Source organism: Mercenaria mercenaria, chromosome 7 (genome assembly GCF_021730395.1).
Source record: "Mercenaria mercenaria strain notata chromosome 7, MADL_Memer_1, whole genome shotgun sequence".
NCBI classification, from domain to species: Eukaryota; Metazoa; Mollusca; class Bivalvia; order Venerida; family Veneridae; genus Mercenaria; species Mercenaria mercenaria.
This window is the reverse complement of record NC_069367.1, coordinates 48,854,136-48,917,575: the sequence shown is the minus strand read 5'-3', so window position 1 is coordinate 48,917,575 and position 63,440 is coordinate 48,854,136. Positions and strand designations below refer to the sequence as shown.

At 34.6% G+C, this 63,440-nt stretch overlaps 1 protein-coding gene across 2 annotated transcripts; it reads right to left on the bottom strand.

The window, feature by feature from the left end:
• Positions 1-17,889: 17,889 nt before the first annotated feature.
• On the bottom strand, positions 17,890-61,533 carry LOC123554181 (uncharacterized). Of its 2 annotated transcripts, XM_053548351.1 has the most exons (11): positions 61,301-61,533; positions 60,293-60,382; positions 55,769-55,904; positions 44,769-44,974; positions 41,461-41,549; positions 39,164-39,227; positions 31,312-31,518; positions 29,457-29,671; positions 23,414-23,543; positions 18,335-18,416; positions 17,890-17,992 (listed from the first exon to the last, which is right to left on the bottom strand). In XM_053548351.1, exons 1-10 carry the CDS (start codon positions 61,520-61,522, stop codon positions 18,339-18,341), a joined length of 1,437 nt encoding a protein of 478 aa, XP_053404326.1. In that variant the 5' UTR covers positions 61,523-61,533; the 3' UTR covers positions 17,890-17,992; positions 18,335-18,338. The 2 variants fall into 2 exon arrangements, with proteins under 2 accessions (XP_053404326.1, XP_053404327.1); XM_053548352.1 differs by lacking the exon at positions 60,293-60,382.
• Positions 61,534-63,440: the final 1,907 nt, after the last annotated feature.

Sequence of the window (63,440 nt, the reverse complement as noted above, 5' to 3'; positions counted from 1 at the left end):
AAAATGATATATTTGGCGGGCCACAATCACACATTCTGCAAAAAATACGCTCGAAAACAAATGGTGTGATAGTTTTTTTTTTATTTATTTTAGGGTCGAGTAAATCAAAGAGCGAAATAGTTACAGTACATAGCATTTATAAATACTATCAGCATGTGACACTGTTTTTACAAAGTTAATTTTAAATTCAATTTTAGAATAATTTTTAAAGAATATTTTGGAATGATTAAAAGTCAGAAATCTGAGTCTTTGTGCTTTCGTTTTTCGGCAAAGACCGACTCTGAATTTATTAAATTTTATCAAATTCTATCAAATTTTACCAAACTTTATAAAATCTTAACATATTTTACAAAATTTATGAAATTTGATTAAATCCTAAAGAATTTTAACCAAATTAAAAAGTTAGGCCAGCACGCTTGTTATCAATTAGAATAGGGACTTATATGGTGGCACACATCGAAAGGCCCGGGACCGTAGCAAGCAGTAGGTATGTGAAAGAGGCATCCATAGGAAAAACCAGTAGAATAGTAAGTCAGTACGCAACGACAAGGTAACAAACATGCATATAAGCAACCAGGTAATACTTTAAAATCTAGAATATAACGGAAACGTCGCAAAACGTAAGCGTCACGTACACACAATAAGAAAACGCGCGTAGTAACTTATTTATTTAATATCATCGTTTCAAATTTTCCACATCGCTTGAGAAACAATAAAGCTTGAATATCCATAACGGGAATAATAAGATCTCTACAGAAATGTAGGCAAAATTCTATAAAAATGGTCGATTTTTTATAAAATTACTTGTAAAATTTCATACAGCGCGATTTTAAATTTTACTATCGTTCTAAAATAAAATAAATAAATACTATTATATTATTTCTTATTATTATACCAGATTTATATAGCGCCCTTTTCATGATAAACACGTTCAAAAGCGTTTTACATATAGCAGATGCAGTCACACAGGGAGCGAAATTCATCCTCCACTAGAACAGACACAGTGCGATCTAACCAGAGGGACAGAGTGAGATAAAGCCCCTAGAACATACAGAGAGAATGTTTGAGATACAGACGTGTCCGGCTAACTTAGCCAAGCTCTTTGCGAATAGACAGTCTGGTTCTTTAACGTGCCTGGTATAGCACCGATACACGCGAAGCCATCTTTTCCAAGAAGAACTAGTACAGGCCTCTAGTTAGGTGGAAGACACTCAAGAACATCTCAGAAATTTCCAGTGCCTGGACCGGGATTCGAACCACGGACCTCTGGATTGACAGTCAAGCTTGTTACCACTTGACCATCAGCCCATCTTATAACATACTATGGGCATCAAATTCAGACTTTGGACCAGAAAATACAAAAAAAAAAAAAATCAGGATAGAAAAATCTTCAAGAGGCACCACAAAATAACTGTATTCTTTGGTATTTCCATGATGGTAATTATACATGATTTGCATGAAAAATATTAGATATATAAGCATTTAGTTTCAAATTGATAGTCACATATACTAGGTCAAGACAATGTGTTTAATGTTTTAATATTCTATTGAATAAATGTAGCAATATGTACAGAAATCAGTGTATTTAGTTAAATTTCAATCACATTATGTTCTTACAGTGTAAGATAGTTATTTATCTATATTCTTAAAGCTATCCTGAAAATGACTGAATAAGTTTGCAGATGAAGTTGTGAAAACACATTTATTCAGGAAGGGCCTAAATTGTCCACGTGAAAACCTGTAGTATAGCTGTAAATCAACTTTTTATCAGCTATATTATACAAAAGAATTTTTATGAAGTTTTTGTGGGTGAAAAAAAGGAGGTCATTAGGTCGTTGTGGGTCTTTAAATAATGAAAATACGGCAGCAATTTAAAAACATGGAGTAAAACGTTTTTTTGGTAATCACACTTGACGCGCCACAAAATATCTGTATTTTTTTTGTATACCCATGATGGTAATTATACATGATTTGCATGAAAAAAAAAGAGAAATAGCAAGTACCTAGTTACAAACTGACAGTGACATATATAAGGCCGAGACAATGTGTTTAATGTCTACATATATTATTAAATTTATGTAGTAGTATGCACAGTACTTGATGTATTAAGGTTAATTTAGACCACACTTTGTTTCCTCAGTGTTAAATAGTTATTATTCTATGTTTATAAAACTATACTGAAAAGAATATAACCGAACAAGTTTGCAGATGAAGTGAAAACACATTAATCCAGGGAGGGCCTAAATTGTCCACCTGTCATCTTGTAGAGTAGCTGTATTATACCAGTGTTATCAGAATGATTTGCACGAAGTTCACGTGGGAGGAAAAAGTAGGTCACTAGATCGTGGTGGGTCTTTAAATTACATACAGCTGTATGATTTTCAGATATGACCTACTTAGCTCGGTGGCTAGTATATAGAAAATCGGATTGAAAATCTAATCAATGATATCGAAGATACACTTTTAAACATTGGTGTACGTGACATCGCGAACGTAAATAATGTAGTACTAAGCGGTTTTAAGTTAAGGGTGACTACCCGTAATAGGCCTCAATTTCACCTAAAGTGTAATTACAACTGGATCATGTAAGACTGAAAATGCCAAACGACAAAAATAAGGTGCAAATTGACAAGTTATATAGAGACAGAAGTTCTCAAAAATTTCCTTTAGATTACCTCCCTTGATAATTTTGGCTTTTCATGAGTTATCTCCCCTGAAAACTAGAAACAAATTAATTTCTCCTTTTCCCTACGGGGAACTTTAGATTTCTTTTTGATATTTGTATTAGAACCATATAATACAGCTTTCTACCGCAAAATTTTCTCGAAACTCAAGCTCAGATTCTCATAATCAAAGAAATTATATATTTCCCATAGGCATCAATGTTAACTTCAATACCGATTATCTCCCCCAAAAATGATAAACTTCGATAAATCTCTCGGTGAAATGTCTTTAATTTTGAATGTCTTTAAAGTGACCAAATTTCATTTAAATATTACTATCCAGTCACAAGATATGAAATATGGCTATTACACCATGTTATCCTTAATATAGTAGACGCAACTTGACCGCGATGGTTGATCTTAGGCTGATTATTCATATCGATTATTTCATTATAGTAATCAAGGGTGCATAGGGTAGCCATGTATATTTATATTGAATAAGTGTGTATACATTGCAGTATCAAAGTATATAAACCTACATTTGATCAGTTAAAACTTTTAAATACACTAAATTATATTTACATAAATTTATATTTCCTTCTTTTCGTGCAGATCGTGTTTTACGTACACTCCTTTTCAATAATATGTTGTGCCTCATTATGTATTATAATGCAAAGGTCAACCATCGGGGACAAGTTGCGTCCACTATAATATAGGAAGTTATGTTCTCTTGAGAAATAAAGCTATGTTATTTTTCAGTAGGTACGCAAGAGCTATTTCTGCTTCTGTTACTCTAATCCAGTCCATATAATATAACGTGCCTCGATTAATCAATTTCACGCACGAGCAGTTCACGGGTGTGGTCGTTTTGATCAATTTTATAATTCAAACCGGTTCAATCCTTCACAAATAACTAAGCAGGCAAGTCGACACTTCGTGTATAAAAATACCCACCCTCCTCACCCTAACATTTTATGAAAAAAAATTCTGCTGCCGTGTTACATATTTTTCAGCGCCAGTACACCAGGTCATGCCACATACTGCCACGCCGGTATATAGTGCCTTTTATGGATAAAGACAGTTATTCCTTCCAAGAAGTCAAAAGTTCGCCACCAAGTATATGAAGGCTTCATTATGGATTGTTTTAGATATTGCTCATGCATATGAAAGTGTTTCATCTACGAAATTCAGCGGGTTTTTTCAGTTTATTTAAGTATTTATCTGAATATTTAATTTGTCTAAATGTTACGACCTGTATCATATCCAATTTTCATTTAATACCAGAAAAACGAATGTTATAGATCAAGGAAGTCGGGGGTGGAGACACCTTTCTGTTTGCAGCATTTAGATATCACTACCTCCCCCCTCCCCCTCCAAATTAAAATAAATAACTAAAATATGACGGTAAAAAAGATATATAAGTAGGAGTTAGGGGTTAGGCAGCCGGCTCGCAGTTTCCCGACTTCCATTTGAAATAGTCCTGTTAACAAAATGAAATAGATTCAGCGAAAATTTTAAGGTTGTGTAACAAAAGAAATTGTTTGTTTTTATTCAGTAAAGAAAATATTTTATTTTGTAGAATATGATAATTATGTTGTATCTAGTAAACACGCGGGCAGCAGCGGACTTGTTTATTTTGCTGCAAAATATCATCTTCTTATTATAAGAGCAAAAAATATCATTTTAAAGACTTAAGTTTTAATTGTTAGTCGTGACTTTTGTTCCCATCGTGGCTGCTATATTGCTGCATAAGCATGGCAAAAATATAGTATCTATTTGGCAGTTTTATTCTAATTATATATTCTCTTGCACTTGCACTGGCTTCATATTTTTGTTTCCTTAAATCCATTATCATGATGCTGAGCATCTTGGCCTCGGATTTTCCGCAGCTGGATTTTCTAGCATAATTTGCAATTTTGCATTCTCCTTCCATTGTCTAGTACAGGTGTGCTTATCATAAATTTAGAGCTTTTCAGCATCATAGCGTTACCTATTTTGTTTCTATGCAATTTGGCTAGAAATCTATCATTTCATGCTTCATTTCATGATACTTCCATCTCATACAATATGCCATGATATTTCATTAATTTTCTATAATGATATTATAATGATAAAAGTCACGGCCTTATCCCATTCAGTCAGCATTTGTTATTTATTGTCAATAGTCAAAAGCGACATGCTGCTCTTACTGATATATGGTTAAAATCTAGGTCAGTTCTCCTCATGTCTCTCAGAGTGCGGGCGAGTCTGTCGCTTCTTATATTCATGTTCTACTGATAAAAATAAATGATTTCGGAACGGTTATTAATAAATTTTGAATGAAGCTTTGTTTTTAATTTTGTAATATTGTTATAGGTTTTAATAAAAAGTAGAGTGTACGCAGTTCATGGCCGTGGCAGTTGTCCCTTGGATGTTTTGTGTGTAAGTCAAGATGGGAACCGCGGGTCTCTTTATTGATGATTTTTGTAATTAATAACATTCAGTAAACATATTCAAAACACTTTGGAATATTTATTGAAACTGCTGGAACTTTTGAAAACTTGACCGGAAAGTAACATCTCAAAACAATAAAAAACAAAAAATACCTCCACCTTTACCCAGACATGTTCTAAAAATAACATCAAGGCTTTGAATTAAGGCCCCTTTCAATATACAGTACAATTAATTATGATTTGGAATACTTCCAGTCATCGACTTGTAATTGATTGATAACAGGTCTCAATATTCAAATTTCGCTACGCCTACGATTGATTAGTTTGGCTGGAGACGGCCACAACTACGCAGTGCTGCAACATAAACAAATAAAAATGAATAAAACAAAAAACAAAGTACTTCAAACGTAAACATGTGGACACAGGCAACAGTACATGTAAAACGGTAAGAAAAATGCAAATAAAGCTGCTAGATGTCTTTTTTATCTCATTTATTATACATCACTTGTGTTTACGAGTTATAAACTTTTAACAGTTTTGTCAGCAATATTCTGTGCATACTCTAAGAGAAAAGTCACTAGCTAGTTTGCATTTCTTGGGATGGGGCATCAAAATATAACAACGCAAGTAATTCCTCGTAATTAATAGTTTGAATGGACTTCTGACCATGATAAAAACAAACATTATTTGAACGAATACTTTCTCCATAACTGTCATATATAATGTATAAAATGTTTCCAACTTTGGACAGTAACTTCAAGTTAAGATAGGTGACATCGAAGTCACCCACCTTTCTGAAATTATTTTCAGTTAATTGTCAGTTTCAGAGTTATTTCGTTGTGTTGCATTTGATTCAAATCAAAGTACTTTTCCTTTTTCGCTCACAATACACGCGTGAAACTGAAATCTGCGTCCTTTACCTCTTAACAAATATTTTTAAAAAATTGAGCATTTCATCATGCCATACCCATGACAGTCAATTTACCTGCCAATCCCTTTTATCCTATCTTGTGTAAAACGTGACGTTCAGAGGTAATTTATTCGTACCCAGTAGTGATACATAGGTCTAATATCATTTTTATTATAAATAAGTGTTAAAATATACACTATCATAATAACTTGCTACAGTCCCTATACAATCCCTTTACTTACGAAATGGATAAACTGAAATATAAATCTTATTTCATTTAGAGAAGGATGGTATTTTATTATGTTTTAATCATATGCTATATATTTCGTTATAAACGTCCTTGCAAAAAGCACACTCCTTTAATTTAACAAACACTTATTTTTTTACAAAATTTACCCTATCTGCATATACCAGCAACTTCTAACTCTTTATAGTGAATTTCAAGAATGTTCGTGCTATAAGAAAGTAACAAATATTTATGGAAGTATATCGATGACAGCAGTGAGTCATTTCTTAAGTTGGACGGATGATAAGTAAATAGGATATGCTAGGAAAATATAATGATAGCTTTAACCGTTCAGTAATACTAACATTGTGATTTTTTTAACAGGAGTATTAAGGCATATGAAGTTATTAATGTTAATGGATGATTAATCATATTATTTATAATAGGTTAACTAAATGCAGTATGTTTTTGCCAGTGTTTTCCCAACTTCTTGTATTATGTTGATGTGATTGTCTTCTACAAATAGTTATGTAATTCCATAGCGTTGCTATGGTTACAAGATAACCTTTATTTTTGTATAGTGTGATGTCATTCTATTTTGGTAATTACAGTTATAAGCCGACATGCTACTGGTTATAAATGCAACAGTTATACTAAACTGCATATGAAGATGACAGTTGTAGAGCCGACCTACGTATTTATTTATTTGACAGACGAAAAAGGCATACCATATAGAGCTACGATTTCGGGGGAATAGAAATCAAACTGACTGATAATATGTCAAACAAGAGGACCATGATGGTCCTGAATCACTCACCTGTTCCCACATGACCCAGTTTTGAGTATGACGTCGTTTTTGTCTATTATTTGACATAGTGACCTAGTTTTTAAGCTCATGTGACCCAGTTTTGAATTTGATCTAGATATCATCAAGATAAAAATTCTGACCAATTTTCATGAAGATCCATTGAAAAATATGGTCTCTAGAGAGGTCACAAGGTTTTTCTATTATTTGACCTATTGACCTAGTTTTCAAAGGTACGTGACCCTGTTTTGAACTTGACCTAGATATCATCAAGGTGAACATTCTCACTAATTTTCATGAAGATCTCATGAAAAATATGGCCTCTAGAGAGGTCACAAGGTTTTTCTATTTTTATACCTACTGGCCTAGTTTTTGATTGCATATGACCCAGTTTCGAAACTGACCTAGATACCATCAAGATGAACAATCAGACCAATTTTCATGAAGATCTATTGAAAAATATGGCCTCTAGAGAGGTCAAAAGATTTTTCTAATTTTAGACCTACTGACCTAGTTTTTGCCGCAAGTGACCCAGTTTCAAACTTGACCTATATATCATCAAGATTAACAGTCAGACCAACTTTCATACACATCCCATGAAAAATATGGCCTCTAGAGAGGTCACAATGTTTTTTCATTATTTGACCTACTGACCTACTTTTTGATGGCACATAACCCAGTTTCGAACTTGACCTAGATATCATCATGATGAACATTCTGACCAATTTTTATGAAGATCCATTCAAAAGTATGGCCTCTAAAGAGGTCACAAGGTTTTTCTATTTTTAGACCTACTGACCTAGTTTTTGACCGCACGTGACCCAGTTTCAAACTTGACCTAGATATCATCAAGATGAACATTCAAACCAACTTTCATACAGATCCCATGAAAAATATGGCCTCCAGAGAGGTCACAAGGTTTTTCTATTATTTGACCTTCTGACCTAGTTTTTGACGGCACGTAACCCAGTTTCAAACATGACCTAGATATCATCAAGGTGAACATTCTGACTAATTTTCATAAAGACCCCATAAAAATGTGACCTCTGGAGTGGTCACAAGGTTTTTCTATTATTTGACCTACTGACCTAGTTTTTGATGGCACGTAACCCAGTTTCGAACTTGACCTAGATATCATCAAGGTGAACATTCTCACTAATTTCATGAAGATCTTATGAAATGTATGGCCTCTAGAGAGGTCACAAAGTTTTTCTATTTTAAGACCTACTGACCTAGTTTTTGACAGCACGTGACCCAGTTTCGAATTTGACCTAGACATCATCAAGGTAAACATTCTGACCAATTTTCATAAAGACCCCATGAAAAATGTGACCTCTAGAGTGGTCACAAGCAAAAGTTTACGCACGGACGCACGCACGGACGGACGACGGACGCTGCGCGATCACAAAAGCTCACCTTGTCACTTTGTGACAGGTGAGCTAACAAAAAATTCTATATGAAAGTACCATATTAGTAATTTTCAATGTTTGATTCGGTCCGAGTTTAATTACTACCCACTGATCTGGTATTTTTGTAAGCAAATTACAAAACGGGGCTCAATTGATTAAAAATGCCCAGAAAATACTCATAAATCATTAGTTACTGTCCTATTATACTGAAACTTGAGAATATGGTAGATCACTAGATCTTAACAAACTGAATGTGAAATCTTCAAACATAATAAGCATTACTTACTTTCATCGTTTCTAAGGCAACGTCACTACTACTAAAGCGACTCAACGTCATAATGTTACATCAATCAAAATTAATCGATTTAATTATGGATTACCAATGATTCAATGTTTCTCTCCATTAAATATATTTTTCTAAACCCTCTAACAAACAAATGAAAACCTATGGCACTGATGAAATAGGATCTGAACTGTGATGCACTGGAATTATTTGTACGACGTATTACCGCCAGAGTGTATAGATAGTGTTAAAAACGGTTTTGCTATTATAAATTATTTTGTTTCTAATAATCCCTTAATCTAAATCAGTAGATAAAATATAGTAGCGCTCTTTCTTTGTCGCAACAAAAACATTGACGTCACCGCACGTTAACGTGATTTCATTCTAGCGTAAGAGTGTTTTAACAGAGAACAGCATATTACAATGAATTTTTATTACCAGATTATTTGGTAGATGTATTCTATTCCTGATGCGAACAGTAGGTCAGTAAAAAGACTTTGCTCAGGGCATGCCTCAAATGCAAATGCGCCATGTTTGAGTAGATATGCACAGCCCCCTGTTTGTTTTATTTGTCAATTTGTTGTTTTGCATGCTTTATTCCTTTTGCCTTTTGTTCTCTCTATTTAGAGTAAAAAGTAGTGTGTCATTTTGTTATTTAATTAGTAATTGCTCTGTAAGTGCTAGTTTTGATGCTAACTCTTCTTTTGCTTTATTTTGGTTTTTGCATTTTATTTTCTCCTTATGTGATTCCGAATGCCAGGTAATCGAGTATAAACTTTAATGGTTAATGACTGACCCACGTTAAATAAAATTCATTTTGTCTTAATTAATCTGATCTTGGTGTTTGTACTTTAATTATTAGATTTGCTATATAGCTTTGCTATGTGCATTGATTTTGTATTTATGCTTAATATAGCTTTTTGTGTATGTGTATTTCTAAGTGTATATACACTTAACATTATCTTCATTTGTATTTCATCTAGCAAATGTACTATACCTACTACTTCTTTAATAATAGTACAAATTCATTTTTTAAAAGTACTGATACATTTGTTGTTCTGTTTATTAAATCATTTCCTTTATATATAAACTGCATAGTTTGTATGTCTTATTTAAAATGCTAATTTAGGTAGAGGACCCGTAATGACAATCGGCATCCTCTTCACTTGTGATGAATGATTGAATTTCTAACAAAAGGGTCATGCTAACATTATATCGCGCACCTGTTAAACTTGGCCTCTGAATCATCAAGATAAACATACTGATCTAGTTTCATGAAGATAGGATCATAAATATGGCCCATAGAGTGTTAACAAGCATTTCCTTTGATTTAAGCGGATGCCCTACTTTCTGACCCCACATGACCCAGTTTCAAAGCTGGCCTAGGAATCATCAAGATAAACATTCAGACAAAGTTTCATGAAAATAGGATCATAAATGTGGCCTAAAGAGTATTAACAAGCTTTTCCTTTGATTTGACCTGGTGATCTAGTGTTTGACCCAACACGACCCCGTTTCGAACTTAGTCCAAAGATCATCAAGATTAACATTCTATGCAAGTCTGTATCAAAAGCATAAAAGAAACCTCTATATCTCTGAAAGTGCCAAAATAGAAAATTTTGCCCCATTCAGGGGAAGTAACTCTAAGAACCGAGATCTTATTGTGACTTAAATTGTGTGCAAGTGTGGTTAAAATCGAATGTAAAATGCCACTTCTATCGTGTTCACAAGGTAAAAAATAACAAATGTTGGCCCTTTCAGGGGTCAATCAGGGGCCGTACTCCGGAACCTATTGTTGGATCTGAAGGATTCATCATGAATTCCAAGATATACTGTTGCTTAAGATAGTTTGCAAGATTGTATCAAATCAAAACATAAATGAAATATTGCTGCAAATGCCAAAATAGCCAAGGGCTATAACCCTGAAACCCATTATGGGATCCGGCCAGTTTTCGAAAGAAACCGAGACATTATGCCATTACAAGTTGTGTACAAGTTTGATTAAAATCAATTGCAAACTGTGGTCTCTATCGTGTTCACAAGCCAAGCGAATTTTGGCCCTTTATGGGACATAACTCTAGACCCATGATGGGATATGGTCAGTTTTCAGGGAACCGAGATATTATGCCAATACAAGTTGTGTGTGCAATTTTGATTAAATTGTTTGCAAAATGTGGTCTCTATTGTGTTCGGACGGCGGACGGACGACGGACAAAACGCGATCACAAAAGCTCACCCTGTCACTACGTGACAGCTGAGCTAATGAAAAAGTGAGGACAGTCGTCCGCAAGGAATAGCCACTGTAACGGGCACCGCCTTTCTAAGCCGAGGTTTAGGGGACAAGATCAGTTGGTAAGAGAAATACGAGTACAGGGTTCGAATCCGACTCGGGAATAAAGTTCAGACCTTGCAGTAAATCAACAATTCAAAAGTAGATATCACATTTAATATTCAACCTGTGTCTTATCCCAACTAATATACAATGTACATATTAACAATGTATAAATCCTACATGTTAGCAAGTGAGGGAACTCGACGCTTGTGCAGCGAGAGAAAGAACCCTCTCGAACAATCATCGTTTACACATTTTATGCACATTTTACCGCGTAAAAAGATCTAACAATTGTTTCATTGGTCGCAGCAATAGTATCTAAGCACCGCATTACAAAACAACACTTGGTAAGTTTCCGTAAGTGCAATTGACCAACCATGCACAAGATGACATACAAGTGATAATGATTGGTTATTAGCGGTGCGCGTTCCAATCAAATGCATCGTATCAGCAGACGACATTTACTAGAAGTCAAATAATAGAACATTAGCCAGTGTAATATAAAATATGTATGTCATCCGTGCAGGTCATTTACACGATTCAAACAGCTCCCCACGTAGAATTGCGGAAATGTGCGAATGTTAACACGTACATGCAAACTGAGCTGATGTACACACAAGAGAATGCAATAATAAAACACAAAATTAACAAACATACAGATATATACACAAAGAAGGAACAAAGCAGAGCAGCGCTGGAAAAAAATTAAAACGGTATATTGGTACCAAAACGTCATGCTTGAACTCCCAGTTCAAGTGTAATCCTGGTGTGTGTTTTTGTCAGATTTTTTATTTCAATCTTTTAATGTTAAAATATTTAGGCTTCATTATGTATCACTGTTCAAATCACATAGGAGTTGTACACTCTATTGTCGCTTATACGTCATAACATGTTAAATCAACAAAAGTAATTCAATGACTGAGCCTGGATGCCAAGAAAACTTATTTAAAGCTAAGTTATATATATATATATATATATATATATATATATATATATATATATATATATATGGTAAAATCGTTGTAACGTAACACTTGGTCTGTGTACCTGAAGCTCGTCTTGAACACAACACATTACAACAGTTCTAACATTTTTATTTACTACGAAGAGCAATGCACAGTAACTTATAAATGTTCAGTCTAATTTCATGAAAATAATCAATGTTCAATAAGTCTTTTAAAACAGTTCTGTTTACTGATCTATTTAACAACATTTCTTAATCATAAACATATTTCAGCCTAGCTCCTAACATTGCTTACTAAGTTTCAGCTCATGGGAGAGGGACGACATGTCCCTTACCCGTACCTGGGCACCTCCCCCTGATCACAGAGTGTATTGAGTTTATAAAGGATTATACAGGAAAACATAGCAGACACATTATCTAATTTCCCGATCACTTAAGGATACGTACAAGTTCAACAAGCCTTAAGCTACTGAAGAGAAAACACCTGAGCATTACACTACAAATTCCTTCCTTTCTTCACGAAAAAAAAAACAATTAAAAAAAAGGTTGAAATGTCTGAATGGTCAAAATAAACAGTAAAATTATAGAAGTCTAAAAGATCCAACTAATATGGACTATTAAGTTGTATATTGGGGAATTGAATAATGTGTCAATATAACAGGGCACGCCAATCAAGGAGACAGGAGATGTTCCTTTAATTGTTCGTTCCCTTGCATACATCAATGAAAGCAAAAAAAAAAAACAGGAATCCCTACGTGTTTAGGTTTCAGAAATTAAATCATATGATAGATTAACATAGCTTAAACATACAAAAAAGTTTTAACTTGAACACAGAATTCATCATAAAATTTACACAGAAAACATCATTCCATATGCGCACGCAGCATTCATTATTTGATATAGTCCTATTCGCAGTCACACATTTGTACGTAATGAAAGTCATTTCCATTTTTCATATTTAGAACGTGCCACTTTGCGTAGGGATTCCATTCAAAGTCTGTGTGTTCACGGATATTCTGAATCAATAGGTACAAATACATCAAATTCTGAAATTAGAAAGCACAATTAAAATTCTGTTTAACATTGCATGAAACTCAGATATATGAAAGTTCATTAGTTTGTATGTTAACACATTTTTCTGCACGATAACATATTTTGAGTTTCCTTACTATTAAAATAAACATTCTTGAATATTATATTAAGAATATGTGATTTCTTAATCATAAGCAATGTACTAGTCTAGGATGAAAAAAAAATCAATTGATAAAGTATAACAACTTGTTTAAAAAAAGTGATAAAGGAAATAAAGTTAAACAAATGCAATGAGAAGTTTTCCATTGGTGTTCCCAGTTGGCTGGTGGAATTGACATCTACTGCACATAACCATTGATCCAACCGTAGTATAACGTTACACGACCATGGTATCAGCAGTCGGTAGTTCTCGATCCGTCAGCTTCTTAAGAATGTCCATCGCCATCGTTCATCGTTTTGTTAAACGATATCCACTAAAGGAGATGTTATCATGATCGTTGAATCGCCAAAACTTCATCGTACCATATCCAACTCGATAGTGGTGGTTTCATTTGCTCTGTGTACTAAAATTCTAAAGATCTGCGATTTAATGTCATGTTAACTTTCTGTTGTTTCAGCTTGCCATTCGATAATATGCATTTGATTTAATAATTATGCTACTGTGCATGCTAAGTCCATTCATTGCGTATTAATTTGAATAAAATAACTTCGTAGTAAGAAATTCAGTGAAATGTCTCTCCTTTTCTATCAATTTTTAATGTGAATGTTTCGTTTTAAATATCACTGTTTAATCTGAATTGCCGAGTTCTTATTATTTAGTAGAAAGTCACTGTTAACGAATGTTGTTAGAACTGTCTTTATTTCTAAATCCTTAACCGGAATATTCAAATGAACTTGTGAGCATCGTAAGCTATCAAGCCTTTTTAATCTTCATAGTTCTTAATATTAAGTACAAGCTTGTATCAATTTCTTTAAAGTCTATAGTCTAAAATAGATAACGGAAAAAATCAGTAATTCACACAAGAGAAGAAACGCTAGCAAAATGTCAAATATTATACCGTATGACACCTTACATAGAAATAAACAAATTTGAAGGCAAACAAAACACATAGTAAAAATCAATATTAACACAAATAAATGACTAATCAGTTATGAGTCTATATGATAAAATGATGGAGTACAACATCTCTTTTACTTAAAGAACAGCTGAATATTTATACCCATGAATGACCACAAACTGTTATTTTCAATAAAACAGTCTACATACTGAACCTAGTATAGTGGCGATTTTTAACATTCACAACAAACCCCTGTGCCTATTTGTATCAATTTTACAAATTAAAATAATCTACAACATAATTATCCAACTCCGCACCTGAAGGGATTTTTATTTTATATCACAACACATCGTCTTCTCTAGACGCGGTTGACAAGCCTGCCTTGAGGCTACGAAACAAATATATCAATTCAGCTTAATTAATTTTAAACACTTAAATCATTACAACTGTACTCCGATGAATCTATATACAAGAAATAAATAGTCAATAAAATTGCTCCCAAAAATGTCTTGAATAAACGTGTACTTAAACGTTCAATCCGTGCGAAAGCACAGCATCTCTATAGTTTTAATTACTAGTATCCATATCGAAAATGGACACATTATAGAGGATACACCATTTAATACTATTAAAATGGTTTCAAGGAATTTAAGCTTCCATAGCTTTTCCTTTACAATTACAATATAAGAATGCACCATTGGGTATCAATAAAATGACTATTTACAGAATGAAATATGCATAAACAACAAAAAATGTGATCTTTATATCATACAAATATATACATTTGAGGTTCCCTTGCGTTTCTTTGATCATTTTGCTATTTTCAGCATTTTTCAGCTAAATAATCATATCCTAATAAAATTTCATCATGATTTCGTACGAATTTCAAAGGAATACAAAAATTAGCCAAGTACATTCTTATTCAATTTCGTCTCGAACTCCAAATGATGAATAAGTTAAATTTCTTGTTTTTAAATTTTTAAAACCGAAAAAGCTTGTATTTTGTAAGAACTATGTATGAAAATAAAGGTCTTACTGTTAGCAGCATCACATCATTTTCGGCGTGTCTTGTAGTGGTAGTACTTGCATATTGATCTCGCGACAACCCATTGTAGAAGTCCGACATCCTGTCTGCGGCACCATAAAAGCGCTTGTAACGTAGCACGTTGTACCTGAAGCTCGTCTTGAACACAACACATTACAACAGTTCTAACATTTTTATTTACTACGAAGAGCAATGCACAGTAACTTATAAATGTTCAGTCTAATTTCATGAAAATAATCAATGTTCAATAAGTCTTTTAAAACAGTTCTGTTTACTGATCTATTTAACAACATTTCTTAATCATAAACATATTTCAGCCTAGCTCCTAACATTGCTTACTAAGTTTCAGCTCATGGGAGAGGGACGACATGTCCCTTACCCGTACCTGGGCACCTCCCCCTGATCACAGAGTGTATTGAGTTTATAAAGGATTATACAGGAAAACATAGCAGACACATTATCTAATTTCCCGATCACTTAAGGATACGTACAAGTTCAACAAGCCTTAAGCTACTGAAGAGAAAACACCTGAGCATTACACTACATCGTAATAAAAATACTTGTATTCTATCACAAATTATCAAAATTACAATGAAAATATATCGTTTCAGTCATTTTACCACCACTATCAATCAGTAGAAAAAAACTATGGGACACCTAACATCATTTGATTTATCATATGTGCTTTACACCATTTTTTAAATATGTGAGAAATTAAAAAATATACGATAAGTATTAAATATGACAGACATTGACAAAGATATAGAGGGCCTTTATACGTTTTGTTTAGTGTATATATGCAATCGGTGCTTAAAGGTAGACAAATGTTAGATATTTGCCACAGTATTTGTATTCAGCTATTATCCAATCAAACTATTAAACTTAAACATGGATATATATACAAACACAAGTTTTAAACATTGGTCGATTACTTAAAAAGCAACACTTTAAAATATGCCAATATATTTTTGAATTTTGAGAAATTTTGCGTACACTGAAAAGTTTATATATGTTTGATTGTAAATGATGTAATTTCTGATAAATTCGAAATGTGATGTAACCTATATTATTTTTTCATAATTGAAATCGCTTTCTGAACTTATAATTTATTGGGCGGGTTAAAAAAATAAATAAAACATAGGCTTGCAAAGAAACGATTTGTCTGTAATCATGAAATCTCGTCTTAAACATTTATTTTTACATTATAATTTAATTCATTTCCTTTTTACAAGGAGATTAGCTAAATTACAGGGGTTCCCTTAGATTGATTTAGCGTATACATTATCAGTAGTGGTGAAAAGTTTCCTCGCATTCCCTTTTCCATCTCTCAGGTATAAAGTAGTTCTTTTATTTAAGAAATTATAAGTTCCCAGGCGTGGTTTATCGTAGAATAACCCGCGTTTTGAGTTCTTATGCGCAAAAATATATCACGAAGGCCTAATGCCTACGGTCTTCGTGATATATTGTTTCGCATAAGAACGAAAAACTCGGGTTATTCTACGATAAATCTCATTCTAACACGCCATACTTTTATCAATAGTGTTAGAAATAATGGTGCACTACTTTTTACGACATGAACTACACTTCAAACTACTGACGTCTCTACTTTGCACGCGCATGGGTTATCGCAAAATAACCGTTAATTGATTTTCTTCTAAGTGTATATACACTTAACAAAATTTCTAATTGGTCAGTTTATATTGTATTACTATTTTGTTAATAATGCATGTATTTACAAGAAATTTCACATACCGACATTTAAATAGGTACTGCAGCTAATTATTGATTTATTTTTGGCCGACTCACGGCCAGCGTAACCGCATTAGGCGTTTTGACCAATATTGCATATTTTGGACGGGCAGGGCATGCGCATCAATATGCACATGTCAGTGAATATTTTTGGCATTACTGACGAAAGTCCTACTAGAAAAACACATATCATTGTGAAATTGACACAAGAGCAACGCGCCCGGGCTGTCGGAAGTTTACAACAAAACTTGAAATCGGTCACTTCAATGAATTGTCCTTCGGTTAAATTTTGCCAAAAGACCGCGAATGGTAGATAACCAACAGTTACGGGCAACGACTGAAGGTTCTTGTAAACGAAAATAAGGTTAAAAATGGAAATAACCATCAAAGTAACAGTTACAAACAAATTATATCAAAATTCCTTTGAAATTGCAAAAATAATTACACACGTGTCGTAATTGTGTCCCGGCTAGCAACATTCCGACAGCTCCATCGCGTTGCTTTTGTGTCAATTTCACCATGACATGTGTTTTACTAGTAGGACTTTCGTCAGTAATGCCAAAAGTGTAAACAAACACATGCATGCTGGTGCACATGCCCTGCACGTGCAAAATATGTAATGTTAGTCAAAACGCCTAATGCGGTTACTTTGGCTCTGAGTCGCCAAAAATAAATCAATAATTAGCTGCAGTACCTATTCAAATGTCGGTATGTAAAATTTTGTATGAATACATGCATTATTAACAAAATGGTAATACAATATAAACTGACCAATTAGGAATTTTGTTGAGTGTATGTTATTTGCTGGTCGTGTTAGAATAAAGTATCACCCTTTTTAAACGGGCTGGCCATTTTGGTTTGCGAGATGCATTTGCCTTGGACATACGCCGGCATCAGGCTGGTATATTACCGTTGAATGTTTACGAATATTTCTATTGTTATTTATGGAAATTAAGAAGTTAATTTGGCATATATATAACGTTAAAAGCTAGGTTCCTATGATATTTATTAGCAGCTAAGTAGACAATATTGTAATACGCATATTTACAGAATTGTCCAGCCATTTTGTTGAAATGATTTAAATCTGAAAAGGAAAACAATACTAGTTTGCACTAAAACTTCTATCCGTCTGTCTATACGTTAATGATGTCAAATAATATACAGCTAAGACTACAACCCTTTAATTTTGTATTTTATGTTGATGAAAACAAGCGTCCGATGAGTTTGAACGCCTTAACTTTGCTAAAAAGTTTGGATTTGTAATTTCAAATTTTGATTACCTAATACTTACAATGCATATTAAACATTAAAAAGTATATTTCTATGCTAAAACCTAGCAAATAGTACCTTGACTAACAAATCATTAGACCTCTGTCAGGAAATGGTGTACGTTTTATCTATATTTCAAAAAAATCTTTAAACCTACCCTGTCAAAAGTCTAAAGTGTCTGCAGCTTTCTTCTTGCGACCAACAGCATTTACTGTAACTGAACAACTTGGACATCTAGCCTAGTTATAAGAAATCATTTGATTTCAGTACCATGCACATATATCACATAAATGACACAGTCAAATATAGAATTTCCCTTACTATTGAGCAACACCTGAATCAGGACTATGAGGTATGGAAGATGCTTCTCGCCAAAGTTATTTTCAATCGGGCTTGGTTATCACACAATTACATCTTGGCAATCTTACTAATATGCACGCGAAAAATGTATAGGTCGTTCTTAAAGTATCATGAATAAACTTGAAATGTATATCATTTGCTATTGAAATGCAAGCTATACACGCATGTAAATGCCGCAAATAGGTATGTAAGTGTAATAGACACTTTCTTCGTTAACGGATTTTGGGAGAATTGTGTTTTTTTGTTGCTTTTGATTTTTTTTTTTTTTTGTTTTTTTGACGCCATTGACAATTTATAATTCATAGCGTAGAACTGTGTAACAACATCATAATTGCATAAATTGAAGCATTTGGAACACCAAGGACACCAGCCATATAGTTAAGTAAACAAAATCAAGTAGCGCGGGTTTAGAATTTTACTTAAGAGTCGATTTAATATTTGGGGCTGTGTGGAAGTATTTGATTTTTTCACATTATTGCGGGTGCGTTACGTCGAATAGTTCACTAAACTAGTGGTCTGCTCTGCCTACTGAACATAATTTGAACGGAGCAGGCAAAACTGTGTTGATGACTTAAACGAAAACGTATATAAAACTATACAAATTGGTAGGTCCCTTTTGTATGGGGTTTTACACCATTTGTAGCCGTACTTCACGTACACCTCATATTTTACACGAATGTCACTATAAAGATTCGCATAGATTTCTCCCTACTACCCATTTCGAAATTTAAAACGCTTCAGGTACCTAAGCCAAAATTTTCCATAAAATTATACAATTCATATTTTCATTATTACGGTTAAAATGGATTTATACCCAGTGCACCACTTCCGAGACTACCTATGCTGAAGACATTTCGCATTAAAGGACATGGAAAAAATTGTGTTCATTTTGCATTTTGTATATTTGATTATATGAATGTTTCAGGAAAGAATGTACGTCTCCATTGAAATTATTATTAATGCATTCTTTACATAAAGGGTATAACTTGCGAAAGATGAAATTCGGAGATTCACAGCCTGACTTAAAGCCCTGCTCCGCGGCTATTCAAATTCTGATGTGTGTATGCAACCCATGATTACAATAGGTAACAGTTAACGACCACGCGCCACACTTCAGCATGCAAAACCAAAACCATTTGTCAATGTATTCTGGAGGGTATAAGATTCCAATCACTTGGCAACGTATTCGTTAAGGATGGTTGATAAGATTTTGGACAAGAAACAGATTGGTTTTCAATTAAGCATCTGATCATTCACACGTATTTGCGTTTAATAAAAGTTAGAATTCCGCTGGAGGTATTTTCAAAATTTGATTTCCTTATCCTGGTTGCCCAACTAAGGCAGAATTATTTTAGAATAAGTATAAATTTGATAAACATATTTTGCCTAAGGAATTATAAAGAATATATGACCTATAGTATTGTATATGTAAATTGTTTGTGTAAATACATATATGTATATATTTAGCTAAACTTTATTTGAAATGCAAGTTAGAATAAATATCATTACCTTACTTTGTCTATCTTGGTTGCGCAACCAGGATAGATTTGAAATATTATATTAAATGAATTCAAAGGCTAAACATAGTTTTAAAACCTGCATTTTGGTTCAAGTTATTGAAATATCCCGATATCTATCAATGCAAATGTAAAAGAAGAAATCAAGTTGAAACAAAAAGAAATAAAGAAAAACTCATCTTATTAAATACTTAATAGGTCAATGTAACATACGTTTCAAATACACGGCCTGTAAACACTGGCTCGTCCTCTTTGAGGAGATGAGTTGAAAAAAGAGCCAATGATACTTCCGAGGAGGCGCTAATGACCGGAACTTCATGCAGAATGTAAAGAAAGAAGAAGGGTGAGTTGATTGTTTCCTTTCTCCGATAAATGTAAGGCCCTATTTTAAAAAATAGCCAATGTAGTTCCACTCAGAAATGATTATACTTTTTATATATGCAGGCCATTTTGCAAGGTAAATGCATTCCTTGACGTGAGAACTTTTGAAAGTTGGAAAATACAGTAAGTCCAAACCAAAAGTGGACATTTTCCCATATATTTCACCCTAATTTACACAAATTTAAGATTTTATAGTCTCTGCATCAACCTTGCTGAAAAGCATATCTTACTACTGCATGACTTACGTGGTTTACTAGCGTGTTTATCCCGTACACGTGCATTTATCACCATGTGGAGGAGCCAACGCCGCAGAGGAGGCGCTAAGAACCGGAGTGGGAGCCAAAGCACTTTGAAATTTAGTTTTTTTTAATGTGTCATCAATTCTCACGTACCAGATCTTTATCATGATTTCCTTGGATTGTGACAAACATCTGATGGCTGATGTTTAAACAACATCCTATTCATTTCCTTAGAATGTATTACGAGATATTTGCACTTCTCTTTTCTTTTGCACTTATCTAATGATGGGCTATCATGGCGTTATAAATTGTATAATTATGATATTTTCTGTGAAAGGGACATTTCCTAATGCACAACGGTTTTCATGTCCAACGCATTTTGGATTTTTTAATAGTTAGCGTTAACTTTGTGGTAGTCTTGAAATGCAATTGCAATATGTGCTTCACTAGGTACTTACAAATGCTAAATAAATATAATTGTTTACTTGTAAATTGCTTAATTCTATTACATATACGTATATGAAAATGCTAACACTCAAAATACCTCTCCCAGATGTTCTAACGATAACAAAGAAACTGAAAACGTTATATATTTATTCCCCTGTCTAACCGCATGTATCATATAGCTTTTGTCTTATCCTTGTCCGTTTGTCAGTCGTCGTTCTGCAGTCAAAGTCATATTAATTAGTTATTATTTAGTACTGGGAGGGTGCCATCTGTTGAGGCAATATTTGATGTCAGATTTGTTTTTAATTAATGCTACGTAGTAAGAATGGGTATTGACCGTTACTGAGCTTACAGTTACAGAATTATAAATACAGTTTTCTAATTTTACTTAAATAACGTTTGTAAGGAAACATGTATGTTAATACTTAATTTCCAGCTAGCGCGATTCACTGATTTGCCGATCCTATTCTGCGGAATATCGAAAAAAAAAATCATTTCTTATATTTACATTATATAGTATCGCTGCCTTTCTCGATTTTATTTATGCTTTCAAATAACTCTTAAAAAAATTGTTTCTAAATGAATTAGAAAAGACATAAATATATTGAAAAGATAAAAAAAAAACAATTGAGCAAAAATATCGAGGGAGTTTTATAAATAAAGTGTACATTCTAACATGACCAGCAATGCTTACATCGTCAAAACTATATTGTGTTCACGTCGCAGTCGGAGTCGGCGTCGCCGTTGGAAATTGTTTTTTTATAAAGTCAAATATCTCTGTTACTATCAAAGCTATTGACTTGAAACTTAAAACAGTTATTTACTATCAAAGTCTACACCAGGAGAAACAATCTCTATAACTCTGATTGAATTTTGACAGAGTTATGCCCCTTTTTAACTTAGAGTTTTAAGTTTTATAAAGTTTTACTGGCAAAGCTCTAATTCAGAGTCAAGTACTGAGAAAAGTCGAGTGGGCTGTCTTATGGACAGCTCTTGTTATTTTAGGTAGATTATGTGCATTTGGGTAGTATAATACAATTTCAAGCATCAAATTATAAACATTAAAACGGAATAGATATTACATTGCGAGAACGAAAACGCTTTATACGAGTGTTCATCACCTAGGAAATGAACTGGTCAGTGGCTCCGACTCTGGACTTTTGCGCCTCCTCCAAGGCTTTGGCTCCTCCTCTTAGCCAAAATTGAGCATAGAGGGGTAAAACCCGCCGTTAAAACACATAAATAATACAGATTTAACATACCATTATGGGAAAAATTGGTACAATGTATATTTACTCTTATATGTGTAAATTGGGACGAAATATATGGGTAAATCTCCACTTTTAATTCGAACTTGCCCCATTTTCCAACTTTCAAAAGTTCTCACGTCAAGGAATGCATTTACCTTGCAAAATGGCCTGCATATATAAAAAGTATAATCATTTCTGAGTGGAACTACATTGGCTATTTTTTGAAATAGGGCCTTACATTAAATTTTATCTGAGAAAGGAAACAATTTACTCACTCTTCTTCTTTGTTTACATTCTGCATAAAGTTCCGGTCATTAGCGCCTCCTCGGAAGTATCATTGGCTCTTTTTTCAACTCATCTCCTTAAAGAGGACGAGCCAGTGTTTACAGGCCGTGAAATAGGAATCTAAGTATATATAATGACTCTTTTTGTTCCTGAAATAACACTCAACATAATATACAAAAACTGAAAAATGTCATAAAATGGTGCTCAAATGCAATTGACCACCTTTAAGGGCTGTGATTCCAAATAGTTGTCAATGTATTCTTCAAGAGATAGGGTTCCAAACTCTTAATTTTGGCAATGTATTTTCTTGAAATGATACGCTCCTAAATATTAGCAAATGTATTACTTAAAGGATACAATTTCAAATATTGTCAAAGTATTCGCAGTTTCGAGGTAGCTATCTCCCTCTATTACAAGTTCTGAATTATTTAAATATGTTTGAAATAAAGATAACTTTAATATAAGGATGTGCGGTCATAAAACAAAACAATTTCAAATAAGAAATTCAAAGAGTAGAATATTCTCTCAAAATTGTATGTTTCGAAAAGTTTTACATAAATACATTGCTTCTAACATATTAAAAAGTATGGGTGAAAGTTTTATAAAATTTCATGAAAATTGGTACATTAAACGGTTTGAAAAATCAAGAACATGCGTTCTAAATATTTTAGTAATAAATTCAAAACAAAGCAATATATTATAAAATATTCAAAAGTCGTATTACCATCTAGTGACTGACATGAACTAACAAACTTACAGTGATCGCCGGCGAACTTGTTGTGTCTGTACATTCTACCATACCGTGACGTTGGTCGCAGTTACAAAAATAGATGTCATTGTTGTATCTGGGATCTTGAGGCGGAACGATGTCATCTTCGGTGGGAATCCTGCATATGTTTTACAAACAGGAGGTTGTAGCTTGTGATTTGTTACATATTTTGGAGTGGGATATCGATGTATGAGATACGCCTAATATACTCTAACCTCTACTACAATATCTTAAAATATGTTTAATTTCTTCTAACTGCCTTCTAAAGGAAATCTTGTCGAACACGGAATGTTTTTCAAACATTAATAGAACTCCTTATGCACTTTAGGCCTTGCAATTTTTGAAAAGGCAATATAAACAAATTTTAAAAGATGTATTTTGCCGATATTTTGCCATTAAGTGATTTCGTTACGGTACAGTTTCATCTAAAAGTCAAAATAAAGTTCTGGTTTTTATGGCAATAAATAAAATGAACAAGAACACCAAAACATACCGGTGTACTTCTCTGATCACCATATGCACCCAGTGAATGTCAATTTTTATTCTTACTTTCAAGATAGTAAGTTGTTTGGATTTTCTTTTCGAGACAAATCTTTTTCTAAATACATATTTCAGATTCTTTAACAGAAAAAATGCACAGCTGATCTTCCTGTCGCTGGACAAGATACATTTTTATGCATATAAGTAAGTTACCAACATATATCTAGTTACTGAAAATTCTGCAATACAGATGGGTCAATGTCTTGTATGTAACAATTTAGCATATTCATGATGCGTTGATTACTGGACGAAACGCGACTAGGACTAGTGCTTGAAAGAGAAATCAAATCAGTTCCGTCATCACGCTGCTTTTTGTACTGACCTTAATTTCAGCCTTTGTGTAAAACAACAACTTGTCGTAGTCAGTTAGTTCGTGAAGTTGGCATTGTCAACTTCTCCACGTTTAACCGATATGAATTATTTGAACTTATAATGGGACTTGTAAGTCCCTTACCCTGATAGGATTAAAATCATCCGACACAATTCAAGTAATAAATACTTTACTTATTTGTGTATATAAATCTGATTGTATTACGGACTTTGTTAGTTTATTGTGATATAATGGTTTAAAGAATCCATTATACCAAACACTTCTTAGGCATTCTTTTCAGATAGCTTTTCGGTCAATAATAAGTCATGTACTTTAAGAATATATTTCGCATTCCTTTTCACACTTAGCTTTACGGTCTAGAAATGAGTCATGTGCATTAAATGACAGGTTACATTATATCGCCCAGTTAATGCATTGTCCAGCAATGCATGTTTCAAAATTACTAATTGTTTTGACAACTGACTAACTGGATAAATGACAGGGTAATTATAAACACCCGGTCTTTTGATCACGCCGCATGACTCAAGTCACGAATCATTTCTTTCATAAGCAGAAGTTTTGAGACAAAACTTCAGTATCATTCTGGTACTCAGTTAGGTTAGATGCGTATGTCCGATACGCGCAAAAATGAATAAGTTAGATACGGACCGAGGCAATTAACGTTGAAGTTATTATGTCGAAGAATAGAAGTTCATGTAATAACTGTGAATATGTTAGAAAAATATGTTAGAGAATTATGAAGAAAGACTTTGATGTTTATATATTATCGTAGCATATAGGAAATATTAAATAGTAGTTATTAAGAGAACAGAGTTGTTGTTGTTGTAGTTAGAATAGTGAACTTTAGACCCTGTTACACCACACGGGACTTATTTGGTGCCTTAAAAGAACCAGGATTCGAACGAACCTTCGAAACGTCGCGGACACAACACAAAGAAGTACTACCAACTACCACGAGGCCACCACGACGAATAAAATGGAATAACAACACTTGCGAATTGGCAGACGACTGGAAATGGAACTGACGACCGATAAACCTCTTAAGACAGCTGTTAGAACCCCCATGAACAAACGAAACGTACGGACAAGATGCAATTTAAGGCTCGGCAAGGAAAGAGAACATCCATGGTGTATGGTTATGGAAAAAGAAATCGATACTCCATCAGGTTAGTGACTGTTCATTTAACTCGTATACCAACGATGCTATTCGGGAATTCTTTAGATACATTTTTGATTTGAAGAGACGTTCAGCTCTCTTTAACATTTTTTTACAATTTTACAGGCGATCCAAAAGAAACTTTATTCTTAAATTTTACGAATTTTCGTACATTTAAGTCAACAATTAAGATTATTTTACAAGAATATCATATAGAATTTTTTCGAAAATGGTATATTTCATAAGGAAAATGCATTATTGTTGTAAAGATAAATTTCAAACAGATTACTCATTAGAATATAAAATTGACAAGCATGTGTACATACATGTAGTCCAGCTTCGTTTTTTTGTTATATTAAGTGAGGAATACCCTTAGGGAAGTAAAGTTGTATAATTGCTCTCAATTAGTAAAATGACAAGATAACATTGTATGAATCATAACCCAAATGCTCTGAACTCCATGAGATTTTGAGATGACGTTGGTAACGTCTTTGAGGCGTGTGTAACGCTAAATGTATTATTATAATGTTCGTTGTATGATGTGTCAAGAACCATCATAGAGCATGTGTAATGCTTATACATAGTAGAATGTCGCAAGAAATGCGACCGTTGATGAAACAAGAAGTTTCTTATTTTATGAGTCTTAGGGGAATTATGTCGCTAGAAAAGCGACCATATATTGATATGGAACATGAAGTTTATTTAGTTGAGTTGTAGAGAATAATGTCGCTAGGCATGCGACCCTTGCAATCAGACTTGGAGATTGCTTCTTATGTATGAGTCAGAGTAGTTGCGGTTATGTTTCAATATGAATTAGTAGTACTTGTTAATTAGCTGGAAATTCATTAGTAAAATATTTCATTGCATTACTGCTATTTAAGGCAGAATTCCGTAAAGAAAGAGAATAAAACATGTTTTTATGAGTCTAAGTGTAAGCTTTAAGGACAAATTTGTGCATGATAAATACATATCTTTTCAGCGTAGAGATAACTGTTATTAGAATTATTTTTGAACATTTATGAAGAAACTAACATTTTGCATTTTACAATAAATGTATCCCGAATAGTTATTAGAGGTTTACGGTGTTTTTAACAGTCCTGACTTAAGACGACAACGCTTTGTTTACTAAGATGAAATGAAAACTATAGAAAAATGAAAAACAGAAAACAGGAACCAGATTGGCATACAAAAGACAAATTTATAAACATTCTATTTAGAGATTCTAAGAAGGCATCCTTATGTAAAGTTCTTATATAGACAAACGAAACTTTTGACAATGTTAAATGATTGCTTGTATATTCATTAAACCGAGAGAATGCTGCTGGAGCAACACGTCAAACCTTCTATGAAAACGACCTTCTGAAGCCGGGCTAAGCTATTACTCAACAATGAAGGCTATAATAATGCGTGGCGACATACGAACATATTTCATGACTTTTTGGAGAAAACTGACAAGCTGATGGGTCACCTCCCTTACCAATCCAACTAAAATCAACTGCAGTGTAGAGATATCAACCATGGAACGGGAATGAATGATGTCACTTTATCGTCTACACGTAAAAACAAGTATCGTTCCGATTGTTAAATAAGATTTGAGAACATTGTTTCATTTTTAGCATATACTAAAGTAGTAGATTTTTTTTATTAACTCATTATAATATACAACAGGTTACGGGATATTTCATATTAATATTACTTTTGCGTATTTAATAGTATTTTCTAGAGATTTGTGACCTTATATATTTCTTTATATCAGTAATTAACATTTTACGCAGGTCTAACTAATACACGAAGTATTTCTTAATGATAATATTCCTTTTGACAGGTATATTCATGACGTTTATATTGTGTATAAACAATTATTATTTTTTATTTCAGTTACAATCTTGAAGGCAAAACCCCTGTGGGCAAGGGAGGAAAAAGTGCATAAGTGTATTCTAGCTTTGTTTTTTTTTAAGTATCGTGAATAATATTGTGAAATTGTGTTTCGCTAGTAATGCTGTGTTTTATATCAAATGTTTAGAGAAATTAAATGGGGTTTTGACTTCAAATCGCAAGAAAAACAATCTAGGACTGAAACAAAAACGAGAACTAATTAAATATTCTAGGACTGAATAAAAAATCTGTGAAATTGTGAAAAATTATATGTACGAATACCTTGTGTTTTATCTTATTCATTGATTGTGTATATTATATCATGCATTGATCTTACATATTCTTGATTTTGTGAATTCAATTGTGTTCTATTCTACTTAAAGGCATTAATCTTCAATATTACGGCTAAAACTTTAAAAATAAAATTAAATATTAATTATCAGCCGGTTTTATGTATTGCCTCATGTTTAATTTGTTGATTGCCTCATGTAAATTTTTGTTTTTATTTTTATTCCCTTATAGATAATTAAAAGAAAAACTCACAAGAAAGGGGCGAGTGTGATATAATGGTTTAAAGAATCCATTATACCAAACACTTCTTAGGCATTCTTTTCAGATAGCTTTTCGGTCAATAATAAGTCATGTACTTTAAGAATATATTTCGCATTCCTTTTCACACTTAGCTTTACGGTCTAGAAATGAGTCATGTGCATTAAATGACAGGTTACATTATATCGCCCAGTTAATGCATTGTCCAGCAATGCATGTTTCAAAATTACTAATTGTTTTGACAACTGACTAACTGGATAAATGACAGGGTAATTATAAACACCCGGTCTTTTGATCACGCCGCATGACTCAAGTCACGAATCATTTCTTTCATAAGCAGAAGTTTTGAGACAAAACTTCAGTATCATTCTGGTACTCAGTTAGGTTAGATGCGTATGTCCGATACGCGCAAAAATGAATAAGTTAGATACGGACCGAGGCAATTAACGTTGAAGTTATTATGTCGAAGAATAGAAGTTCTTGTAATAACTGTGAATATGTTAGAAAAATATGTTAGAGAATTATGAAGAAAGACTTTGATGTTTATATATTATCGTAGCATATAGGAAATATTAAATAGTAGTTATTAAAGAGAACAGAGTTGTTGTTGTTGTAGTTAGAATAGTGAACTTTAGACCCTGTTACACCACATTATAACATGTATATATATACATGAATTTTATTAATTCACTGATTTTTATTAGACTCCCGATAATAAATCATTAGAACGTGCTCGCAGATAACTAATATCTAGTAAATCTTTCTAATTGTTGAATATTAATTAGGACACTAGTCTAGTCTAAATTTTGATTTGAGACTGAATTGCTAAAACCCGACATTGATAAAAGCTGTGCAATTTTATTCAAATTTTTGTCAATTCTCGAAAGTGTATCATCTTATCAATGGTCGCCATATTAGAAGTACGAGCTTGTAATATTTTGCTAAAAATGACATGTTTATACGATAAAAATTGAAATATTAAACTAAACTGAAAATCGAGGTTTTTTGCACAGATGTACAGTGCACTAGACAGGAAACAGGAACTTAGATATTATTCGATAAATTTTCATACTTTGATCAATACCATAGTTGAATGTAGGACATTTTTGGTTGTGGGTATATCCCGCTACCAAAGTTAAAGTGTATTTCTGACAATCATAGCATCTTTATTTTATTCTAAATCACATCCAAATGATGTTCATGTGCTACACAAAATAGTCCCATTCATGAACAGTGCGGATGAATTATCAATGATCAAGCAGTTCTTATTCAACCTGTATCCACTCACTGACCATTTAGATTATATAAGATCTATCAATGATAAGGTATTCCAGCCACTGGTTACATCACAAGCTGGGTCAGACAGAGTTCATCTTAGATATGAGGCACATTATATTTGCATTTGTTTCTCATTCATATATACTAATAGACTGGCATTTAAACAGAAAATAAATCTACTCGCAACCATCAGAGATTTCAAGGCTTTGATTTATTTTGTTTCAGAAACTTGAAAACTACAAATAATAACATTTTGGAGCTTTTTTAGCACAAAGGAGGTCTATTACAGTCACTATAATCACCTCCAAGACTCGGCAAAGGTTTTTGGATGTGCACCATTCAATGGGAAAACATCAACTCGACCGTCAGGGTGTGTTAAGTCATTATCTCTGTTACCGTCATATATCCCACATAGACCTCTAGTTGCACCAAAATCATCCTTCGGAGCAGCGACAGTAACATCTAGCGATTCCCCAACTCTCGTAACTTTTACTTGCGCACCAGACGGAAAATCAATCTACAACAAAAATGTCTGAAAGCAGTCACTTAATCAAGACTCTGTGTGAAATGTCGCTTCTATTGAGCCAGGATCTCATAGACATTTATCATTAAAAGTTTACCATGATATATGCGTTAAACTGCAGAGCACAATAAAACACCTTTTTAATCCATCCTCTAAATTTGAAATTATTATGAAAGCATGAATATTTTTGCATTGTTTAATACTGAAACACTTTATTAGGTGTTAAAAGATTTCTATTAAAGAAACACCTGTGTCAGTGATGCATAGTTATTTCACAATCTGTCTAAATATATCCTACTTTTCTTATTTGTGTTAAACGATTTGACTTCTAATGTACTTTAAATGCTAGTAGACGGATGCATCTATGCCTAATCAATGCCTCACCTGGGCGGGAGTTGCTATTCTTTGTGATCGCAGATTTAATTCTTTTTTCTCAAAAGTAGATTTATAAGGACAAAATAAACGACTTTGTAAACCTTTTAACGGTATTGAAGGCGACATTTTTTCACTGGTAGAACGTATTTTACAAACAAAAAATAATACTTTTTATACTTACATATTCGCATTTTCGACTTGTTAAATGAAAACGAAAAGATTGTTTATTCTGCCAACCTAAATTTGAACGGTGTCAATTTTAAGGTTACTTTTAACGCTTGACGTACATTTCTTCTGAATTATATTCACTTTTTGCAAAGTTATAGATGACTTGCGAAACAAATGCCCTTGTGACCGTAGTCACTGACTTTGGATCTCTTGCCCCACTCGAGTATTGGTTCGAAACCTCGCTACGCCGGCATGTAAGTAAGCCAGCATGTTGATTTACGGAAGATCGGTGGTACTGCCCAAGTAACCGCCCTTGCATGAAATAATTCATAGATGAAAACTAAAGTTTTTTTCCCCATTCATCAAAAACTTGAAGATATCCATATGACCTACACTTTTGTCGTTGTGACAGATGAAAGACCAATATATTTTATTGATAAATAACCTTGTTCAATCATGCTGTCCAAACTAACTGAGACAGAGCAGAATGACATAAATCTGCTTCTAATCAAACGACATTTGAATGTAAAATAGAGAATTTTTAATTTTGGACTGATTTCCGCTCAGTGATGGAAACTTGTCAAATTTCTGGATCATACAAATCCATTATTATTATGTCGAAGATATGCCATCAGCTAAAATAAAAAAAACTTTTTGAAAATGCAAGAAAATGCACACATATGTCCTGGGCTTCATTATACTCGATTTTATCGAATTTCACAGGAATATGTAAATTTCATTTACTAAATGAAAAAAACAGATCCCAGGAAACGCCACAGGTAATAGGTTCGAACTTCCCAAGTAGGTCACGCTGACGTCACAATGAAATACTGTCCCTTGACATGAAGTGAACACTTATCACCCTTGGTTTCAGATTTCTTTTTGAAACAGGTTTTACAGGGTATGGAAACAAGCAGCCAGTTTCTTCTTTAATGCTGAGCGCCAAACAATGGGGCTATTGGTACCATTGCTCATGTGCTAGGTATGATGCGACCAAGCAGGAAAACCACAACTGCCGTACTTGTTGACATTTCTTTTTAATAACTGACCTTAAAGATAAATCGGAGTAGTAAAAAACTGACATATCTTACTAAATACTTTGTTCCAGTCTGATCTTGGCTTATAACAGTTCCCTGTGATATCGCTTTGTGTGGAATAATGAGTCTAGGTTCACTACTGTAGATACTTTGATTACTATATCCGCCGCACGTAGTAAGTGAAAAATGATCGTTCCCTTCTCTTGCAGCCACGCCACAAATACAAACGCTGTTTTGGCATACTCCTACCCTAATTAGAACCTGTAGGGAATACATACAGAGAATTACATTCTAAGGACGAGGCTTATGACAAAAGTAGGCCTAAATGGAATAATTACAACAATAAACATTATACATGCATTTGTTTTAAAGAATATGTACATTTATCTTTGTTTCTCTGATAGAAAAAGCAGTTTGCTTTACAGGACACCGAAATTTGGTTCCCATCTGTCACCTTACGAACCACTGGTCGTCCGATCTAGAATTAACATTCATATCTGACTGACTACGAGGGGTGTTCATGAAATACGTAGACTCTTTCTTCAACTTTCGTCACGTTTTATGCAATATTTAAAGCATTGTACCATGACTAGTAACCTTTTCCGTGCACATATAAAAAGTATTTGGCTTTACTGATAACTCATTCTTTACTAACCTAAATTTTGGCTATCAAAAAAAAAAAAAAAAAAAAAAAAAAAAAAAATTGGGCTATTATAATGTCAATAAATTGTTTATATTCTATGCTGTTCCAGGATTTTACATCACAATACTGATAAACAGGGTGTTACATTTATGTTCAATGTCTGGATTACAGTAAGATCATATTTAATAAAATATTACCAGTTTGGACATCTAACATTTGAAGGATTAACATGAATATTGTTAAGATTTATCTTCGAAGAAATAATTTATATTCTTTGGATATAATTAATTCAGTTTGGACAGTTGTCAAATTTTTTGGAAGCTATACTGATAGGATTTGACTTTGACTAGATTAAGATTTGGACTATTCCTACATACGGCTAATAAACATTAAAATTGAATTGTTAATTTTCATAATAAATTTTGTTATTTTTCATAGTTGCTGGGTTTGTTTGTTTTTGTTTTTTTTTGTTTTTTTGTTTTTTTTGTTGCCTCAAGTATTTTAAATAATAAACAATTATTACAATTAGTGATGTTTCTTAAATAATTGATATCAACCGATGATAACAGTCTGAATAAATAACGTTTTCTTGCTCAAATGTCAAATATCTTGCCTAAGACGAGGGTTGTCCCTAAAAGTCGCGAACTTTTGTTATCATTTCAAACATAAACTACGCATCAAATAATTATTTTAATTAATGTTATTTCAATGTATACTCTACAGGACTATAGAGTTTAAAATTGAATATCTGTCATATTATTTGATTATTTCTCAAATAATGGACGGCAGTCAGTGCTCTGTGAATCATTCGCCTTACCTTCCTTAAAACGTTTGTGCCGCGAAAAGACAAGCATACTATTAACATTTGCCAAACTTCTAGAATTTTCCATTTCTCGTTTTGTTTGTGAAGGAGTCATACCGCGATCTACAAAATATTTCATTTATACTTTCTGCGCCATGAAATTATCTAACGTCGCCATTTCTGAAAAGGTGTGCGATCATTACTTTCAAAATTACGTTACTATATTACCGTAAGTGACGTCAAAGACTTGAAACGCAACATAATCATTTGCCACTTATTGTCGTTAACGACGATATAAATTTTGATCCTGTGAGATGTATATCGGCTAAGTTACTTGAATCTAAAAGGAAGCCACTTTTTGTAGAGGGAAAATTAAGCGTGCGCCGACTAGCACTGATTGCACATTTGACTGAAACTTGGTATAAATTAAGCGTAACTAATAGAAAAAAATAAAAAAGGCGGTGGTGTTGCGATCACATGTAAAAACACAATCAATATGCGAAGGGTAACTCACGGCGCTGTTCGAAGCTTTGAATATGGTATTTTGAAGCTCGTTTTCAAAAAATTAACCATACACATAGTGGTTGTGTATATACCCCAGCTCTATCGACTTGTAACCTGTTCGTTGCTGAATTATTTGATTTCATCGAAAATATTTTACCACTTTATGACAATTTACTTATAATTGGAGATTTCAACTTGTATATAAACGATGACAATAGTTCTATTACAAACTTCAAGGACTCCCTAGTAGCAATGGGCCTGGAACAACACGTTGATTTCAGTACTCATACAGGAGGACAAAGCTTGGATCTAGTCATAACTGAGTCACTTAATGGTGTTCATGTAGAGAAATGTGAGCCTGGACCATTTTTATCTGATCATTGTGTTGTTAAGGTTCTCTTAGATGTTAAAATAGAGATTATAACTAGTAGGAGCGTGACATTTAGAAACTTTGAAATTTGAACGAATCAGAATTTTCCAACGACCTAAGTGCAATAAACGTTGATTCACAGAATATAGACAAGTTTGTGAAAGGTTTTGAATCGGAAATAGAGGATGTCCTGAATAAGCACGTTCCGCTGAAAGTAAAAAACTATAATTCAGAGAGCACACAAACCTTGGTTCAATAGAAAATTGCAACATCTAAAGCAACAAGCTAGAAAGTCTGATTGTACATGGAGGCGTTATGGTAAAACAGATCAGTTTGAGTCGTATAAACAAGTAAAAAATGAAAACAAGTTTGAAATCAAACGTCAAAGGAGAGACACACTCATTGAAAAGATAGAGAACGCTAAAGGTGATTCCAAGACTTTGTATGGATTGGTATCTGAGCTAACTTGTACCAAATCTGAAAACCCACTGCCTCAAGGAGAGTGTAAAAATTCATTGGCCGAAAAATTTGCTGACTTTTTCATGGCAAAAATCTCAAAAATACGTCAATCCCTGTGTGAATACCAAAACTTTGAACCTCAGGTAAAGGATATACAAAATTTAAACAATTTACTTAACTGACTCAACTTGATGAATCCCTGTGAAATACAAACAAGCAGTTGTAAGACCTCTTCTAAAAAAAGCCGGTCTTGAACTAGACCTCTCAAATTATCGTCCTGTGAGTAATTTATCATTTTTATCAAAACTTATTGAGAAAGCTGTTCTTTACAGATTAAACAAACATGTAAATCAAAACAGTCTTTTGCCTAAGAACCAGTCTGCATACAGGAAATACCATTCCAGTGAATCTGCGCTACTTCGGTTAGTCAATGATCTTCTAAGTGGTATGGAGAAAAAGGAAGCCACAGTCCTTATTGCAATTGACTTAAGAGCTGCATTTGACACTGTCGACCACGACATTCTTCTAGATGTCCCAAAAGCACAATATGGCGTCTGTGATACGGCTCTTCAATGGGTAGACTTGTAAGGTTATTATCAATAATGTATATTCATCAGACCGCCATCTTATATGCAGTGTACCCAATGACAGTTGCCTTGTTCCTTGGCTGTATCTCACCTATGCTGGAACTCTTTTTGATGTCATTCCAAAATCCATATCAGTTTACGGTTTTGCTTATGATCATAAAGCAAAATAAAGCTTTCGTCCTACATCTATTTCCATAGAATCACAAGCGATCGGAGACCTTGAAAGGTGCGCAGTTATAATCAATGACTGGATGATTAGAACCAAACTAAAAATTAACACTTCCAAAACTGAATTTATTATGTTTGGTAGCAGACCTAAATTGAGCAAATGTTTTACAAATTCCATTAACATTGCTGGTGATGATGTCAAACGTAAAAGCACAATTAGATATCTGGGTGCATTTCATGACGAAACCTTGACCTTTAAAGATCATGTAAATCGCAAATGTCGTACAGCCATGTTGAATAACCTACGAATTAAGAACATCAGAAAATACTTAACAAAAGCAGCCACTGAAATTTTAGTTTTCTCTCTATTTATTTTACATATGGATTATTGCATTGTCATACTGTATGGTGTAGCTAACTGTGAGGTGCGTAAGATGCAACGTATTCAAAACATGTGCACTAACTTGTCCTTAACAGGAGGAAATGTGGCAGTTCTAAACAAGCATTGTACCACTTACATTGGTTGTCGGTGAAAGCAAGAATTGAGTTCAAGATACTTTCTTTCATGTATAGCTGTCACACTGGCAGAGCACTTATGTACTTAACATAATTGCTTACAGAGTATATTCCTAGTAGACAAGATTTGAGATCGTCTGAAAATTCTGAATGTCGTTATGTTGTTCCATACAACAGGTGCAAAATATTCAATGATAGAAGTTTCTGTACTATTGGCCCAAAACTTTGGAATGAACTGCCGTTAGAACTACGCAAAAGTAAATCACTTGATACATTCACAAAAAAACCTTTAGACACTGTATTTTAGAGATTTCGCGGCATTGTTCTAAATTTTTGATAACTGTTTATCATGATAAAAAAGGGCGATAGTTCTTAAATTTTTGTAAAAGGTTTTACATTTCAACATTTATATCTTCATGGTTTGTTTAATAAACGCACTTATTGGTAGGTCTCTATGTGTAAGGTAGTGTGTAGTATTTCTTTCTTAATGATGACACCATTAACCGGGGGGTTTGAACCTCTATATGCAGCTCTTCTGGGATTACCAGTTGCGTTAAGCACTGGTATTGGCAATAGGGGTAAAATGACCTCAAGGGGAGGGGTGCGGTCATGACTGTTTTCAATTCGGCTGCTATTATTATTTTTGTCATTATTAATATTGTTAATTATTGATAATAGCTGTCATTATTATGTACAACGCCTTTGAATATATCATTGTATAAAATAGGCGTTTAATCAAATTATTCAGTTTCAGACTGCCGTCCATTATTTAAAAAATACTCAAGTAATATGACAGATATTTGATTTTAAACTCTATAGTCCTGTAGATTATACAATGAAATAACATCAGTTAAAATATTTCAATCCTCGTACTTTTACAAATCTAAGCAAAGACGAGGGTGGGATCAAAAGTAATGCAACCAACGATGCTAAATGACAACTAAAGGTTGGATTAAGAAAATCTTTATTTAAAACCTTCAAGGTAATCTCCTTTGACAGATACACAACGTCTCAATCTTTTAATCCAATCCACAAAAGCTTTTTGATAGTCTTTTTCAGGTATATCACTAAGGAGGTTAAATATGGCGGGATGTATATATTTTCCGCCTACAAGCTTTTTCTTGAGACGAGGGAAAAGGAAAAAGTCACAGGGGGCTAGATCCGGAGAATAGGGTCGGTGTTTTAGAACATATACTCCCTGTTCATTCAAAAACGACGTCACAATCCCAGCCTTGTGACTCGAGGCGTTGTCATGTAACAAATGGATGCCTCGGATACCCGTCTTTGGTCGACGTTTCTGGAAATACTTGAGAAGCTTTTTAAGAACTTTTTTCTTATAAAACTTGGCATTCATTGACTTGCCTTTAGGTACAGTGACCTGGATGGCGAGACCTTTAATAGTAAAAGAATATGGCATACATAACGTTTTTCACACTTGCAATCCTTTTGGCAATGCAAGGCCTTTTTAACATTTTTGGTGAGTCATACTCGGTTACTAATTTTTCGATGCGGTTCGAAGAAATGTATCCAAGACTCATCACCTGTTACTACATTCATAAATGTTTTTGATCGTATCTTTGAAACCTTTTCAAAAGTTTTAGCGCCATCTTAACGCGCGGGCGTTTTTGCTCATCAGTGAGCAAATGCGGGACCCACCTAACACTTTTCTTCTTCAATTTCAAAATATTTCGCAGAATGCGCAACACAGATGTTTTTGAAATGCCAACCATGTCCACAATCTGCTGAGAAGTATATCTTGCGTCAGAAAGTACTATTTGTTTGATTGTTTCAACAATCCTTGGACTACTTGCAGACTTAGGTCGACCAGTTTTAGGCGCATTTTTGACAGACTCCACGCCTGCACAAAATTTCCTAACCCATCTGCAAACTGTGGAAAAGGACATTTCATTACTACCATAAACAGCACATATGTCAGCATAAATGTCCTTTCAACCTCTTCCGAGTGAAGCGCAAATCTTAATGTAAGACCTAATTTTGTTCGCATTTTTTACACTTTTACCAACTATTTTGCCTAACCGCCTACGAGTAGGGTTTGTGCAAATGTAAATTGTGAGCGAGATATTGTGTCTTCATGTATAGTTTATACGTCGATTGAAAGCTATTACAATGGGAAACACGTGCAAGGCTTGAATTTTGTACTTGTCCTAAAAATAGCGGTTATCAATAGCCATTACTTTTAATCCCATCCTCTTACTATATAATGCAAAAATCTCGGCAGAACATCGAAAACGCTAATGAATTGTTTGCAAAAAGCAGACACGTGTAGTTATTGTAGACTGATGATGACAAAAACTTTTTGCAATTGTGAGTTATTCTGTTGGAAACTTGGTTAGGAATTATACGTCAATAAATATCTTATTGTATGATAAAAAAATAATGTTTGTAACATCCATCGGTGAAACACGTGTACATGAACATATTTTGATTTCGCAATACAAGCTCATAACCTGAGTATTTTTACAGTTTGAAAAGAAATTGATCAAGAAAAATGTCGTAAACACTTTGTCAACAGGCCGTTGCAAACCTGTGTCGGATTGCTTATCTCTTAACTTAATCACTACGACATAGATAAGATCATACGGCGAATTTGCAAGATTTTTGGAAAAGATGCCCTTCGATCATTGCTTCAGGCATTATTGAGCACCTAGGTAGAACCGCTGACATCCAGTAAGCCAGCTCGATGGTTTCTTCACTTGAGGATATTTGTCCGTTAGGATATATAAGCCATCGACCTTAACTGGTCGGTCACGATAGTCCCCTTTTAATTTAACAAATGACCGCTTCATATTTGGAACCTTTATAGCAGATGCATTAGTTTTTTGAAAGATATGAATTCAGTGTGTCTTATTCAACTTTTTAAAAGCTTTGGCAGAAGTCTGCGTATCATTTGAACAACTCTCATACACTGATACGAGGGCTGTCCCAGAAAATCGCGAACTTCTTTTATCATTTATAAAATCAAACACAAATCACAGAATTATCATAAATGATGACATTTCATTGTATTCCCTACAGTACTATAGAGTTTAAAATTAAATATCTGTCATATTATTTGACCATTTTTTAAATAATGGACGGCACTTATGTTAAAAAGTGACGTAAATTTAAAAGTAATGCGGCACAAAAAGTATTAAAGTTTTATGTTGCGCTCTCTTTGAATCACGCGCCTAACCTCTTAAACGTTTTTGGCACATATATAAAGTGTCCTGCTTACATTTGCCAAACTTCCCGAATTTTCCATTTCTCGTTTTACTAGTGAAGGGGTCATATCGCGATCTACGCAAAATTTAATTAATACTTTCTGCGCCACGAAATTATGTGACAGCGCAATTTCTAAAATGGTGAGCAATTATTACTTTCAAAATTACGTCATTGTCAATGTTAGTGACGTTAAAGACTTGAAACGCAAGATGATGTCGCGCCACACATTGCCGTTAACTACGATGTTTACAAATTTTTATTCTGTGAGATGTATATCGGGGAAGTTACACGAATTTAAAAGGAATCCACTTCTTTTTGTAGTGGCAAAATTGAGCTGCGCCGATTAGCACTGATTTCCGTCCATTATTTAAGAAATACTCAAATAATATGACAGATATTTAATTTTAAACTGTATAGTCCTGTATAATAAATACAATGAAATAACATCAGTTAAAATGATTAATTGGTGTGTCGCTTATTTTCGAAATAATAAAAAAGGTTCGCGATTTTCTGGGACAACCCTCGTATATAACAAACGTTACAAGAATTGAAATGGGTTGATTTGTAATTAAACATTCAAATTTACACAGAAGATAATTAAACCCTCCATAAAATTATGCAAAAACAAGTCTTACCTCTAAAGGTCGATTTACAGTTTGGTACATAACGAAATCACCGGCTTTCTGGTAGACGTAACTCCTGTCGGAAAGAAACGATATCTAGGTAACTCAATTCACATTACGATCCAAAAGTATGCACTTACTGAATGGCTTGCCGGTCAATATCAAAATTATTGGCCCTCGGTGCGTATCAAAACTATTGACCGGCAAGTCATTCAGTAAGTATTTGATTACTTGGCATCGGAAATAATTTTTACTGAGTTATTTTTCAAGTTTTTACTCCAGTCCAGCAAAGTTTAGTGCTTAACTATAGATCGGTCAGCGGAACAAACTATAGATCGGTCAGCGAAACAAACTCGTGTAGAGAGTCAAGCACGTATGTTGGTGAAATATTTAGAAACACTATATGATTTATTTTCATGACGCATTACTGACTGCACATATTTTCTGTATTTTAACTAATTTTTTTTTGAAACTATTTCCATATCTTTGGGCAATGACTTAGGTTTAATTTGAAATTAAAACATTCAAAGACCATTACTCTTACATTTAAAGACAACATATTGTTTCTACTGCGATCGCAACCGTCCTAAAGTCATTTTAGCCGTAATGTGAGCGGTCATAGAGCATTTTATTATTGCAAAATAAAGGACAATACTCCTAACTCTCCACTGACTCCCTAAATAGACGCCATTAATTAATGTAACAAAATGTACCTGCCAGAAGAATCCGGAACTTCGGAATGTACGCAACTCGAGTGATTAGTTGTTTGCAGAGACTAAGATTTATGTGTAATATTGTTTATCGTGGACTGTATAGTCGCTAGATTTTAATGTAAACAATGTCGCTTTCCTAATATTGAGTACTTAATAAACAACAAAAATCAAGTTTTATAATTAAATATATGTTTTTTTCTTATTTTCATTTCATCATACGAAAAATACTTCTTTTTTCACGTTGAAAAAAAAATCATATGGGAATAAGCTTAGGTAGCAAAACGAGAGCGCTTTTCAATACGAGCTTGTTGATAGTGATGCAGAAAATAAGCATGTTTATTTAATTGTCATTGGGCATCTTTCTTGACAGAAACATCGCAGTAATGCCGAATTATATCACTTAAATTTCACGACATGGGGATTTGTATAGCAATTCATATCTCTGATGATATGGAGACTTGTATGGCGATACCGTATCTCTGGTGACATTGGGACATACAAGTGAAGCAATACCGTATCTCTGGTGACAATGGGACTTGTATAGCAATACCGTATCTCTGGTGACTTTGGGACTTGTATGGCAATACCATATATCTGGTGGTATAGGGACTTGTATGGCAATACCGTATCTCTGGTGACATGGGGGCTTATATGGCAATACCGTATCTCTGGTGACATAAGGACTTGTATGGCAATACCGTATCTCTGGTGACATGGGGACTTGTATGGCAATACCGTATCTCTGGTGACATGGGAACTTATATGGCAATACTGTATCTCTAGTGACATGGGCACTTGTATAGCAATACCATATCTCTGGCGACATGGGAACTTGTATGGCAATAACGTATCTCTGGTGGCATGGGGACATGTATAGCTATACCGTATCTCTGGTGGCATGGGGACTTGTACGGCAATACCGTATCTGTGGTGACATTGGGACTTGCATAGCAATACCGTATCTCTTGTGACATGGGGACTTGTATGGCAATACCGTATCTCTTGTGACATGGGGACTTGTATGACAATACTGTATCTCTGGTGACATAGGGATTAGTATAGCAATACCGTATCTCTGGTGACATTGGGACTTGTATGGCAATACCGTATTTCTGGTGACATGGGGACATGTATGGCAATACCGTATCTCTGGTGACATGGGGACCTGCATAGCAATACCGTATCTCTGGTGACAATTCGAAACAATGTAACCGCTTCTTGCCACCAAAATAGTGATCTGGTTTTACTTTTAGAACAGTATAATCATTGTTATCGCAACTTTCTTGCTTTTGAATAGAATATATCATTCCGGCACTCCATACTGAACCGTCTCGCTTTTTCCACCAACAATAAAATGTTTGACCAAAAGACCTAGCGTTAGGCTTATCAAATTAAATTTTCAACCTACGAAATATTGTATAAGATATCAGATTATATATTATCTACAAAGACCCACAAACGTTCCGAACGTCCCTCAGTGAATGAAAAAAAAGTCTAATCTACGCTATACTTTCTCTCAGTTTCAAGTCTACAACAAATATCTTATAACTTTGATATACTTGAAAACAAAAATATATTTTTACTTAGTATACATACGTTCCTCGCTGAGTAACATTTGTGTCGAAAGTGGTGCAGTGCATATTGCTGGAACATGAACACATTGCTTTGTCTTGTTTTGCATGTATCTGTATCAAACCATAAGGCAGGTAAATTAAGGCATTAAAAACAACTTTGCAATTTTTACTCACTAAGAAGTTACAAATTTTCAGTAAGTACATGCTTTTCGAAGTTATTTCACACACGTATTTCTAAGCCATGTTAGCTTAAGACGACCTTAAGACACATGATAAAGTATATACAGTTAAAGATGGAACGCCACAAATCCTATCCGATATATGACCGATACAAATGATAACATGACAGCGTGGCACCTCCACTTAAAACTACCTTATATACAATTAAAGCTTTAGCAAACAGTTGGAAATATGGCACCTGATTGGGACCAGAGAAGCTTTTTTCCTCTCTATGAAAGTTAACTGGATCTCGACGAAACACTAAACAGAGATAATTTGCATTAAGGTATGTAATTAATTTCAGAACAGTTGACTTTCCCATACGTGCGATCCGCTAGGATACAAGTTGAAATAATAGGGTTATTATAATATTAGCTCGATCTAGGATGCTATATTCGGCTCAAGTGAATTTTGCCAGATCAGATCTCACGGGGCGCTTGGCGCCGAGTGAGATCCGACCCTGCAAAATCCACAAGAGCTGAATAAAAATCAAAGGCCTGAAGGGTCTGAGTCGGCTAATGATTGATGTACTGACAGTATAGTCTACCAGTTTCAACTTGTTTTTAGTTTTTTTCCCCAACTAAAGAGAGATTTTGTTACAATAAATGAAATGAACATTCGGTCGATGCCTAGTAAAACTTTGATTGACATTATACAAGTATTTAAACCCATTGGCAATATATTTCTCTAACACTGAAGAGTGGTTCGCAGAAATAAAAATGTTGCTTTAAATTGCAGTCAGATTTTGAAATGGGCATTGCGGCAGGTGGTAAAAGGGCAAATGTATCAAACTGTAAAGTGGCAATATGGGGGAAGGGTGTGGGAGGATACCCACTCCTGCAAGTAGGGTTTGGGGTATCACCACAAGAAATTTTTGAATATGTAGACCCTTGATACAACCTTTGGTGCGATTTTAACTGAAAATCTTATGTTTCAATTTCTAAATATTGCCTAGATTCTTTCTAGTATTACAATATCCAAAGTATGACTGTCACTTCATCTTTTTACTTTCAGATCATGCCTCAGGACTAGAATATGAGTCTGATATAGATTATATGCAGGTGTTATAAAAATAAATTCTAGAATCTTTTCTGTTACAATAATATCTATCATGATTGTCTGTTACTTGAATGTTAAAATTTTATAACACAGCTCGATATTTACCCAAAATATTATATGCGGATACGATTACACTTTTCTCCAGTTTCAACAATATGTTTTACCAATTGTGATGATACGAAGACATTTAGCAGCAATTGGCAGTATCTGACATTGAAGTTTACGGTTAAATTACCTCTTATTTAAATCTTTTCATAAAAAGGTTGTTTCGTTTCGTCAGCAAAACATAGACGATCTACTTTCGATTTCAAAAACTACAAGAAAATACAATTTAATGTTTCGCCGATTTGTTTGTTTCTCGACAAATAAGAAATAAAATCATTTTTAATATCAGTAGTAATTAAACAAACCAGTAAGAGCTTCTTCTTCTGATAATTTATCCGTTTACTAACTGCAAAATTCAACCCACGCAAAGTCGTAGAAGCGTTGTTATAAACAGGTCACGCGTGTTCGCCGACAAGTGTCCAGAATGTAGTTAGGATTCATCCGCGAAGACTCGCGGAAGAATTAACGTACTGCACATATCTTATTCGGGTCATTTAAAATGAAGCTGTCATAATGAGAATTTCATCGATGTAGTAAACTCTTTGATAAGAGACATTCCAATGCTTTCAGAGGTACCCACTCAATAAAATACTAGCAGTATGTTCTGGAACTATATTTTGTCTTTCGCTGGATGTTACGCAAGCTTGGTAAGCCTGCGCAATTCATAAAATGCACAGCGCAATAAATTTGTTATTTGCGCAATGATTTTAAAGATTATTTTTTGAAACGGACAGGGTAAAAATTGTAAGTAATAATGTTTGGTGATGGATGTCAGTCGGTCTGTAGACAAATCAGTTTCCGGATGATAACTGGAGAACGCTTGCCCCTAGGATCATGAGATCGGGAGATTTGTCATAACCAGCAAATGACCCCTATTGATTTTGAGTTCAGTAGGTCAAAGGTCAATATCATAATAGAACTTTTTTGCCAGAGAATCACTAAACTTAAGCTAGCTGTTCATGCCCATTACCAGAAGCTGTCAACCGCTGCCCACATCAGTTCTCTCAGTGCTTTGATTAATGCTAGGCGCTTTTACCATTATTCGTATGGTCAGTTGTGATATAATTAATTTCAGATAGTACATGGTAAATTGTGATTATTTTACATTCTGCTTCTATGCTTCTTGTGCTAAGTACTGTTGTCCGTGGACAATACGCGTCCTGTGTAAATTGTAAACTTTAAGTTACTTATTTTTTAATTTAATAGCATCTACCGATGTAGATGTAGACTGCAACTACCATCAGTTTGTTTAATAGGATATTTTTCGAGTCATTAAGTTAACGAACTGTGTGTTGTTTTGCAATTATTGTGTCATTTTAGAAGCACTGGTGCGTAACTAGTTGACTGGGTCATTTTGTGGGTAAGTCAAATTAAGAATGAATTTAGATAAAACAGAATACGATCTACTGATGTAGACTGCCACTACCATTAGTTTGTTTAATAAGATGTCTTCGAGCCTAAGTTAACGAATTGTGTATTGCTTTGCAATTAATGTGCCACTTTAGAAGCACTGGTGTTTAACTAGCTGACTGGTAAGTTAACTTAAAAATGATTTTGAATCAGAAAAAATGCTAAATAAAACACAAGATTACTGCTTTTATAATTTTTAAGCTCTTCTCAACCTGTATATGTTTTTCTTCTCGTCTAATAAATTGACCTTTTTTACAAGACAGTGACCTTGATAAAAAATCTCTGTATCGCGCTCTGGCATCAGAACGCCACCATCTTGGAATAGACATCACATCATTTAACAGCGAAATTTATCGGGAAGGTAAAAAAAATATTTAAAACTTCTTGAATATTCTTTCAAAGCAAAACTGGAAAACATGTCAAGATATGTTGACGGTGTTACTTTTTACATAATTATCAATGATCCACAATTAGGTGAGACTGACTTTTGAAGTTTGTTGTGATGTATGAAAAATATATTAAAAGACAGAAACATACCGCAAGGAAGGGAATGTGGTAACCATTAAATATAGGAGGAGCGTCGAAAGTGAAGATCGTTTTGAAATTGATGACTATTGTAGAACGCCTCCTTCTGAAATCCCTTGTCGCATTAACTCTGAATTTTGTTATTGCTTCGTTTGTTCGTGGATTCCAGTCTGAAGGACTTAAAACTTGTGTACAAGCTGTCGTTGTAAGTGTATTATCTGAGGAACAGGTATATAAATAAAATATCTGTAAACAAAATATTTTTTTTTATTTTAAAGGTGCACCTCTCAAATATGTTAAGTCTTTCGATATGTAGAAAAGACTTACATAAGTTAGAAATTACAACAGAAAACTAAATGAGAGTGAAATAATTTGAACGACATATTACCGCCCGAGTGTATAATTAGTGATTTTAGTTAAGTTGGTCTGCAGTTCGCAGTTCGCAGTTCGCGTTTCGAATTGCGAACTGCAAACTGGTCTGCAGTTCGCAGTTCGCGATTCGAATTGCGAACTGCAAACTGGTCTGCAGTTCGCGATTCGAATTGCGAACTGTAAACTGGTCTGCACTTTACGATTCAAAGGTCAACGTGCAGTCTGATCAACAATGTCCTGCACATTGCAGACAAGAATGCATTTCACAGTTGGTCTGCAGTTCTGGTTTCGAACTGTGAACTGCAAACTGGTCTGCAGTTTGCGATTCGTGTTGCGAACTGCAAACTAGTCTGCAGTTTACGATTCAAATTTCAAAGTGTGCAGTCTGATCAGCACTGCCCGGCAAATTGTAGACAAGAATGCATTTCACATTTGGTCTGAAGTTAGCAGTTCGCGTTTCGAATTGCGAACTGCAAACTGGTCTGCAGTTCGCGATTCGAATTGCAAACTGTAAACTGGTCTGCGCTGTACGATTCAAATGTCAACGTGCAGTCTGATCAACACTGTCCTGCGCATTGCAGACAAGAATGCATTTCACAGTTGGTCTGCAGTTCGCGTTTCGAATTGCGAACTGCAAACTGGTCTGCAGTTCGCGATTCAAATTCGAACTGCAAACTGGTATGCAGTTCGCGATTCGAATTGCAAACTGTAAACTGGTCTGCGCTTTACGATTCAAATGTCAGCGTGCAGTCTGATCAACACTGTCCTGCGCATTGCAGACAAGAATGGATTTCACAGTTGGTCTGCAGTTCGCGTTTCGAATTGCGAACTGCAAACTGGTCTGCAATTTGCGATTCGAATTCGAACTGCAAACTGGTCTGCAGTTTGAGATTCATATTGCGAACTGTAAACTGGGCTGCAGTTTACAATTCAAATTTCAAAGTGCAGTCTGATCAGCACTGTCCAGCGCATTGCGGACAAGAATGCATTTCATAATTAGTCTGCAGTTTGCATTTCGCGTTTCCAACTGCGAACTGCAAACTGATCCGCAGTTCGCGTTCCGAATTGCAAACTGCAATCTTGTCTGCTGATTACAATAAAAATTTCAAAGTGCAGTCTGATCAGCACTTTCTTGCGCATTGCAGACAAGAATGCATTTCACAGTTGGTCTATAGTTCGCAGGTTGTGTTTCCAATTGCGAACTGCAAACTGGTCTGCAGCTCGCGATTTGAATTCGAACTGCAAACTGGTCTGCAGTTCGGGATTCGTATTGCAAACTGTAAACTGGGCTACAATTTACGATTCAAATTTCAACGTGCAGTCTGATCAGCACTGTCCAGCGCATTGCGGACAAGAATGATTTTCATAATTAGTCTGCAGTTCGCATTTCGCGTTTCCAACTGCGAACTGCAAACTGGTCCAGTTCGCGTTCAAAATTGCAAACTGCAATCTTGTCTGCTGATTACAATAAAAATTTCAAAGTGCAGTCTGATCAGCACTTTCTTGCGCATTGCAAACAAGAATGCATTTCACAGTTGGTCTATAGTTCTCAGTTTGTGTTTCAAATTGCGAACTGCAAACTGGTCTGCAGTCCGCGTTTCGAATTGCGAACTGCAAACTGGTCTGCAGTTCGCAGTTCGTGATTCGAATTGCGAACTGCAAACTGGTCTGCGGTTCAAGATTCAAAATAAAAATATATTTGATGGTTACTCTTATACTTTTAAGTAATATGTCAGTATTTGCTAAATATAAAATTTTGAGCCGTGCCATGAGAAAATCAACATAGTGGGTTTGCGACCAGCATGGATCCAGACCAGCTTGCGCATCCGCTCAGTCTGGTCAGGATCCATGCTGTTCGCTAATGGTTTCTCTAACTACAGTAGGCTTTAAAAGTGAACAGCATGGATCCTGACCAGACTGCGCGGATGCGCAAGCTGGTCTGGATCCATGCTGGTCGCAAACCCACTATGTTGATTTTCTCATGGCACGGCTCATTAATGTTAATGGTCTGCACTTCCTCCCTCTTCAGTAGAACTGCAAAGTACCGGCAAGTCTGCGGCTCCTAGTTTTCGATTCTAACTACGAACTGCAAACTAGTCTGCAGTTCTCAGTTCGCAGTTCGCAATTCGTAGTTCATAATTCGAATTGCGAACTGCAAACTGGTCTGCAGTTCGCAGTTCACGATTCGAATTGCGAACTGCAAACTGGTCTGCAGTTCAAGATTCAAAATGAAAATGAATTTGAAGGTTACTCTTATACTTTAAAGTAATAGGCAAGTGTTTGCTAAACATAAATGAGGAAAGTCTGCACTTCCTCCCTCTCCATTAGAACTGCAGACAAGAATGCATTTCACAGTTGGTCTACAGTTCGCAGTTTGCGTTTCGAATTGTGAACTGCAAACTGGTCCGCAGTTCGCAGTTCGCCTTTCGAATTGCAAACTGCAAACTGGCCTGCAGTTCGCAGTTCGCGATTCGAATTGCGAACTGCAAACTGGTCCGCTGTTCGCAGTTCGCCTTTCGAATTGCGAACTGCAAACTGGCCTGCAGTTCGCAGTTCGCAGTTCGCGATTCGAATTGCGAACTGCAAAATGGTCTGCAGTTCGCGATTCAAATTCGAACTGAAAACTAGTCTGCAGTTCGAGATTCGTATTGAGAACTGTACACTGTGCTGCAGTATACGATTCAAATTTCAAAGTGCAGTCTGATCAGCACTATCCAGCAAAATGTAGACAAGAATGCATTTCACAGTTGGTCTGCAGTTTGCAGTTCTCAGTTCACGTTTTCAAATGCGATCTGCAAACTGGAAAAGTAAGGAAGAAATGAAAAATCTTGAAATGGAGCTTCTCTATCTTGCAGGATTTTTTCCAATGAATTTAGTAACATTTTTATGGAGGAGCCGCCCATATCAATTACCGGTGACGAATACTGATAAGCTTAAATATAAACAATGAAAACATGTAGAAGTTATAGCATGTTTGTCACGGGATGTAACATTTCATGTTCTTTAAACTTAATAGTGACGTGCGCCGCGCATAGCGGGGAAACTAATACTTCTCCCTGGCGGTATCGTCTGCTGTTTAATTGAATTGGATATCCTCGGCAATGAACGTGTTATTACGAATATTAACGGAGATGTCCGAGGCACTTCATCCTTGCCCGTACAGTCTTTGTGAATTCTTGTCATGTAGGTTACATTCTACCAATTCAATTCCTTATTTATTTCATATTAATAACAAAACATTCAGACCTCATTTTCAGCACTTTAGAGCATTTCAATGATATGAAAACCATGTATGGTCATTTAGTATAACATGTCTTCTTATCAAAAATAGAAAAATATTGACATGTTTTATGTTGTATATAAGAAAAATAATCTGTTCTGAGAAACATCACCCTCTAAAAATGCCCCCATGAAAACAGCCGTTTAGCAATTACGCGTAGGTAGACATTTTTCGCAAAGAATAAAACTTATTCCAGGAAATTTACAATGAAAATGATCTAGATTTATTCACATTACAATAAGCAATAAACATAAGCCAAAACTTTAACTGTCACCTCCTCAAGTCACTCATTATACCAGACTTCATCCATAGCATGGAACTACATTTTGGACTACTTCACATGTAACACTGAGTAGTCACTTCCGGTTTGGTGTAATCCATCCTGTATGACCAATCTTCTTGGTTTGTTTTATGAGTATAAAGGAAAGCTAGAATGAGAGAAAGAAATTCACTGGTGTTCTCTTAGTACCTTTTACTGCCAAATTCCTTCTACGCTCAGAGTAGTTAATGTACTCTTACGAGCAATACAGTAAAATTCATAGAAAACTGATTTAAAATCATTTAGAATTCTTATGATTACTTCAATTAATTCACCAGTCGGTGTGGCAAGGAATTTTTTGAAATATCTTTAATATTGCAGTTTGTATTTCTTTACAGAGCGCGTGAGTTTTTCTTTTTTTTTGTGAAAACTTTGTATTATTTTATCTTTATTTTATCAGTTGATGTATATTGTGACATGTTTCAATGTAAAGACATTTACACCCTTTATAAGGATCGTCTACAGCCAAGTATGGCCTAATGTAACTCTTGAATGGCTTAAAGCCCAACTCGTTTACTGTCATGATGTTATAACATTTTTTCTTATGGAATGTTTTTAACTCAAATACATTTCTATTGTATTTAGGGCGTATTAAAAGGTCATAAAACACATGAACTGACATATAAAAAATAAAATAAAAAAATCTTGTGCAGCTTTTGCAGTAGTGCGTTGTTCCTGTAAAATAATTCAACTTTACATTGTGTGATTTCTATTACAGTACATGTGTGTATATCATTTCAATTTTAAACAAAAATTATATTGCCCTTTGTAAATAAAATCAACGAAAGATTAATTGTAAGATTAATCAAAGAACTGTTTCATTTGACGGAATTTGCCCGGATATTGAAGTAACTAGCCGGAATGTTCAAGTCACTGTCAGCCCACTCAAAAATGCTCACCTCACGTCTGACTATAGCTCACCTGACTTTGGATTATTTCTGACATATAAAATATTCAGATTGTAACCTACAGGTCAATGCAAGCTTGATATATCTGCGTCGAAGCCTGTATTGATTGTCCAGTCAGAGAGAGAGGCTAATTTTGCGATGAACTGCACCTGAGACGGGCTAATTTTGCCATGAACTTTACCTATTTCTAACTTTCTGAAACAGAACAATTTGATAAATAGTAACGAATATTAACGAAAGTAGTCCACACACAAGCAAAGTACGCATTCGTATTTTGACAGTGTTTAAAGCGAAATATACTGGACTTATTGTACAAAATATTCATAGATAGTGTCATATAAAGAAGAAAGTCCGTATAATCTCGTCCCTAGCAAAACCAGCATATTACATACATCTGCTAATAAAATACCAACATTTAACACCATTCTTGCCGCCGCCTTCGGATATGTCCAAAGGTAGCACAGGAATGGCTCATCGACAGACCCGTTTTATTGTCTTGGTATTATAATGAAATATGACATAAGAAATCTGCAAACGGTCAGTACTAGAGCCTGGGCTTTGATCTTGGCTTAGAAACATTACTTTATAAATCTTGTTTGGTTTAATGTAAGTGGGGCTTTGATATGTGCAGGTGTCTAATACTTTTAGAGATTTTATCTATTTGTGCCATTGATAAGTTATTTGAATTAAATTGTCCATAACTAATTGGAACGACGACATTTTTTGTCGCAGTCGCAATTATGCACTCGGCACTAAGACCTGCATGATTGGTCAACATACCTTAAATGGGCGTAAGAAGAGAGTTGTGTTGTTTGTCTGTGCAAAATGTAACCAATCAAAGTGTTTAAATGATCCAATGGGGCTAAAGTGATTGAATATATGTCTCGCAATTTTCTTAAAAAATATATGGACATTAAACAATAAATGTCAAATAGTTTAGTTGTCTCCTTTATTTGTTTTAATGTCATTTTTTACCAGTTCCAAATGATCGCTAATCAAAGTTCAATGCATTATTCACAATTTTAATTGTAAACCGCATATACTAGTACATTATGACAGAGAATGTTTAAAGTCCAGTGATTAATCCTTTTTTGTATTGTATTAAAAACCGCTAACTTCAGGCCGTCTTTACGTATCTTTAGAGAACATCAATTTTTCCTACAACTACTTTTCAGAAAAGCTCTGTTACAAATGATAATAACAAGAAAATGGGGGTTGGATATTCCTATTAAAATGCCTGCCAGTTGTGGTCTGCTACCCTTAAAATAGCGCATATTTGCTCTAGTCCGCACAATAAACATTTACTTCCAGTTTCGATCTGCAAAACTTGCCATGTTGGGTGTATGAAAATGTAAACTGTCTCATTCCATGTAGAATGTATTCCAGTAGTGCAAAAGTGTGATTTATTAAAGCACTCGTTCTACACGAATGTGCCCAAATAAAATGGGTAAATTAGGTACCATTTATTATGGACTGATTTCGAATATACCACGAACATTTTTTTACCAATTTACTGACCCTATTCCAAAAGGACAAAACATATAATGTATATGACTCTGATAAGAGTAATTTGAAATTATTATTATTATACCATGTTTATATATAGTCCTTTTCATGATAAGCCCGTTTAAAGGCGTTTTACATAGCACAAACGCAGCCACTCTGGTCGCGAAAGTAATCTGACACCGAACGATCTCACCAGATGAAGAGCGAGATCCCTCAGAGCAGATGGAGAGAAATCGTGTATTTAGATACAGACTCTTTGTGGAAAGACAGACTGGTGCTTTGATATACCTTGTGCATAGCAATGACACTTTAGAAGCCTTCTTTTAGGAGAAGAACCGGTACAGGTCGCTTAGTCAGACCAGCTTACAGTTTACAATTTCGATTCGGATAAAGTGACTGCAGCTGAGGGACCATAACCTCTTTTAAGCAAAAACTTACTAAGTACGAAATTCTAGGCCTAAGAGTAATGTTCCAATATACTTTCATTTTAAATATTGAACTGCAGACCAGTTTGCAGTTCGCAATTCGAATCGTGAACTGCGAACTGCAGACCAGTTTGCAGTTCGCAATTCGAATTATGAACTACGAATTGCGAACTGCGAACTGAGAACTGCAGACTAGTTTGCAATTCGCAATTCGAATTATGAACTACGAATTGCGAACTGCGAACTGAGAACTGCAGACCAGTTTGCAGTTCGTAGTTTGAATCGAAAACTAGGAGCCGCAGACTTGCCGGCACTTTGCAGTTCTAATGAAGAGGGAGGAAGTGCAGACCATTAACATTAATGAGCCGTGCCATGAGAAAACCAACATAGTGGGTGTGCGACCAGCATGGATCCAGACCAGGATCCATGCTGTTCGCTTTTAAAGCCTACTGCAATTAGAGAAACCATTAGCGACCAGCATGGATCCTCACCTGATTGCGCGGATGGTCTGGATCCATGCTGATCGCAAACCCATTATGTTGATTTTTTCATGGCACGGCTCAAAATTTTGTATTTAGCAAACACTGACCTATTACTTTAAAATATAACAGTAACCTACAAATTCACTTTCAATTCGAATCGCGAACTGCGAACTGTAGACCAGTTTGCAGTTCGCAATTCGAAACGCAAACTGCGAACTGCAGACCAGTTTGCAGTTCGCAATTCGAAACACAAACTGCGAACTATAGACCAACTGTGAAATACGCAAGAAAGTGCTGATCAGACTGCACTTTGAATTTTTTATTGTAATCAGCAGACAAAATTTAAGTTTGCAATTTGAAACTGCAAACTGTGGACCAGTTTGCAGTTCGCAGTTGGAAACGCGAAATGCGAACTACAGACTAATTATGAAATGCATTCTTGTCCGCAATGCGCTGGACAGTGCTGATCAGATTGCACTTTGAAATTTGAATCGTAAATTGTGTCCCAGTTTACAGTTCGAAATACGAATCCCGAACTGCAGACCAGTTTGCAGTTCGCAATTCGAATCGCGAACTGCAGACCAGTTTGCAGTTCGCAATTCAGATCGCGAACTGCAAACTGCGAACTGCAGACCAGTTTGCAGTTCGCAATTCGAAACGCGAACTGCGAACTACAGACCAGTTTGCAGTTCACAATTGGAAACACAAACTGAGAACTATAGACCAACTGTGAAATGCATTCTTGTCTGCAATGCGCAAGAAAGTGCACTTTGAAATTTTTATTGTAATCAGCAGAAAAGATTGCAGTTTGCAATTTGGAACGCGAACCGCGGACCAGTTCGCAGTTGGAAACGCGAAATGAGAACTGCAGACTAATTATTAAATGCATTCTGGTCCGCAATGCGCTGGACAGTGCTGATCAGACTGCACTTTGAAATTTGAATCGTAAACTGCAGATTAGTTTGCAGTTCGCAACACGAATCGCGAACTGCAGACCAGTTTGCAGTTCGCAGTTCGAAACGCGAACTGCAGACCAACTGTGAAATGCATTCTTGTCTGCAATGCGCAGGACAGTGTTGATCAGACTGCACGTTGAAATTTGAATCGTAAACTGCAGACTAGTTTGCAGTTCGCAACACGAATCGCGAACTGCAGACCAGTTTGCAGTTCGCAATTCGAAACGCGAACTGCAGACCAACCGTTAAATGCATTCTTGTCTGCAATGTGCAGGACAGTGTAGATCAGACTGCACGTTGACATTTGAATCGTAAAGTGCAGACCAGTTTACAGTTTGCAATTCGAATCGCGAACTGCAGACCAGTTTGCAGTTCGCAATTCGAATCGCGAACTGCGAACTGCAGACCAGTTTGCAGTTCGCAATTCGAAACGCGAACTGCGAACTGCGAACTGCAGACCAACTTAACTGATATTAATTAGTGTTAAACTCTCTTTTGCTATAAATTATTTCGATTCTAATATGCCGTTAATCTAAAACAGAAGGTTAAATATAGTAGCGTTCTTTCTTGGTCGCAACAAAAATCCTGACGTCACCGCACGTTAACGTGGCGTATATATAGCATAAGCGTGCTTTAACAGGGACAAGCATATTTAGAAAGATATTTGAATATATAATATAAGGAATGCCATGTACATTGAATAGGAACTTAAACAAAACTAGTTTTTCATGCTCGAAATATTTTATCAATTGCACTTTGTCTTGGGTTTTTATGAAGGTTTGATGTGTTCATCTAGAAGCACTCTTTCTTGTTGAACATCAATTTTAAAGTTTCGAAACAGAAAGGAACGTGTGTATTGAAGATCTAGTCAATCCGTATCATCCACCAGCTTATCAGTGTTTACGTAATAGCTGTTAAAGATCTAGATCTTGGCAGTGAGTCAAAGAGTTTTTGTCTGCATTAGCGCATTTCAAAGACACTTGGGGTTCGGGTACCAAAGTTAATACTCTTACGACTATGTTAAACCAGATCATCACTTCTTTATGTAAAAACCTCGTGTAACACTTGCTGAAGCGATAGTCCGGTATAATGTAGACGTAACGGTATTAATTTTGGTACCCGGCAACGATATGCGCAGTTCAAAGCAGGGATCAATTCGCAAGGAAGTGTTCCATAAAATTTAGATTCATTGATTTATAATATTTATTTGATTTCTCGTCGAAATACAAATGACAGTTGTCGGAACAGGTGTCATTTGACAGAATGGTAACAGACCCGTCGATTGATACCAGTGATTCATTGGTAGGGGTTCATTTAAAAGTTTAATTGGCTATTGTTTCCCTAGTGTTCGTGCGATGTTTCAAATCTTGTGATATTGAGAGCATTGATGATAAAAATACATTTTTTAAAACATGCTGAAATGTTACAAAATGCGTTTCATGATCGTCACCTATGCTCAATACATGGTAAAATGCTAAAAAAAATATTGGCTAAACTTAACCAGGAGCGGAGGAGAATAGGGTGGGTGGGGGTCCGAACCCCAAGTGTCTGTGGCGCAATTGGGGGCTTTCAAATTATGGTTCGTAAACACTTAATATAGTTTTATCCATTGCAAACGTTATTGCCACTCTCTGTTGAATAAGACGAACACATATACATATAAAACATCTTGAAATATAACAAAATTGATGAAAACAACGAAATAGATTCTTAAAAGACATTTGCAACTACTTTTATATTGAATGGCACTCATATAGCAACTGAACTGTCCGTCCGTCCGTCCGAACGAACCAAATTGTACCGTTTCGCCTACAGCCTACGTTAATGACCCGATTTTGTTCAACAATCATTTTGGCAATACTTAAAAGCTGAGCTTATAAAGATGACATTGACCTTCATATTTTATTAGGCATATAGCGACTGAACTGTCCGTTTGTCCGTCCGTATGAACCAGACATTACCGATTCGTCTACAGCCAACATTAATTACCCGATTTAGTTCATACTCACACTCAACAATTATTATGGCAAGATATACAAACTGACCTATAAATAGATGACCTTGAACCCCATATGATCTTCACCTTCAAACTTTAATAACACTTTATGGTCTGAGACCCAAATTGAGTTTATACTCACACTCGTGAAACCCAGTGTTAAGGCCTTCGAACTGACTTGATATAAATGACACTGACCTTCATATTTTAACGTTTCGCCTACATCCCGCATTAATGACCCGATTTAGTTCTTACTCACACTTAACAATCTTTGTGGCAAGACATGCAAACTGACATACATATAAATGACATTGACACTCATATGACCTTCATCTTCAAACTTAATATCTGAAAGGGTAAGGAATGCCTGACAGTAAGTTAATTTGATATGAAAGCCATATATGTTTGGTTCTACAGCCTACATAATGACCCAATCTAATTCATACTAAAACTCAAGAAGACCTACAAACTGTCCTGATAATTAACCTTGGTAAATGACAACTGGCGGTCGAATAACTTCAGACTTATTGAAATATTTGAAGATTGATCAATACTATAGACTTGTTTACATGTTAGTGTTAGTGGGTTCTTTTTATAAAAGAAATGTATGTATTTCATAAGTTTGTCCCATTATCAAAAGACCAGTACAGCCCTTTCTCCTAACAGATATTGTTTGTTGCACAATCTATTTTAAGGACATTAATTAAAACCATATTTTGTGAACATATGAGTTAAGTAATTGCTCAAATGCTTTAGAAAACACCTTACGGTTGTTGTTATCTTGATACAGCTCTAGCTTGCAGAAAGACTGATTTGGCTGACTGCATACAATCGGTATAGTTAATATCATTTGCACTTCCTGTGGTACACTCTTTGAGTCAACAACCAGAGTTTGTGGGTCAAACTGAAAACAAGTTATCATACATACAAGAGACAAACATACAAAACCGGTACTGAATGCATCGTAGCATAAAACTGGTTGTGAAGTAGAAAGTGAATAGATATGGTACTGAATGTAGAATGTTTGCATAAAATATGGTACAAAACAAATCATCTTTATAATAACGAAACTGAATGGACTCACATAAAACTGTAACTATAGGTGTCATATGCATAAAACGGGTTGTTGTGTGTAGAATATGAATAAAAAGATACTGAATTATCATTATCTGCAAATGAGGAAATGTTTAAACAGCTTAGAAACGTAAAATCTTTATGTTGTTGCTTTTTATACAGTTTTCTATATTTCAAATGAACATATACTTCCTCTAAAACTTTATTTTACTTTAAGACAGCTCAAAAAGGAATAGAAAACAATTCAAAAGAATCAAATTATTTTATTGTGAAATCATATTTCAATATCTTATAAAATTTACATTTCAAAAATATATTCATTATTATTATTTATTTATTTTGAATATAAAGAAAGTGATATTCCGACGAATACAGTTAGGCAAATTAAATTTATGACAATGACTGTGCAATGTTACTAGAAAATGTTACAGTGTGTCATCGATAGAAAAAGTGTAATTACTCTATACACAGGATGGACTGGTCAATACAATTTTCAAGAAAGCCTGAAAATATAATATTTATGTGAAATCATACCATCAAAAGATGCCTTACAAAGTTAGTTTCCAAGACTAAAAATAAATAATCATTCAAACGACTGTCGATAGTTTGTAAACTTCCGGGCAAAAGCTATCTTAATACGGATGTGCCGAAAAAAACTTTTACCAGTGAGACTGCTTGTTTCCTCGCATAAAACATTTTTTTTTTACTACGTAGATTGTTACTATTACTTCAAGAAAAGACATTCAACTAATTCTCTGACGGTCGTTATGATGAAACCCCAATCGTTTGCCTAATCAGCATCGAACCACAAATTAACGAAACTATCTATAAAAACAACAATTCTATGCCAACTACGTGTGTATATATTTTTTATTATTTTTTTTAAGTAAAGGTGAAGAGTATCTTGACTTTCGATTCTGTCACTAATGTGATGGTAGAGACATTGGTTTTTATGTCAGATCAAGTGAAAAATATATAGAAAAGACCAGTCGGTCCTGAGCATTTGAATTGACTAAGTCATAGCGTAACAGATCTCTGGTACGTTTCCTTATAAGGTTTCAATACGGGGTGCGTTTCAGCACAGAGATCCAGCATATAAACATCTCGGACGCTGAACTGTTTTAGAGCACCCTAATACCCGCCCGAAAGACCCAGAACTGAATTAATGCTTAATAAATTAGTATTTGAAAACAAAATACAGGCCCTGAAAGAAAGATCCACCAATATATGACGGCAAATGCCGTAAAAAGTTGAAGATTCACATTGTTTTAGGAAAGGGAGTTAAAGTAAAAGCAGTGGAAAGCTCTAGAAAAACATATCGTGTTTTAGAGATGACTAAAAAGGAGGCACAAAATAATGATATGACGACATTAATTCGACGCCGCCCTGAAGGCGGTGTCGAGTATATGGGAAACACTTTTATTTCGGACCCTGTAAAGATGGTAATGAATAGTTTCGGATTGATGAACTGAACACAGTGAATAGTTTGTAAAAGGATCAACGATATTGCACAATACATTTTAGTGAATAAACAAAAAATGGCAAAAAGAAAACATAAAAAATGTATGTAATGCAACTTATTATGTGATTTAAAACAATGCTATCTGTCTTTCCTTTCCTTATTTGTAGAGCAGAACATATCTTTTTATTTACAATTTCGTCAAAAATGTTGATCCGATTTATTGATAAGGGAGGTTACTCTGTAAGTTAAGTTTTCTATTTCTATTCTTAGCATGACCTACTTACTTATCTCATTTTCTATAAATAGAACACACCGCAGATATACCATACTGTAAAGCGTGAATCGCCTCGACAAGGGAGCGTTCGTGTATTTTACAACTTCGAAGAGAATATTTAAAAAAAATTATGGAAAATTACAATTGCCTGCATAAAAATTCCTTGGAAAAAACGTATTTACAAAGTAAATACAGGAATCAATAAGCATAGATATGTTGAAATGAACGAAGGAAGTGCCGCTGTTAACTTATTTTTAACCTTTTTGTCTTATTTTCTTTGTTGATAGGTACAGTGACGTAATTTCAGAATGCGCACACTTTTGCAAGTTCCTGTTTCCATTTGTTGTTGTTTTTTTTTTCTTTTTTCTTTCTTTTTTTTTTTTTTTTTTTTTTTGCTTATGTGTCATATAGATCTACTCATTGTTTACAGATATACACTGTCAACTAAGGTGTGCAAAAGGCTAAAGAGCACTTGGCTGAATTTGTCAGTGGCGAGTTAATACTTCTTTAAATGTGGTTAGATCGAAATATCAAAAGCCATGGGACCATAACTTATCAAAGCATCAGTGACTTTAAAATAGAATTCCTTGTTGAATTTATATGCTCATTGATCTTATATGACTAGTCAGTTGCTCTTGTTTTATTATATCTTGTTATTTGCTTCTTTTTTTTTTCTTTTTTTTTCTTTTTAATTTAATAGATAGTTTTTGTATTTGTCCATTCCTGACAAAAAAAAAATAAAATAGAAAAAAAAAAAACATTTTCACTGAAATATTTTCTACACTTTGGCAGTGGGTTATTCTGCTTTCTAAATTTCTTGTAATATTAGATTTGAACTAGACACTGACATACTCCTAGTAACCTTACAGTTCAACGAGGACTTCAAGTTTATCGTTCGTCCGAAAAAAAAATGAATTCTATGATATTCAAAAGTATATAAGAAAGATGCATGCTTTGTGAATAGGGGCAATATAGAGATTATTTATGTTATATCATTCTTTTCTTGGACAAAATTTTTTATTGTTTTTGTCAAGGGAAACAGTAAATTGCTGTGTATAATCTGCATTCTGAAATCTATAATGTAGGTGACTAAGGTCCATAAAACATCATCAGTAAATAGAAAACACTCATTACATTACATGATAATAAAAATAATGGTTTCTGTGAACCACAACTTTGAAATAATTTCAACATTTCCTCATTTCCCAACAAACTGCATTTCTTTGAAACTTCATACACACGCTCCTGCATATAAGAATTTTTCACAGGAGATGACCTTAGTTAGTGAAATAATTACTTTAATTTTGTATGTAAAGGGACCACCTACTCGCAATGTTAATGTCATTGCAGGTAGAGGATTTGTATTGCATGGTAAAACTTTTCTATCATGTTTATTCTTCATGTTTTAAACAGTTTATAACATATATTGTTTTATGTGCTAATGTTGATAACTTGTAGCCAGTCAGACTAATAAAGTAATGATTAGGTGATTTCTCATATTGCAATAAATGTACTTCAGACACAACACTTGGCGACGTCTTTGATGCTTGCATCAATGAATATCCTTGTAGACATATGGTATGCTCTACATAAATGGAAGACCTGTGAAGATCTGGGGATCAATCAAGAGAGGAAGAGCTAAAGATACTGTCGCGGAATGTGAATGGAGTACAAAGAACATAGCCTGAATATTAGGATTTTGTCACAGACTGTAAATTTTATGATGAAGTCTGAACTAAAATACAGCAATGTCGAGTTAGTAAATAAGCGTAGCTGCAATCGCTGCGATAATGTTCAACATCGCAATGCAAAGAGATGTAGTGCCCATTTGCTCTTTTTCTGTTATAAATCGTGCTAAATTTGTAAGAAATAATTTTGACATAACTGCGGTTTATTTCTATGGTACACCTAAAAGTAAAGTTCATGAATGGTTTGATGCAGGTTCTCAGAATGCAAGGGCGTGTGCTTTAGAATCTATACCTGTATTATTCATAACTGTACAATTAATGCATATAGAAAATGTTTTAGCTTACATAACAGATAATATTTGTTAACTGCGCTTAGAAAAAAATGGTTTTCGGAGCAAAGAAATTACAAGAGAAAGAATAGTTTAAACAATATCAGACTAAAAAGCTTTGGGAATATTTCAATAGAAACAGAAATTGAGCATAGAAAGTAAATGTTCAAAAGACAATATACACCTTTAGAATAAAATTTTATTTAAAGCTTTTGCGCAATATTTGCTCCACAAAGAAAAATATTGACTGATTGAATTTTTTTCTGAATACAAGTACTTGTAACCTGATAATTATGTAATCACCATTGTCTTGATAAAAATGTAACACAAGTCTGTGAATCTGTTATGTATTAAAAATGAACTATACTTCCGCTTTGCTAATTTTTAATAACTTTATTAATAAACTGCCGATACGTAAATTTATTTGAATTTGAAACTCCCAATATTTGCATAATGCAATATTACCTTTATTCCGCACCAGTACCCATTACTCTCATAATGTGGTCCTTTAATAGAGGGTGTAGCCTTGAAGTAAGATTGCACGCGGCAGGTCAACTAAAAATAACTACAGATAAATAGACGACAACTCGACAGGCAAAACATGATCTTTAAGTGTTATAAAACTGCTTCATATACGTATGGTCAAAGGTCTGAAACTGAAGATGTTAAAATTAAAATGTAATGCAGTATCATTGAATAACACGTACATTTGTATCTCTTGTTTTTACATGTGATAGTGACGAAAACAAAACTTCTCAGAAAAAATTCTTAAAATCTAAATTTGTTTTGCTTGTTAATCAAATTTGGCTGTTTTAATCTATAGTATTCATAAAATTAGTTGTTTTTTTTTCAACCATAAATATTGCCAATTGACAATCTGCACTGCACTTGACGACGTACATGTAAAACAGTTCTTATCCGAAAATAATTGAAATAACAGCTACATTTGCTCGTTTCACTTAATACACTTTTAATTCCTGTACACTTCTATCTGCTATATTTTATGTCTGTACTTCTGTCACATGCCTGTACTTCTGTCACAACACGTCTGAAACGTGTACTATTATTAACGCTACACTAAACGTGTGCTAAAATGACTTGTTATCTACGTTTTATGTTTACTTTATTAATCTTTTTAAGTGCATTGGGGCGAGTTATCTTCCCTTCAAAAAAAGTCTGACCTTGACAGGATTAAATTGCAGGAATGGTTAAAGTATAACCACAAATTACCACATAAATCTGAGCGACTTACATCAATACATGTAATTTATGTATGATTTCATGTTTTGTGATATTTTTTTTCAAAATGGTTTATGGTATCGCAACAAACAAAATGATGTGATCACATACTTCAGGTTTTTTTTCCTGTAATTTACAAAGTGTTAATACGATTTCAGAAGTGTTGATTCAAAAGATGTTGGCAAAAACACTGCGTTAGAAGATATGTTAAGTGTATATAGTTTGAAAACATACCATCGTTCCGAGGTGTCCAGCCAAATACTTTTGATCAAGTAACGCATGTCGTTGAGAACCACTCAAGTGTGTCATTGGAATTTTTGTAAACTCTTTACCGTCAAATAACCATTTTACATCAAATCCTACGTCAGTTCTTGACGGATCAAAATTGATATCACATGCAAATTCAAACGTATCAGCTTTCACAACTGGGTTAGACAGGTGCGGATTTTGTAACATTAAGGGGAAAGTATCTGTAAATAAAGTTTAAGAGAAGTCAAGCTAATGCTAACATAACACAAATATAAATTATTCGGTTTGCTTTTTAAAGAAAATGCATTTTCTCAAATAGATATACAGCGTGACCAAGTGGGAAACGCATCCACTACGGGTCCGATGTGGCGGTTGGTGAGCCGAGTAGTTTAAAGAATGATTAACGGTAGCAATCATATGTTACACCCTATATTAAAAGGTAGAATTCAGAAGATGAATGTGTACAAGGCGTTGTCGTGTTATAAGCCGAAATGGCTGACCCTTTAGGCAAAGGTGACATAATAATAAACAAAGCATTTTACCATTACCTTTTAGACAGTATTACACTACACAAAAACACAACTATTCACATAAAACTGTATACATGGAACAGAATTTTTGAAACAGTATTTTGCTGTTCGCTCAGCCATCAAATTCTGTACGAATTTCAAAATTCTCGGTTGTATTGATTATAAAACGGCATTCATTTTCAAAGCCTCTGTTTGAGTTACATAGTTTATAAATTCTCCAGTTCATTTCTTTCCACATTATTTCTCCCATAACTATGGTGGCATATTTCTGCCACGAGATAGGTATTAAAAGAAAAATTATCGTGATAAAGCGGAGTTTTCTGAAAAGATTTTCTCAATAGTCGAAAGTTTTCTGCAAATATTTTTGCGATAATTTACATTATTATCTCGCTATTTTTTGCGTAAGTGCCCACAACTGCCATTTATTAGCTAGAAAAAGCAATCTTGAGATTCGAACTTTTCTGAAAAGTTTCCTTGATATATTTTGACCATAGTATCTCAATATTTGTTGCATTTAGTGCCCAGAGCTTCCATTTTCATATCTTTAAATAGCACCGTACTAAATCGATGGAACTATGTTGAACCCCGTAATTTAACACCATTATGCAGTGTATACTGTAGACTGCGAACTTAAAAGTCTGGCGCTCATATGATTGATATCAACATCTAATCTCGTGTGTAAGACATCTTATCCCACTCGCATTACATCTTATCTAGAGCGCTCGACACATTTTCTTGAGCGATCAACACCTTATATCGTGTGCACGACATATTATATAGAGCGATCAACATCTTATTTCATGAGTATGACATCTTATCTCGAGCGATCGACATCCTAGGTCAAGGTCAGGTCGAAAGTAGTCAGACGTGTAAAATTTCAAGAGACAAAAAAAAATGGATTTTATATGTTTAAAGTGATTGTAAATGGAGATTTTTTGATCTGGTGTTGGATTAATGTTTTAAGATAATGATGACAAAAAATAATGACAAAGAAAAAAAGGAGAAAGAGAAAAAACAGTAGTGAAAGTGATCAGTCTAAATCACATAAAGGTAACAAAGAACCTAAAATTGCGGGAAATTCGTTTGGATGTAGAGATCAGTGTTCACCACACAAAAGTAACGGTACTTTTGCCGACGGGTCTTTCCTGCAACTTTTGAATACAGAGATTTCGGACACGGTTTTCACTAATCAAGTAAACGATACACCATTCAATACCATGATTGGCAATATGAATCAGATGCAAAATTCGCCACCGCTGGCACAAATGGGTCAGACAGGTCAAAATATAGGATTAAATTACCAATCATCGACTCCTAATACAAGTCATATATATGGACCTCTTCCAGCGCAACAAGGACATCATTCAAACATGATTCCGGGTTTCCAGAATAATATCAGTAATGCAGACATTATCAGTTTTATGAGCACGAAGCTTGATGAAGTCACAAAACGCCTAGAAAAGCTTGAACATGTGGAGAAGAAAGTAAATGAAGTCGATTCAAAGCTAAATAGATTGTGGACCGATTTAGATAGACGCGTCGCACGGAACACGGAATCAATAACGTGCATTGAAGAAAGAGTTAGCATTAACGAT

Bases quoted from the DNA above. Each gene is read 5' to 3' on its own strand.
- LOC123554181 (XM_053548351.1), bottom strand. From the start codon at position 61,522: ATGTTACAAAATCCGCACCTGTCTAACCCAGTTGTGAAAGCTGATACG. The intron at 55,905-60,292 runs GTAATATTGCAT...ACTTGTTTTCAG, and splicing joins GGTACTGGTGCGGAATAAAG to TTTGACCCACAAACTCTGGT. The intron at 31,519-39,163 runs GTAAGACTTGTT...TATTCCCTACAG, and splicing joins CTGTAAATCGACCTTTAGAG to GTTCTAATTAGGGTAGGAGT.